The sequence below is a fragment of the Ylistrum balloti genome, unplaced genomic scaffold (genome assembly GCF_031769215.1).
Source record: "Ylistrum balloti isolate Yb309-2 unplaced genomic scaffold, AGI_CSIRO_Ybal_v1 Utg371566, whole genome shotgun sequence".
In the NCBI taxonomy this organism is placed as follows: domain Eukaryota; kingdom Metazoa; phylum Mollusca; class Bivalvia; order Pectinida; family Pectinidae; genus Ylistrum; species Ylistrum balloti.
In genome coordinates this window covers 1-72,089 of record NW_026782805.1, presented here as the reverse complement: position 1 = coordinate 72,089, position 72,089 = coordinate 1, and the positions used below count along the sequence as shown (strand labels likewise).

At 33.9% G+C, this 72,089-nt stretch overlaps 1 protein-coding gene across 3 annotated transcripts; it reads right to left on the bottom strand.

Annotated features, from left to right (window-relative positions):
* Positions 1-22,467: 22,467 nt before the first annotated feature.
* On the bottom strand, positions 22,468-59,558 carry LOC132563044 (pre-mRNA-processing factor 40 homolog B-like). 3 transcript variants are annotated; one of them, XM_060227807.1, is made up of 22 exons: positions 59,538-59,558; positions 57,125-57,190; positions 54,626-54,710; positions 53,987-54,076; positions 53,664-53,746; positions 49,357-49,467; positions 43,221-43,341; positions 42,566-42,587; positions 41,760-42,072; positions 41,387-41,524; positions 40,846-40,937; positions 40,294-40,402; positions 39,967-40,117; positions 39,104-39,237; positions 38,650-38,973; positions 36,571-36,627; positions 35,915-35,995; positions 35,552-35,728; positions 35,167-35,278; positions 33,652-33,725; positions 29,995-30,072; positions 22,468-23,772 (listed from the first exon to the last, which is right to left on the bottom strand). In XM_060227807.1, the coding sequence occupies exons 2-22, from the start codon at positions 57,143-57,145 to the stop codon at positions 23,683-23,685; spliced, it is 2,463 nt and encodes an 820-aa protein (XP_060083790.1). In that variant the 5' UTR covers positions 57,146-57,190; positions 59,538-59,558; the 3' UTR covers positions 22,468-23,682. The 3 variants fall into 3 exon arrangements, with proteins under 3 accessions (XP_060083790.1, XP_060083788.1, XP_060083789.1); XM_060227805.1 differs by having other exon boundaries at positions 49,357-49,464; XM_060227806.1 differs by lacking the exon at positions 29,995-30,072.
* Between the last annotated feature and the right edge of the window lie 12,531 nt (positions 59,559-72,089).

The following is a 72,089-nucleotide window of genomic DNA, read 5'->3' as shown; positions in this document are numbered from 1 at the left end:
CACTGTACCGTGACAACGACGACGTCAAGCTACTTGTACGACGAGCTGCTGTTCTACCACTGATCCCCTTAGACCACATCGAGGACGTTTGGTTCCAAACCCTCCAAGAAGCTGATGATGCTGACATTCCACATCCCGTGTTGCCATTCACCGATATCGTCACGGAGCAATGGATAGAGGGAGATCGTACCACCTGGAACCACTTCTCAACCGAGGGACCACGGACTACCAACCATCTGGAAGCTTGGCACGGAAAACTGAAGGAAAATGTACTGCATGCCCACCCCAACATCTACACCATCATCCAGACGTTTAAGGACATACAGAACATGAACGACATCAGCCGGATTCAGAGAGACGCAGGAGGCACCATTCAACCGCGGAAGAAGAAATACGCCAACATTGACAAACGCCTGGCCACCTTGAAGGACCGTTACCAGACTGGGACAATCGACCTGATGACCTATGCTGATTCCGCATCCGAGCTTCTGCATCTTGGATAGAGTGTATTGTGTTTTCTGGACTTATGGATTACTTGATTATTACAGGTTGTAAAAGGACATAATATCTAGATTGTCATACATAGTGCTAATTCAGCTTCATTTAGGGGTTTACTATTTATATTAGATAATAATTTATTTAATGCTAAAATGTGGATAATGTTTCAATATTATATATGTAATACAAATACAATTTAATAACAGACATCAGTGTATCATTGTGACATACTAAATTTTATTTATCAATTAAATATAATCTTATATGATAATCATTAAAATTATAAATAACAATTTTAAATACTAATAACTATTTTGTAATACTTCATATACTACAAAAAATGTGTTACATTTATATATGTAAAACAAAAAAAAAAACTTTACCTATTTCCTTATTGATATGTAAGTATCCTATTTACAAGGACAAGTTGACATTCTTAGTTGAAACAGACCATAACTTTAACATCAAAGGATTCCTTTCATAAACACCCTCCTTTCAAGTTGGCAGAGTTGGTGTTCCGGGAATGAGCCTTCCCAGTTTGCCAACACCAATTATCGGGTATGTTATTTTAAGGGATTAAAGTCAGTTTCTAAATTACGGCTTACCTGTAGTATGTCTGTTTACATGCGGGAGATACTTAGTGGGCAAACATTTTGACTATAGACTTATACAGTGGTTATTGTAGGCTAATATAGTTTGTTAATTTTAGAAATTGTACAATTACATTAATTCTGTTTAGTATTTTATAAAAATGATATATTTATTTATTGTATTTACTATCATCTTGTTTATTAACAATAATTGTATTTAGTATTTCATATGATATCCTTTATTCTACGCTCTACTACCAGGAAAGACACAGGAGATCTACACCAGATTTTTCACTTTGTTGAAAACGACCATGGCCAACGTCAACCTCCCACTAAACCCGACGACTGCATTCCTGGACTTCGAGATAGCTGCCCACAACGCCCTTCGACGAGTCTTCCCTGCAGTCAACATCCGCGGATGTTTTTCCCACTACATCCAGTGTATTCGGAAGAACTCCCAGACCAACGGCCTAAAGATACCCTACCAAGAAAACGACTACATCAACCGCCTTGTGAGATTAGCAGCAGTACAACCCCTTGTACCACTGGACCACGTTGAGAATGTTTGGTTCAACGCTCTGGAGGAACTGGAGGATGCTGATGTACTCATGAAATTTTTATTTTAAGTAACTAAAGTTCTATATACATATGTATATCATCTTTTTACTTCATAGTAATTTGAAAATATAGAAATGTTATATACAGGTAAATTTATCTGTACAGGTAAATTTTTACAGGTAACAGGTCGCACTTTTATAGAGCAGATTATCATTGTTTTTCCTTTGTTCTCCATTTTCTTTCATCTAACTGGTGTTGGCAAACTGGCACACAACCCAGTAGAGCATCTATCTGTCCTGATCAATCATACTGGCGATATTCTGCCATGGTGCTTCAACAATGAGGTACACACTCTGCCCGTTATCAGGAGTTCATCACTACCTATCACTCACGGGATTTTTAGCTCGGTCCAGCACTGACTTACTTTTGACCTGATGTACTTTAAACTAAGATGCTGCTCTCTACGATACACACCATTCCAAAGTTACCATTAAACCCATTTTTTACTCATTTAGTTACAAAAATGTTCCAAAATAGCTTTAGACATGTATTGCTTGGTATTCATAAGACCATTAATTTACCATATTATGGAATAGCATACCCTACATGTACTCTATACTAATAAACTTAATCATTACATGTTTATGTTTACCTGAATAATTACAACATGATATTACGTTTACCCTTGTCTATCTCTCTCTACAGCATTTAAAGTATACTCATACTCCAAAAGATATATTTTGAGAAAAAAATGGAAAGAAATGATATTCATGCCTGTACGAGCACTTGAAAAATGAAATATAGATAACAAGCATATTTCCTTCCGTAAAGAATTCTCAAAACCAAAAAATAATAATCTAAAATATTTCCTATATACAAAAGAGTTGCTTTAAAATGACCCAAAATATCACTTAAGATAAAAGCATAAATATATTGTAATTTATAATGATAAGTTGCCCTCAAGGGTGAGTTCCCATTTCGCCTTAGTTACATATTTTGGTATAAAACAGGTGGAAATGTGCTAGGGCGAAATGGGAATAGGGCTAAGGCAAAGTGGGAATTTAGGAAAAGTGTGGAAAGATAAACAAACCAATTACGAAAGGTCAAGGTCACGCGGACCAGCTATGCCATACAATTTTGGGCTCCTGAAATTATGTCTTATTTCGGAATTTTGAGGTCATCAATAACCCTAATTTTTGGATGGTACATGGTTTATGGATTTATGGACAGTACTATTTAGGTAATTTCTACATGCGAGGGTAGAAAAGTGACATTTGAATCTTAGAAAATCTAACAATGGATTAAGACCCTACCGTGATGACAACTGTTAACGACGCGCCCGTGGTGTATACAGTGTACATGTACTTGTGTGGTGTGACTGTATGATTATACTCAACTGTACTGGACTTTGATTTGGATATTTATCACCATTTAAAGTAAATTTCTGACCATGGGTAAACCGGGAGTTACTAGAAGCAGCAGCTCAGGTGGTGCTAAGACGACAGAGGAAAGGTTAGAGGAACTGACTGCAATGGTTGCCAACATTGTGACTAAGTCTGAAATGGACAAAAACATACAGCGTCTCACAGACAGGTTGGAAGAGAAGCTCACCAAACTAAATGATGATATTCGGCAGGAAAATCGTGAACTGATCCAATTCTATGAGGGGAGAATTTTCGAACTTGAGAGAGAAAATTCGGAACTTAAACAGACTGTCGGTCATTTAGAAACGATGTATTTTGAGCTAAAAGATTCACAGGAAGAGATAAATACAAGATACAACGACTTGGAGCAGCAGGGACGAAAAAATTCTATTCGTATCTATGGCCTAGACGATCCAACCGTGAGAGAGACTGTGGCTGAGTGCAAAGACAAAGTGACTAATTTTGTCAATTCCGAGTTGGGTGTGGCACTCCGTGGGGATGACATCGATATAGCCCACAGGCTTGGAAGGTACCGTGCCGGTAAGAAGAGAAGCATTATTGTGAAGTTTACGCATCGGACTAAGAAACATGAAATCCTGAAGGAGAGACGGGCTCTGAAAGGTTCCGGGATCACGATATTTGAGGACCTTACTCAACGAAACCAAGATCGACTTAAAGAAGCCTACAAACTAGAATGTGTGAAAAACTCATTCAGTGTCGATGGTAAACTTTTTGTTATTCTTCAGGATGGAAGAAAACGTAGACTGTTAAATGACACTCCACTGAATGGGAAATACTTGATGGAAGATGAAAATTTCAGAAATAGTTGACTGGACTGTGTTAAAATAAATCATCGGTAAAGGACTCTTCCGGGAAATGGCCCGGTTACCGATACATTATGTGTTCTATTTTCAACTTTTTCGCGAAAAAAATATATGTGTGGATTACTTATACATTCTGTAAGTTGATCTATGTGATTCCAAATCGTGGGATGTAAGTTGTGTGGTGAGATGATCTACAGGTTTATTAAGGTTATATTGACTCTCCGTTAAGCTAAATGATGACTCACTTATGGAAGATGGATACTTCATAAATCGTTGACTGGATCGTGTAAATTATCGGTAAAGAACTTCTCTGGGAAATAGCCCGGTTACCGATACATTATATGCTCCATCTTTCAACATTTTTAGATAAAAATAAGCGTGGATTAAGTGTGGTCAGTGTTTTTCTATATCATGGGATGTATAAGTCGTCTGGAGAGTTGACTCATTTCGGTTGAAAGGTAAGCCAAATATAATATAATGTTTTTGTCATTATGAACTATGATTAGGATAATCTTGCTACTGGATTAATTCCTATCATCTCTTTATTTACTTTTTTTCCAGTTTGTAAATTCATCTTTATGTCTTGTAAGTTTTAATTTATTTACTATATGACTGCTGTACACAGTATATATAGATTATAATTCTAGAATATCCGGTTTCTTTCATTTTTCCGGACCTCTGCCCAGGCTCTTCAGGAAAATTAGCTATGCACTACAGTATATCCCGTAGTAGTAACGGCTATATATGCAGTTTAGTAAAATTGATATTTTTGTCCTGCAAGTTTTTAATTATCTTACTGTATGACTGCTGTACACAGCCTATGTAGACTATAATTCTAGAATATTCGGTTTTTATTACTTTTTCCGGATCTATTGTCCAGGCTTTGTTTTCACTTCATGTATATTAGTTATGCACTATCACAATTTCCTGCTCAACTTCCGGTTCTCTTGGCAGTAGTAGTGGTTGCAGTTTAGTAATAACGTCATGTTGGAGTGAGTTTGGGCGTGAAAGTTGATAGTTGTCGACGACCAAGACCACATAGGATATTTTTTATGTTTCCTTTATGTGTTTACATGTTTTATGTCCTGTTTTCTTCTTTCTTCTTCGTGACAGATCTTCTATCAGTTGTTAGGCCTAACGCTACGCTACCGGGTGTCGATACGGGTGAAGAGATAAATGAGATGGTAACACATGTGTTCCATGGCATTTACCTAAACACCTGTCCCGATTCTATGGATCGTAGCTGTTTTAACTGTTTAATTACTTTATTATTGTTAATAACATAACTATTCTTAGTGCTAACTGTCAGGGTTTATGTGACAGAATAAAAAGGAAAGATATCTTTACATACTTCAGAACTCAATCATATAATATTTTTTGTCTTCAGGACACTCATTTTACTAAAGAGAAGGAGAATATTTTTAGAAGTGAATGGGGTACTGATTGCTTTTTTAATTCTCACAAATCTAATGCTAGAGGGGTTGCCATATGTATTAATAACAATTTTGAGTTTAGGGTTCATAAAGAAAAGGGAGATAACACCGGTAACTTTTTAGCTCTTGATATTACGATTGAAGGGACAAGGTTAACTCTTATTACTGTATATGGTCCAAACCAGGATAATCCTGAATTTTACAATATTATTTCTGAGACTATTGATGATTTTGAGAACAGCTCTGTTATTTTGTGTGGAGATTTTAATTTAGTTCTAGATCCAGAGGTTGATTATGATTGTAATTATAAAAACATTAATAATCCAAAAGCAAGGGAGAAAGTTTGTGAAATTGTTGAAAATTATGGTCTTATTGATATTTTTCGAGAACAGCATGAGAATAGTAGAAGATATACCTGGAGAAGAAACAACCCTATTAAGCAGGCAAGGCTAGATTTTTTTCTTATTTCTGAGAACATGCTCTCTTCTATTAAAAACTCTTCAATTGATCCTGGGTATAAATCAGATCATTCTTTTCCAAAGATTCTAATAGAATTTAACAAGTTCAAGAGAGGGAAGGGGCTTTGGAAAATAAATAATTCTTTGTTCCAAGATATAGAATATCTCAACACTATAAACTCTCTTATTAATGATGTTAAAATGCAGTATTGTTTACCAGTTTATAACCTAAATAATCTCCATGAAATATCTGACACTGATTTACAATTTACTATAGATGACCAACTATTTTTTGAAGTTTTATTGATGGAAATTAGGGGAAAAACTATAGCATACTCAAGTCATGTTAAGAAACAACAGCATATTAGAGAAGATAATTTAAAACGCACTATAAAAGATTTGGAAGATAAAGATAATGTTGATTTAAATGAATTAGAAAATAAGAAGAAAGAGCTTGAGGTAATTAGGCAACATAAAGTTAAGGGAAATATTATTAGGTCACGGGCAAAATGGATAGAAGAAGGAGAAAAACCTACAAAATATTTTTTAGGATTAGAAAGTAGAAATTTTACCTCCAAAATTATCCCAAAAGTAGAGAAACCAAACGGTGAGATAATAACTGATCAGACTGAAATTTTGAATAGTGTTAAAGATTTTTATGAAAAATTGTATGATGATTCCGATGATACAGATGATGTTAATTTAAATATTTTTTTATCTCATTGTCAAGTTCCAAAGTTAGATCTTATTGATTCAGAAAAGTTGGAAGGTATTATAACATTGGAGGAAGCTGGAAAAAATTTATGTCATATGAAAAATAATAAAAGTCCAGGCTCAGATGGTTTTACGACAGAGTTTTTTAAATGCTTTTGGAAACAGCTTGGCACTTTTGTAGTAAGATCCTTAAATTTTGGTTACCATAATAATGAACTTTCGGTTACACAAAAACAGGGTATTATCACTTGCATTCCTAAAGGTAGTAAACCAAGACATTTTATTCAGAATTGGCGACCAATATCTCTTTTAAACATTGTGTATAAAATTGCAGCTGGAGTTATTGCTGGTAGGCTAAAAACAGTTTTAGGAAAACTTGTAAATAATGATCAAACTGGGTTTTTGGAAGGACGTTATATTGGGGAAAATACTAGAATCATATACGATATTATGAATTATACTGAACTTAATGATATTCCTGGGATGCTTCTTATGGTTGACTTTCAAAAAGCCTTTGACTCTGTTTCATGGAAATTTATAGATAAAACTCTTTCTTTTTTCGGTTTTGGAGACAGTATTAAAAAGTGGATAAAAACATTTCATTATAATGCCAATTCTGCTATAATTCAAGGTGGAAATCTCTCTTCTTTTTTCAAGGTAAAGCGCGGCTGCCGTCAAGGGGACCCTGTCTCCCCGTATATCTTTATCCTGTGTGCTGAAATATTAGCTATAAGGTTAAGAAATAATAATGACATAACTGGTGTAAATGTAAACAATTTTCCTATCCTTCTCTCTCAATATGCAGACGACACCTCATTAATACTTGATGGGTCAGAAAAATCTTTACAAAATTCAATCCTCGAATTAAATATTTTTGCTGATATCTCTGGATTAAAAATTAATGTACACAAAACTCAGGTAATATGGATAGGTAGTAAAAAATACAGTACTGACACTTTTTTACCAGAACTAAGTTTACAATGGGGCAGGGATAAATTTACACTCTTGGATTTGGATTTTAGTGTAAATTTACATGAAATAGCTAGATTGAATTATGACAAGAAATTGGTAAAACTTAAGTCTTTAATTAAATCATGGAATAGGAGAAAACTTACACCTATTGGTAAAATACATGTTATTAAATCACTACTAATATCACAGTTTAATCACCTCTTCATATCACTTCCTAATCCAAGCTGTGCTTCCCTTAAAAAGTTGAATAAAATTCTATACAATTTCTTATGGAATGGTAAAATAGACAAAGTAAAAAGAAATGTCATAACTAAAGATTACTTTGAGGGGGGTCTAAAAATGATTAATATTATTTCTTTTATAGATGCTTTAAAACTAGGATGGTTAAAAAGATTCTTCCTTAGTTCACAATCCAGAAAATGGCAAATCATACTTAAGAATATTATTAATATGGATTACATTATGAATTGTGGCAATGATTACTTACAGAAATGTCAGAAATCCTGCAAAAATACTTTTTGGTGTGATGTCCTGAAGGCTTGGGAAAGATGATTGAATTCTGACTCACTAAAGGGCAGACAACTCTCTATACTAAAATCCCCATTGTGGTATAATCCTAATATAACTATAGGTGGTAAGTCTATTTTTTACAATAACTGGTATTCCAAGGGTGTTAGAGTAATAAATGACATACTGGAAAATACTAGTCCAGTTACTTTCTATTCCTATCCTGATTTCTTAAGGACTTATGGTTTAACTACAAATTTCCTCCATTTTCAAGGCCTTGTAAACTCTGCTAAATTTTATATAACTAGCTGTACACCGATAGACCCAGATACACAACTTTTACACCCGTCCATTCCCATTAACATAGAACCATTTTTCAGTAACACAAAGGGAACAAAATATCTATATCAACTTTTGTCTAAAAATGATGAAATTCCAACAGGTAGAAAAAAATGGGCAAATGACTTTGATTTTGATATTGGGGATTGGGCAAACATTTTTTCACTACCTTTTAAAATAGTTAAGGACTCGAAACTCCAGTGGTTTCAGTATCGGATATTACATAAAATTCTGACAACTAATTCATTACTATTCAAGGCAAAGCTAGCTGTAAGCCCAATGTGTACTTTCTGTAAAATAGAGTCTGAAACAATATCTCACATTTTCTGGGAATGTCCTAAGGTTCAAGACTTATTTCAGAACCTAGAAGTAGTTTTAGATGCTCTTTTAATTCCTTTCACTATCAATAAACAATCTGTTATATTTGGCATTTGGCCGCATCAAAATGAATTCAGCAAAATAGATAATGAAGTAAATATTATCATAAAACATTACATTTATAAAACTAGGTGTCTTGACACCACATTAAACATAAATTCTCTCATCAACTCTATTAAAGACCATTATAATGTGAAAAAATATATAGCAACAAAAAAAGGTGGTGCTTCTCTCACCAATTTTAATAGAGGATGGGTAAAGTGGAAACAGATTCTATCTATATAATTTTTCATTTATACCTGTATTACAACTATAGTGCAAATATGTATACATCATTTAACAATTGTCACATAGGCATGAGCAGCTGGCACGAACAAAACTTAAATATAGTAAATTTTATTATGACCACAATTCGTTTTCTGTTTCTTCCAAAGAAGGTCTGTCTGTCTTATTGTATGTTTGTCTGTCTTATTGTCTGTCTGTCTTATTGTCTGTCTGTCTTAGTGTCTGTCTGTCTGTCTGTGTCTGTCTGTCTGTGTCTGTCTCTGTGTCTGTCTGTCTGTCTGTCTGTCTGTGTCTGTCTGTCTGCTTATGTATTGCCTGTCTGTCCATACTTCTTTCTTTCAGCTTTTTTTTGAAGCACATCACATGAGTCTAACTTATTTTTTGTATGTACCGGTATGTAATGTATGTGTGTGTGTGTGTGAATGTGTACATGTATGGGTGGTAGGGTTTGTGCGCGCATGTGTGTGTGTGTGTGTGTGTGTGTGTGTGTGTGTGTGTGTGTGTGTGAGGGTGAGTGTGTGGGGGTGTGTGAGTGTGTGTGTGTATGTATGTATGTATGTATGTATGTATGTATGTATGTAACATGTATGTATGTATGTTTCTGTCAGAGAGTATACATTTGGCATTTTTGAACAATAGAATGATCACGAGTGTTTTCTGCGAGATGTCTCACTAGATATTTATATTGTATCTTTGTCATGTGCTTGTGTCTTGTGAAAAAACCTGAATAAAATTATAAATTAAAAAAAAAAAAACAAACCAATTACATGCAGCGGTTATTGTTTTTACAATGACTCATTCTACAGTTAAATCTTAATTATAATTGACCAAAGGCCACATAGATTTAAGATATATATGATATATAAAATATATATGAAGAAATAAAATTAACTATATGTTGTATTGGGACTTGTACATTTTAACACTAAATCAATGAAATATATTTAAATGAATATTGAATTTATTTCTTATTTCTTTTATAATTCAAAGAAGGAACAAATCTTCTTTTAGTTTTTCTATGAAATGTATGTTTATAAGCAACTTATATTTTTAGTTATAGTTTTAGATAGTTTTTCTTTTTCTTTTTTTTTTCTTTCTTCTATGCACCGTTCATGAACTTTTTTTTTTGATTTATAAATTTTTTATTCAAGTTTTCGTCCATACACAGTACAATACACAAGATCATTAATATTCTTCATCAGCATTTACACACACTTTCACGCTACACATCGTAATATCCTAAATTTTAAAGTTGTACACATGTATTTCATGATAGAAGAAATTGGAAGAAAAAGAAGAAAGGCATAAGGTAGGAGAGTTGAAGAAGAAGGAAGAAGAGCACACGACAGATGGTTAGGAGAGTGAGAAAAAAAAATGATTAAGGAAGAAAAAGAAATTAGGAAGATGTTCCATTTTATTTGTCTGCATTGCAGCAACAAAAACGTTATCCTACACATTTTTACTTAAAAGAAATAATAATCATTCTATATTATCAGGACAGTATCGGCTTAGCACTGTCATGCAAGTAAAGAAAGAGTAACCTTCAGCAGAAAGTTACGATTGACATGAATACATACTATAAAGGTATCCGATTACAAAACTATGAAAGTAAAAACAAAATAACAAATAGTCTCAAAGTAATGGAAATCTTGCAAAGTCTTGTTAAAAAAAAAAAAAAAAAAATCAAGGGGTCATAACTCTTCAAGCTGTGTTGAAAATATGTAAGAAATGAAATCATAACTGAAGAAGGTTAGTCCACTTTCCCCATTCATTTCGGATTTTTCTGAAAGAAGATTCACCATTTCTAAATGAAGCATATTTTTGCACATGATAGTGATCCTTAATATTATTTAATAGAGCATTTACTGAAAGTGTATTGTTAAGACATCTTGTTTTGTAAATATAGTGCTTAATTATAAGTAGGATTTCATTATCAAGACTACAAGTTGCCCCAGACTGTGTTAAAAAACCAAAAATGAATGATTCTTTATTAAAAGAGAAAGGAATTATCAATGCCTCCAATAGACTTTCTAAAGATTGCAAAAAGATCTGTACTTTGTCACACTCCCAGAGAATATGTATAATTGTCTCTCTCTCTAAATTGCAAAAAACACATAAAGAGGTATCAGAGAGATGAACCTTATATAAGTAAGCATTCGTAGTTAAGATATGGTGTATAATTCTTACCTGAAACCATTGGAATTTTGTACTATTAGTAACATTAAAAGGAATTAAAGATATTTTTCTCCATTTTTCATCATTAAAATCAAACAATTCTCCCCATTTTCTTCTACCAGTTGGCAAACTCTCATTTTGTGTAAGTACACTGTAAAAATCTTTAGTTCCTTTTTTATGTCTGGAAAAAATCTCAAGGCTTAATGGTAAGAAAGGATGCAGAAAGTCAGTACCTGTATTGTGGGGGATATTGTTTTGTCGAAGATACTTTATTATTGTTGACAAGATACCATAATACTGTAAAAAATCTGTCTCTATGTTGTATTCATCATTGAATTCATTTTGAGTATAAAATAATTGTGTGCCTCCATCCTTTATCAGATCGCTTACAATAGTAATTCCACAGTTGTACCAATCCTGATAGAAAATATGTGTTTGGCCTATTTTCAGATTTGAGTTGTACCACAGTGGTAATTTTAACCAAGTTTGTTTCTTGTCCCTTTTAAGTTTTTCTTTAATATTCAATCTGCACCAAGCTTTAAAAACATCTTTCCAAAATAGATTTTTACTTTTGTTTTGACACATTTCTTATATAGTTATTACCACAGTTGATGAGATAATCAATATTTATATAGGTTTTAAGTATTTCTTGCCATTTTCCCTGTTTCTGTAGTAACCTCCTTATCCAGCCTAGTTTGAGTGAATCTATGAATGACGAAAGATGTACCATCTTGAGCCCTCCATCTATATAATTTTTCAGAACCACATCCCTCTTTATTTTATTAATTTTACTCATCCAAAGAAACTCAAATAAGATAATGTTTAGTTTACTTAGAAACTTTCCACTTGGATTGGGTAAGGAAATGAACAGATGATTTAACTGAGATATCAATAATGATTTAATAATGTGTATTCTACCCATAGGTGTCAAAGTTCTTCTTTTCCAAGAATTGAGAATAGACTTTAATTTAACTAGCTTTTTGTCAAAGTTTAACTTTGGGATTCGATGTAGGTCCACATGAAATTATATTCCAAGAAGTACAAAACGTTCCTCCCCCCAGCGAAGATCTATCTCTGGTAATAAGATGTCATTACTATACTTTTGCTACCTATCCATATTATTTTGTGTTTTAGTTAAATTCATTTTTAATCCAGATATTTTAGCATAAGTATTTAATTCATTTAATGATTCTTTAAGAGACTCTTCTGTACCATCTAATATAAGAGAACTATCATCAGCATACTGAGAAACTATAATTGGACATTCATTAACATTTATTCCTTTAGTTTTCCTATTATTCCTTATTCGAATTGCTAGTATTTCAGAATAAATATATAGGGTGCGATAGGATCCCCTTGTCGACAGCCTCTTTTAATATCGAGGAATGAAGAAAGATTCCCCCCTTGATTTATAGCCGACATTGTATTATTATGTAAAAGTTTAATCCAGTTTCTTATATTATTACCAAATTTTTCCGAACCCGAAATCACGCAGAGTTGACAATGCTATTGTTCTTGTTCGTTTCCATTGTTCACCGGAAGTTGCTAAAATCCCTTTATTCTTCATCACTTCGGAAAACAGGAAACTGTCAGGCCTATCAGAGAACACTTCGGACTGTTTTACAAAAGCTTCTCGAAGAGCCTCCGACCCATTGATGATGACAGAAAGCTTTCTGTCTAGCATTAGACAAAACACGTCCCCATATTTGGCACGGAGTCGTCTGTAGATATCCTGATGCTTGCCTTTTGTCAAAAAAGGTATGTGTCCCACAAGAGGATATCCCGGGGGACTTGGAGGGATGTTAGCCGGCCATTGAGAAAACCAAGTAACCAAGAGGACGAGCACAACAATAACGCAGCCCACAGTCACTGCGTTAAAACTCCAACTTTCCAGCTCCACGTTAACATACACTCAGGTCAAGCGTTTGGTGCTGAATGGCGAGTAGACACATAGCTTGTCATCGGGCTATACAATCACACTATTACGACAGCACATAGCAGTAAACCACAGTTAGTCGCATATCAGATACAACGTTTAAAGTCCCTCTTATTGCATATTTCATTAAATGGTTTCATTGATTAAAAATAAACCTGTTTACCGACTTCACAAATTATATCATACGTTGCATCATGAAAATACAATTTTTCAGCTTTGATATATCTAAATGTATTATTACAATGTTAAAATTACCCTAAGACACACCAGGAAAACAAATAGTATGTACTGTCCTGTATCAAGGTATATCACCTCTTAACCTTATAAAATTTCACTGGAAATGGAAACATCGGACATCGTTCAATGCAACTGTCCTTTAATTCGAAAACAACGCCTGTTTATCATGATGTGAGAGTCGTCACAAGCAGAAAAAATGATATCTGTTTGAATAATTGTGTATATGAAGCGAGTTTTCTGGAGTCATACTTTTACAAACAATGCAAAATTTCGTAATGACATTTTGACAATGACAAAATATTTGTATTTTAATAAGAGAGATTCTCAAAATAAAAACAGAAAAAAACTTCATTATTATTGATAAGTCCCAAAATAAAACTAACAAAAACAGAAACCCTAAAACCTAATTGTAGAAATCAGGTCCGAGGTGAGGAAATAATTCAGTATGGGTAATGAGGATACAAGACGTCCTGGATTGTGACACAAACTCTATTTACACTGTATTGAAAAGTCATGTGAAAAGCGACGACACATGCGACAATTATATCGGAATAATATTACTTTTAGGTATACTATATCCAAGGCCGTATTCACCTCATGTCCACAGGGACACGAATTCTCTATATCTACCTGTGTACAGTACAGCCCCAGAATTTATCATATTTTTAATAACGTATGAAGTTTACATGCACATATATATGTGTGTGTGTCACCATGCCGACATAACTCACAATGATTCAAAATCCTATATGTTTTAATATGCAGCCGAGTCTGTCTCAAATCCTGGAGATTACATATGTTGGATACAATAAATAAACGTCTAAAGATATGATACCATCAATATTTCTTAAACTGTAGACAAAGTACTTGTAAAGTCGTTGTTACTAGTTTGGATTACCTCTTCATGTTAATACGAAAATTAAGAGTTAGTAAAGTACAAGTTCAGGTTCGGAAAAAAACACTCGTTGAATAAAACAGATATTTCAATCCTTCATATTAAGTTTTACATACAATGCAATTATTTCTTAGTAGCAACAACAATAACAAATACCAGTTTAATTTTTTTTTCTTTTTTGTAATTGTTTTATTTTTCAAGAGCACAACACAATCAAAGAACAAACATAACAATATATCAGATGGATTTGATTATCACTCATCATCACCTATTTGAGAAAAACACACGTCATCATCAGCATTCTCATCACTCTCGATCACACTTAAGCTCATATAATCATCATCATCATCATCATCATCATCATGTGATCATCCATCATCATCATCATCATGTGATCATCCATCATCATCATCATCATCATCATCATCATGTGATCGTCCATCATCATCATCATCATCATGTGATCATCCATCATCATCATCATCATCATCATCATCATCATCATGTGATCGTCCATCATCATCATCATTATCATCATCAACATGTGATCATTCCTTATCATCCATCATCATCATCATCATTACGATCATCATGTGATCATCCATCATCATCATCATCATCATCATCATCATCATCATCATCATCATCATTTCCACTCAACACCACCATCATCATACATACAAACTTTACACCTCATCACTATCATCATTCATAATCCATCATCATCATACACACCTAATATTGTCATTCATCCAAGCCTTACACCATCAGCATATTCTTCATTTTCATTGTGTGTGTCCTATTTTTTTTTTTTTTTTTTGAAAAGAAAAAGAGAGGGTAAACAAATAAATAAATAAATAAAGAGAGAGGGAAAGAGAGAGACAGACAGGATAAAAGTCAATAAAAGGAAAGACAAAGATAAAGATATAGAAAGCGAAATAAAAAGTAGAAACTGACGAGTAAAAAACGGGGAACAAGATAATTTATCTTGGGGTAATTTTCAAAATCTCAAGGAAAGATGCAGATTCAATATTTCTTAAAGAAACGTTCATAATGAAACTGTCAAGGGTATTGGGGAAAGGTTTTAGAAAAATAAAAAACTATCATCAAAAACACAGAAGAATTATTTATAGAGTAAGAATTTTTTCCCCATTTCTTCCATTCATTCTTAAAAAGTTCAAGAGAGTGGTCTCCCTTACCATTAGCAATATACTTTTTAATATTATGATGATCCTTTATTAGATTTACAAGGGCATTTATGTTCAACTTACTGTTCAAGCATCTAATTTTATAGATATATTGCTTAATGATTATATTAATCTCATTGTCGATTTTACTATACACATTTCTCGCAGAAAAGAAGCCAAACAAAATGGACTCTTTGTTGAGAGTAAAGGGGATAAGTAGTGCCTCTAGAAGAATTTCAAAGCTTTGCAGAAAGTTTTGAACCATTTCACATTCCCAGAAGATATGATTGATAGTTTCTGTTTCAGATTTACAGAAGGTACAGAATGGACTGTCAACTATGCCTGCTTTATAGAGAATAGAGTTTGTTGTTAAAATATAATGCAAAATTCTGTACTGAAACCACTGGAAGTTAGAATTATTTGTTATTTTAAAAGGTAAGGTAAAGATATTAGCCCAGATATGATCTTCAAAATCGAATTGTTTGGCCCACTTTTTCCTTCCAGTGGGAATTTCATTGTTTTCCACAAAACATTGATACAAATCTTTAGTGCCTTTTAATTTAGAGAAGAAAGGTTCTATGCTACAAGGGATAAATGGCAAACAGAAATCAGAGTCTAAAATTCTCTGCAAGTCAATATTATTCCGAATAGAGTTCAACAGCCCTTGAAATCTAAGAAAGTTTGTTTTTAACCCATATTTCTCAATAAATTCATTAAAAGAATAAAAAGTAATTGTACTTTTATCTTTAATCATATCATTTACCACCCTTATTCCCTTAGTGAACCAATCTTTATAAAAAACAGATTTCCCACCAATAGTCAGCTGTGGATTATACCATAGAGGAGTTTTAAGAGGAGACTGCTGTCTACCTTTCTCTTTAGACTTCAATATCAATAATTGCTCCCATGCCTTAAAAACATCACACCAAAACTTATTTTTACATTTTTCTTTACAAATCTTAAAATAATCACTTCCACAATTCATAGCTATGTCATTATTTAACAGTCTAGAAAATAAAATTTTCCACTTGCTCGTAGATGGACTTAAAAATCTCCGGAGCCAACCTAATTTCAGTGCGCTAATAAAGGCTTGAATGTTAATCATCTTTAAACCACCTTCAGAAAAATTCTTGGTGATGATATTTCTTTTCACCTTATCAGTTTTCCCACCCCACAAGAAATTGAAAAGGGTTGTATTTAGTGAATTAATGAAAGTAGTATTTGGATTAGGAAGGGCAATAAATAAATGATTAAATTGAGTAATTAAAAGTAACTTTATGATTTGTATCTTTCCTATAGGTGTCAATATTCTTCTACTCCAAGCCTTGATCAAAGATTTTAGTTTAATTAGTTTTTTGTCAAAATTCATTTTAGGCATTTCGTGCAGATTTACACTAAAATCAATACCTAATAAAGTAAATTTCTCTCTCCCCCACTGTAGATTTAATTCCGGAAAAAAAATATCTGTACTAAATTTTTTATTGCCTATCCATATTACCTGTGTTTTGCTTGTATTAATTCTTAATCCAGAGACACTTGCAAATAAATTGAGCTCAACAATAGATTCACCCAAAGATTTTTCAGACCCGTCAAGTATTAGGGATGTATCATCGGCATACTGTGAGAGAAGAATGGGGAAGTTGCATACATTTATACCTCTTATGTTTTTGTTATTTCTTATTCTAATAGCTAAGATTTCAGTGCATAATATAAAGATATAGGGTGCGATTGGATCGCCCTGTCGGCAACCACGCTTGATAGTGAAGAAATTTGACAAGTTCCCCCCTTGATTCACTGCTGAACTAACATTTCTATGAAAAGTTTTCACCCACTTCCTAATACCCTCCCCGAAGCCAAAAAAGTTAAGCGTTTTATCTATAAATTCCCATGCCACTGAATCAAAGGCTTTTTCAAAGTCAACTATTAGGAGCATTCCAGGTATATTATTTTCCTCAGTAAAGTTCATTATATCGTAGATAAGTCTAGTGTTTTCACCGATATAGCGCCCAGATAGAAATCCTGTTTGGTCATTTTCAATAAGTTTACCTAGAACAGATTTTATTCTATTTGCTATAACCCCCGATGCAATTTTATAAACAATATTCAAAAATGAAATGGGGTGCCAGTTTTTTAAAAAGTGTCTCGGTTTGTCTCCCTTAGGTATACAAGTGATAATTCCTTGTCTTTGTGTGATAGAAAGTTCATTAACTGAGTATCCAAAATTTAGTGACCTAACAATAAAAGTACCTAGTTGTTTCCAGAAGCATTTAAAAAATTCTGTAGTGAAGCCATCAGAACCAGGACTCTTGTTATTCTTCATTTTACTAAGTGTTTTACCTGCTTCTTCAAGTGTAATATTACCTTCTAGTGATTCTGATTCTATATTGTCTAATTTTGGAACATTAAAATCATTCATAAAATCTTCCAGATTAACATCAGATATATTATCTGAGACACCATATAATTTCTCATAAAAATCATGAACTTCAGTTAGAATTGCACACTGATCTGTAATTAATACCTCATCTTTCTGAACTTTGGGAATTATTTTTGAAGTATAATTTCTGTTTTCTAGGCCAAAAAAATATGATGTGGATTTCTCCCCTTCCTCTACCCATTTCGCCCTTGATCTGATAATATTTCCTTGTATTTTATGTAACCTAATTATCTCTAGTTCTTTTTTCTTATTCATCAGTTCAACTATGTCCATGTTTTCACTATTTTCTAATTCCTCTATAGACTTCTTTAGACTTTCTTCTCTAATATTCTGCGTTTTTTTCAAATAACTTGAGTAAGAAATTGTTTTTCCCCTAATTTCCATCAATAAGACTTCTAAAAACAACTGATCATCAATACTAAAGTGTAAATCTGAATCTGACATTGTTAAGATAGAATCTAAATTATAAACAGGTAAACAGTATCTGACTTTCATATCTTCAATACAGGTCTTAACCAGTTTCAGGTATTCCAAATCATTTAAGAGTGAGTTATTGAATTTCCATAACCCCTTTCCTTTTTTGAATTTATTAAACTTTAAGCTGATTTTAGGAATTGAATGATCTGATTTATATCCTGGCTCTATAGAAGAATTTACGCAACTGGATAACAAACACTCAGACACAAGAAAAAAATCAAGTCTAGCCTGTTTAACCGGATTAGTCCTTCTCCATGTGTATCTTCTAGAAAATTCATGATGTTCTCTAAAAATGTCTACTAAACCATAGTTTTCCATGAGTTCACCTACCTTTTCTCTTGCCTTAGGGTTATTTACATTTTTGTAGGTATTATCATAATCTATTTCTGGTTTTAAAACTAAATTAAAATCACCACAAATAATAACATCAGAGTTTCCTAGTTCCTCAACAACATCAACAATATTACTATAAAAGCCTGGATTATCCTGATTTGGACCATATATAGTTATGAGAGTAATTCTTGAACCTTCAATATTCATATCTAGGGCCAGAAAATTACCAGTATCATCTTTCTTTTCCTTATTAACCTTATATTCAAAATTATTATTTATGAGTATAGCTACACCCCTAGCATTGGACTTATAGAAATTAAAATAACACTCATACCCCCATTCACTTCTATAGATGTTTTCTTTATCTTGAGTGAAATGAGTATCCTGTAGACAAAATATATTACATGATTTACTTCTCAAGTAAGAAAAAACGTCTTTTCGTTTTACCCGATCCCCAAGACCCTGACAGTTTGAACTCAAAATCGTTATGTTATCAGCAGAATGTAGTAATAGACAAAAAGTAAATATAAGGTGTAACCCCAATCATTTTCCCGAAGCGAAACTTTGCCCATTTTCGTCAGAAGAAAACAGAACAGAAAAGAGACAGAAAGAGAGGAGAAAAGAAGAATAAAAAGTATCACAAAGGTCTGAGTCAAGACAACTTTACGACTCCGCGCCCTGAAGCAAAACAGTTAAGAAAAGTTTACCAGGCAAGACTCGTGCACAGGAACGGGAACGAGGTACAAACAGGAAGTAACCATTTCTACCGGAAGTACTATAGTAAAGATGGAAAAAACTAAGGTTATAATCCGTATTCTCCTGAAACTAGTGGAGAAAAAAAACGGGTTCAGATTTTGAGTAAATCAACAAAGTAACAATAGAAATAAAATAAAATAATTTAATCCACTGATACAAAAATTATGAAAATGTATAGCGGACCGATAGTTAGTGAAGAGAGAAAGGTAGAGGGAAAAAAGAGGACGTGTTAGCCTAGCTAGTAACGATTACTGTATATGGATCATCTTGTTACACTTATTGTTTAACGATAAACAGAAAAATATGACATACCTTAAATATCGAATTCCTTAATTCCAAGGTATAATTTCCAAGGGAACTCACACACATAAATTATATCACAACACACAAATATTATATCACAACACATGCACCTAGATCACGACTAATCGGTAACCGGGTAATTCCCGGAAAGGTCCATTACCGATTTAGCGCGACGCGATCAAACACATTGTCACTTACGAAAAATCGTCCCTTTTGGATCGTCTGAAATTCTCGTCCTTCATAAGGAAATCGTCAGTGAGAGGAATATCAAAAGAAAGCCTACGCTTTCTACCGTCCATTAGAATAGCATACAGCTTGCCGTCTATACTATAAGTATTTTTCACACAATTAAGTCTGTATGCCTCCTTAAGTCGATCCTGGTTATACTTAGTCAAGTCCTCGAAAACAGTCACACCGGAACCCTTTAACACTCGCCTGGCCTTCATGATCTCATGCTTTTTCGTCCTATGCGTGAACTTCACAATCACATTTCTGTTTTTTCCACGAACGAACTTCCCGAGTCTGTGGGCAATGTCAATATCTTCTTCCCTGAGTGGAACATTCAGCCTAGAGTTGACAAATCTCACAACACTTTCCTTACATTCGTCGACAGTCTCTTTTTCCGACGGATCCTCTAGTCCGAAAATTCTAATTGAATTTTTTCGTCCATGTTGTTCTAAGTCATTAAACTTTTCACCCATAGTGGTCTTTGAGACTTGGAGTTCTGAACACTTAGATTCCAGGTTCTCAACATGCTCTCTAAGCATTTCATTTTCCTTCTCCAGTTCGTAAATACGTCCTTCCAATGACTCTACCAACTCACGATTCTCTTCTTTGATGTCATCCCTCAACTTTGTGAACTTTTCCTCCATCTTGTCAGTAATTCGAAGGATCTTTTTGTCCATCTCCGTTTTCGTCACAAGGTTATGAAGCATTGCAGTAATTTCTTCCAATCTTTCTTCTGTTGTCTTGGTACCTGTAGTACTCTGACTTCTTGTTGTTCCAGGTTTCCCCATGTTTCAAAAGTTCACAAACATCTATATACACATATGTAAAGCGTATAAGGCACGAACTACATGTAAGCTGTATAGTGGGCGCGTCGTAAGTAGTTGTCACGCTAAGGTCTAATCCATTGTCCTGTTAGCAAAAGTCCAAAAAAACACTTTCCTGGTTAAGATTTCAAGAAATTCTTCAACCGTTCAGATTCGGAATGTATTAACAATCCATAGTCCAAAAATCACAATATTCTGAACGCCAGAAAATTACATAAATAACTCTACTCGCTCAGAGCAAATTTTTAGTGACCACCCAGGTCCGCGTGACCTTGACCTCCCCACCAGTTTAATTTTAATCAATTAAGAATCGTGATATTGACAAATATCCCTGATTTTTTTTAAAGGGAAAAAGAAGACAAATCTTCGTTATCATTTTAACCTCAGAACAATATCTGGCTTACCAGACCCCAACCATTTAGCGAAATCTGTATCGAGACGGTAAAAACTCATTACACCGAACTGATCCCTAGAGACTGTTGTTTACATTTAACGTGGTCAACGACCGAAACCTAACGTCCTCGATTGTGACCCGATTTACTAACAATTTCGCAGGTATCGAATAGACACAGTTGTCACATGAAAAGCAGTGACATGTATAGGTGGTCAGGAATTAGCAGGCTGATATGGAAGTTTATGCCTGAACGTCTTTAGCTAAATATATACCTGAAAACTGCCATACATGTTCACCTTCAACAACGGTCAGTACGTACATGAATGGTTGGGTATAATTGTGAAAGTTGTCACTGTTCGAAAATTTCTTTTTAGTGGCAGGCAGATTACCACAAATCTCAGGGATTTTATAAGTCCACCATCACTGTTCAATACATGTTTAGATAACTGTAGATCCAAATAATGAATAAAACTTTATCATACACCTCTTTCGTCCTTCTTGGAAATGCCCATTGATATGAAGAGCCAGGACTGTTTTAATTATGCCATATCCAGCCCTAGTATCTGTCAAAATGTTGATATTACTATATCATATCTAAATTAAACACTTTACTCTGAAGAAGGATCTGTCTCTTTTGCAATGAATTCCTCTAGGTTTCCGAAGCCTTTTTGTACCTACTTCTTAGTTGGATCTTGTTTTTTGTTCTTTTCTATGTTAAAACATAAATATCCAACGCTAATTTTTTTCCTCGCGAAACTTGTCTTTTCCATTCTGTAACTGTGTGCAATTTTTCTCACAATCTGAAGAAATGCAATTTTTAGCCAAGTCAATTGTCAACATTTTAATGAACTTGAAACTTCAGATAGCAATACCAAACAGAATGGTTCATTACTAAGTTTCATCATTTGAATTTCTGATCACAAACTTCCTGTTTCTAATAGTAACCTTCCTATTTTAAATCATCTCTATTGTCTGTAACTGTCTTTTAGTTGATGTGTTTTTCGTTTCTATACAAGACTGAATATATCAAACACTTGGTCTTATTTTCCTTGTACTTTTTCAGGCATCTCCAAGTAAATCTTTCTTTTTTTTGTATTTTGTCCCATTTCATTTCAGTTTGGATGATATTCTTTGACATATTGGTGGTTTTTTTTTTACCTCGTTAAAGATTTTACACACTTTTTACCATCACCATGACCAAATTCAGTCAAGATCTGATTTATTCTCGACTAATAGCATCTGTAGAAAAAAGTTGACGGACAGACACCAGACACCTGTGGTTTGCCATAAAACCAGACAATAGTGTACTGTTCAGATGATTTTAATGAAATATGTTACTTCATGGTCACAAATGATCAAAATCATTGTAAACAAGATGGCATTGTAAAAAATAATGGAATGCTTTACATGATGGCTAATACTGCACATAGTAATACTGCCACGACATGTGCGAGACAAACTAGCCATTTGTCGTAAATCATGTCCAATAAGAATCTATTCATATTGTAATGTCAGAATTCAATATAAAGGTGTACAGCGTCAACAACAGATCACTTTGAAGACCTCTGTTCTGTGTATAACCCCAAGATAGACACAATGATTTCAGGACACATGGCACAAAAACTTACACAGCATGCTGTAGTTTGTCAGTACTATTGATATAATTCCAACGACTGTCAACAAGACTATCCAATTTCCAGAATGTTTAACAAACAGTCAGTTTGAGTATCAGATGATTTCTGTAGAGATGAATTAATGTATCTATAGTTATCAATTCAAACACCTCAAACTCTTTCCTGGTTCAGTGAACAAATACTTTATCTTTACTCTAGTCCTATACACAGTACACTGATATATAGGGCACACAAACAGCACTTTATTTTCTGCCAGTCCTCACTTCAGAGTTGGTCACACCAGAAGAAATGATATCTATTTGACATCCTTGTCAATCTTAATACTTTGTACATGGACATTGACGACAAACTTGTTTTTATTATTTAAAATTCAACACACAATGTTTGTACCTGTCTAAATATGTTTAGGACAATAATATATAAATGTAAATTACAGGCCAAGCTAAATTCATCATCTTCGTTTTATGTCAAAATGAGCTGAATTTTAGGCCAGATCACTGAGGTTCAAACAAATTAAATATTCAGTCTATCATTTTTTGTTTACTGTCTTTGTTTTCACTGGACTTTAGAGTCTGGTCAAGTCCAGTCATTTTCTCACTCCAGTTTTATTATGGCGATCAATATATACACTGATTCCACAAATCAACATCTTATCATCTGACTGTAAACAACATGACTGATGGGCCCAAATATCTTTAATTTTTTGGTATATTTCCTTTCCCGTTTTGTAACATCATGAATGAATACCACAGAAAGTGCTTCACTTAAATTCCTCTTTATCCATGGTAAAAAACACAACAAAGTCTTGACTTTGGGTTCTGCTGTCAAGTATATTGGGTCAACCAACAACAATCATTCTGTCTACATGGTGTCACTGGCTGTGGGTTTACTGGTCAGCAGCAAGTTGTTGGAGAAGGAGTCTGCGACGCTTCTCTAGTTCTCCCTCACTGACATCACTCTCTGTGTCATAGTCCCCCTAAAACATATATCAGTTACAAGTAATCAGTCCCTTTAACTTACTCAACACCTGAAATCAAACTTCATTTTACACACTTATGTAAAACATCCAACTAATCAATATTTAATCAGAGTCTCTGAAACTTCCAAATATTCTGTTACCACATTACCCTAATACGAAACCATCATCAGTTATCGGGATTAACTTGAGTGTGTTTTGAAATTTTCAATGTTATATCACAATTATACTGTCAACATCTGGTGGCAAAAAGCAGGCAAAGTAAAAAATGAGCAACAAAATAACCCCCTCGTATAATATCAAAATTACTCCCTCGTATAATATCAAAATTACCCCCTCGTATAATATCAAAATTACCCCCTAATATAATATCAAAATTACTCCCTCGTATAATATCAAAATTAGCCCCTCGTATCATATCAAAATAACCCCCTAATATAATATCAAAATTACCCCCTCGTATAATATCAAAATTACTCCCTCGTATAATATCAAAATTAGCCCCTCGTATAATATCAAAATAACCCCCTAATATAATATCAAAATTACCCCCTCGTATAATATCAAAATTACTCCCTCGTATAATATCAAAATAACCCCCTAATATAATATCAAAATTACTCCCTCGTATAATATCAAAATTACCCCCTCGTATAATATCGTATAATATCAAAATTAGCCCCTCGTATAATATCAAAATAACCCCCTAATATAATATCAAAATCACCCCCTAATATAATATCAAAATTACTCCCTCGTATAATATCAAAATTACCCCCTCGTATAATATCAAAATTACCCCCTAATATAATATCAAAATTAGCCCCTCGTATAATATCAAAATTACTCCCTCGTATAATACCAAAATTAGCCGCTCATATAATATCAAAATAACCCCCTCGTATAATATCAAAATAACTCCCTCGTACAATATCAAAATTACTCCCTCGTATAATACCAAAATTAGCCGCTCATATAATATCAAAATAACCCCCTCGTATAATATCAAAATAACTCCCTCGTACAATATCAAAATTACTCCCTCGTATAATACCAAAATTAGCCGCTCATATAATATCAAAATAACCCCCTCCTATAATATCAAAATAATCCCCTTGTATAATATCAAAATAACTCCCTCATATACTACCAAAACTAGCCGCTCATATAATATCAAAATTACTCCCTCGTATAATATCAAAATTACCCCCTCGTATAATACCAAAATTAGCCGCTCATATAATATCAAAATAACCCCCTCCTATAATATCAAAATAACCCCCTCGTATAATATCAAAATTAGCCCCTCGTATAATATCAAAATAACCCCCTAATATAATATCAAAATTACCCACTAATATAATATCAAAATTACTCCCTCGTATAATATCAAAATTAGCCCCTCGTATAATATCAAAATAACCCCCTAATATAATATCAAAATTACCCCCTAATATAATATCAAAATTACCCCCTCGTATAATATCAAAATTACCCCCTAATATAATATCAAAATTAGCCCCTCGTATAATATCAAAATTACTCCCTCGTATAATATCAAAATTACTCCCTCGTATAATACCAAAATTAGCCGCTCATATAATATCAAAATAACCCCCTCCTATAATATCAAAATAACCCCCTAATATAATATCAAAATAACTCCCTCGTATAATACCAAAATTAGCCGCTCATATAATATCAAAATAACCCCCTCCTATAATATCAAAATAATCCCCTTGTATAATATCAAAATAACTCCCTCATATACTACCAAAACTAGCCGCTCATATAATATCAAAATTACTCCCTCGTATAATATCAAAATTACCCCCTCGTATAATATCAAAATTACTCCCTCGTATAATACCAAAATTAGCCGCTCATATAATATCAAAATAACCCCCTCCTATAATATCAAAATTACTCCCTCGTATAATATCAAAATTAGCCCCTCGTATAATATCAAAATAACCCCCTAATATAATATCAAAATTACCCCCTCATATAATATCAAAATTACTCCCTCGTATAATATCAAAATTACCCCCTCGTATAATATCAAAATTACCCCCTAATATAATATCAAAATTAGCCCCTCGTATAATATCAAAATTACTCCCTCGTATAATATCAAAATTACTCCCTCGTATAATACCAAAATTAGCCGCTCATATAATATCAAAATAACCCCCTCCTATAATATCAAAATAACCCCCTAATATAATATCAAAATAACTCCCTCGTACAATATCAAAATTACTCCCTCGTATAATACCAAAATTAGCCGCTCATATAATATCAAAATAACCCCCTCCTATAATATCAAAATAATCCCCTTGTATAATATCAAAATAACTCCCTCATATACTACCAAAATTAGCCGCTCATATAATATCAAAATTACTCCCTCATATAAAATAACCCCCTCCTATAATATCAAAATTACCCCCTCGTATAATATCAAAATAACTCCCTCGTATAATATCAAAATTACCCCCTCGTATAATATCAAAATTAGCCCCTCGTATTATATCAAAATTAGCCCCTTGTATAATATAAAAATTACCCCCTCGTAAAATATAAAAATTACCCACTCGTATAATATCAAAATTACCCCCTCGTATAATATCAAAATTAGCCGCTCATATAATATCAAAATAACCCCCTTGTATAATATCAAAATTAGCCCCTCGTATTATATCAAAATTAGCCCCTTGTATAATATAAAAATTACCCCCTCGTATAATATAAAAATTACCCACTCGTATAATATCAAAATTACCCCCTCGTATAATATCAAAATTACCCCCTAATATAATATCAAAATTACCCACTCGTATAATATCAAAATTACCCACTTGTATAATATCAAAATTACCCCCTCGTATAATATAAAAATTACCCACTCGTATAATATCAAAATTACCCCCTCGTATAATATAAAAATTACCCACTCGTATAATATCAAAATTACCCCCTCGTATAATATAAAAATTACCCACTCGTATAATATCAAAATTACCCCCTCGTATAATATCAAAATTACCCCCTAATATAATATCAAAATTACCCCCTAATATAATATCAAAATTACCCCCTCGTATAATATAAAAATTACCCCCTCGTATAATATCAAAATTACCCACTCGTATAATATCAAAATTAGCCCCTCGTATAATATCAAAATTAGCCCCTTGTATAATATAAAAATTACCCACTCGTATAATATCAAAATTACCCACTCGTATAATATCAAAATTACCCTCTAATATAATATAAAAATTACCCACTCGTATAATATCAAAATTACCCCCTCGTATTATATCAAAATTACCCACTCGTATAATATCAAAATTACCCTCTCGTATAAAATTACCCCCTCGTATAATATCAAAATTAGCCCCTCGTATAATATCAAAATTACTCCCTTGTATAATATCAAAATTACCCCCTCGTATAATATCAAAATTAGCCCCTCGTATAATATCAAAATTAGCCCCTCGTATAATATCAAAATTACCCCCTTGTATAATATCAAAATTAGCCCCTCGTATAATATCAAAATTACCCCCTCGTATAATATCAAAATTACCCACTCGTATAATATAAAAATTACCCCCTCGTATAATATCAAAATTACCCCCTCGTATAATATCAAAATTAGCCCCTCGTATAATATCAAAATTACCCCCTTGTATAATATCAAAATTAGCCCCTCGTATAATATCAAAATTACCCCCTCGTATAATATCAAAATTACCCCCTCGTATAATATAAAAATTACCCATTCGTATAATATCAAAATTACCCCCTCCTATAATATCAAAATTACCCCCTCCTTTCAAGAAACAAAGAATTATACTATGGATTTTCATACAAATTCTGAGAACTTAAATTTGTTATTTTTTTGTTATAGAGGTGTGTGTTTGGATTTTTAAATAAATACAACTTGCTCTGTCATGCATTTGCTTTACTTTTCTTAAGTGAGATAATTTTCGTTAAGGAAGAAATTTCCAAAAACTATTCAGAAACAATTGAACAAATGAACAAAGTGGCAATTTTCTACCATTATGAAATAATCTTAATCCTTAGATGTATAGAGTAACAGTATCAGTCAGATTTTGTTTAATACTTCAATAACTGGCCATAACTGGTCCAACCTTTACAGCTAACTTCTGGTCTTCACACTAAAATAACCCACTGTATTTTAGAACCATCTGACCATCCCACTTTTTAGCTATCACAAATTCTCACAGCAATCGCCTGTATAAAAGCTGAAAAAACATGACCTACACCACAAACAACAAAAGCAGGTCCTTAATTAAACTTTGAACTGTGTCACCAATGTGCTTGTAATTACATGCTTTTAAACTGGCAGCATCTCAATATTTCTATTTATTTACTATAAATTATTTATTCTGACAAAACTTAAATAAGTTCCAGAGTGGTTAATTCAATGGGCCTGTATGAGTTCAATATTTTCATGTTTTTTTCTAAATATTGCATAAAGTGTTTTCTTTTAAAATCACAAACCTTTTCTTCACCACATGATCAAGAAATTTTGCAAATATTTCTTTCCAAGGTCAATTTTGTCTTGAACTTCTTTTTTCTGGACTCTATTCATGGACTTGATTGAAACATCATAACACTGTCTGGGAATATATTCTATACTGTGTTGAATTTGCACAGTGTTATTTACTTATCTCATCAAGATAAGAACTTAATTTTCATACACTGCAGATTTTTTTTTAGATAATGTGATGAAGGTTAGTATTTGCCTACACTCTAAATTGCCAGTTTTAAACAACAAGTAATATAGTATAGCTTTAAAATACACAACTGATTGATCACATTTACCATAACGGACATTTGTACTTTGACACAGATGAAAGTAAAATTCTAAGATGTTATACCCTTAAGATTAATGTTTTTGATACATTTTTTTATGAACTACTTTTCACATTCCCCAAACTTTTTTATTTTGACATAGTAACCAGTTCTCAGACTTCTAACAGTTGTAATATATTTTATATTTACCAAAGTAAAGCCGTCACCGGCATTTCTATCAAGCTATGGCATTTTTTATAAAGCACACTGAGTGCTATCAACATTGTAAAACTACCAATTTCCATTGTATTGTTGAAAGTTATGGAAATAAAACTGCTGCAAAAATAGCTTATCAACTGGGATTTTATAATTGCAAATGGAATAAATCATATATAAAACATTTCAATTTTATGTGATTTTTTTCCACCTAGAATCAGTAGTATAATCAAATCATGGCATTAAAAGTTTACAAGATTGCCAACTGATTTTTTTGGTGCAATAAAAAGCTAACATAATAGTAGCAATGCTGTGCGTGCAATATGAAATAAGGCAATATCAGACATGTTGGTCACAGATAACATTTTAGCTACTTAAGGCACAAGCAAAGGTGTTAATAGACATAACTCACTGCACGCTCACATGCACCAGTTGTGTTGGTTTTCTACAGAGAAATATGTACCAGTGTATTACCAGAGGAGCATGCTATCAAATCATTTAACCTAGCTAAATCTGATAAAGAAGTAATGATTTTTTTTTTGATAACTGACATTGAAAATTGAGAGTTTATGAGCATTTTCTATTTCATAACTCATCAAATGAAGTTATGATAAATGATGATATAAGGATTATAAGAATGGGAGGGATGTCTGTAATATAGGACTCCAGATGGAGATTTTGGTGCTTCATTAGATCATTAACTATATTTAGCAGGCATTGTGGAGGGAGGGGGAAAAGTGGGGGATTAGGAATGGGGTGGGGTGAGGAGGGATGTGTGAGTGGGGGAGGGGGTGGGGGGTCCATTACTGTACAGCAACATAATTCATATGTATCTAAACAAATATAGAATGATTAAAATGAATGTGACTGGTCTCATTATTATAACTTGACTATTGAGCAAAAATGTGAGTATGCAGTGATACAAGCATTTCAGTTGAGTAACATTTTCATTAATATATGCTAAATAAACTAGACTATTACTATGTACCTCTCCTTGTACAGAACATAATTGTAGGCTGCTAGTGATGCACCACACAACAAACCACAGAATGATAAAGTTAGAAATGTTAAGTAATTTGTCTTTGGCTACACGTAACCTTCTGTCACAACAGTAGGACCTTTTATCTTAGTCAATTGTCTTCATTCCTCTTTCTATCCTGTGTGTCCCTAACTTACCCTAGACTTATCTTTCCGCCGTTTCTTTGATTTAGAGGATTTGTAATCTTCCCGATCTGCTTCACTGCCACTCGAGTCCTAAAATACAAGATGTACTCATGACACAAATATTGGGATGACAAAATTATCTCCCTTTACTTCTTGTGATAACTTCCCCCACGCACCATTATGGCCCTCCATCAACCCTAGCTTTCTACTTTCTTCATGTTTTAAATTTCAAATGTTATGTAAAGTTATTTATGTAATGTGATGAGAGAGCCTTCATAAATTTGGAATTTAACAGAAGAAAACATGGAATACAAATTTCATTGCAATAACAGAATCAATTATTGAAAGCAGGTGACCAACTTCATCATGGGATAATGATTAATCAGTAAAGTCAGCCAATAAATGACATTCCACTGCCTTGCTATGGTATCTATTGTAAATATAAATTATACAGCTCTGATGTCAAACATCATATTTTCAAAGTATAATGGATTTCCTAGTAGATGGGACAGCTAATGGACCACCAATGTTCTCATGCCTACGATTCTATATCTTAATATGATTAATGTCACTATCCTTTAAATGATACTATTAAGAGTTTTTTTTTTATATAAAAGTGGCATCTCATTCAATAACTGTAGAGAAAAACATAGGTGCATAACTGATGATAGTGACTATTCTATCAGTACTGTGATATGATAGTGAATATTCTATCAGTACTGTGATATGATAGTGACTATTCTATCAGTACTGTGATATGATGACTATTCTATCTGTACTGTGATATGATAGTGACTATTCTATCTACTGTTATATGATAGTGACTATTCTATCTGTATTGTAATATGATAGTGACTATTCTATCTGTACTGTAATATGATAGTGACTATTCTATCTGTACTGTGATATGATGACTATACTATCAGTACTGTGATATGATAGTGACTCTTCTATCTGTACTGTGATATGATAGTGACTATACTATCAGACTGTGATATGATAGTGACTATTCTATCAGTACTGTGATATGATAGTGACTATTCTATCTGTACTGTGATATGATAGTGACTATTCTATCAGTACTGTGATATGATGACTATTCTATCTGTACTGTGATATGATAGTGACTATTCTATCTGTACTGTAATATGATAGTGACTATTCTATCTGTACTGTGATATGATGACTATACTATCAGTACTGTGATATGATAGTGACTATTCTATCTGTACTGTGATATGATAGTGACTATACTATCAGTACTGTGATATGATAGTGACTATTCTATCAGTACTGTGATATGATAGTGACTATTCTATCTGTACTGTGATATGATAGTGACTATTCTATCTGTACTGTGATATGATAGTGACTATTCTATCTGTGATATGTTAGTGACTATTCTATTTGTGATATGATAGTGACTGTTCTATCCGTGATATGATAGTGACTGTTCTATCCGTGATATGATAGTGACTATTCTATCTGTGATATGATAGTGACTATTCTATCTGTGATATGATAGTGACTATTCTATCTGTACTGTGATATGATAGTGACTATTCTATCTGTACTGTGATATGATAGTGACTATTCTATCTGTACTGTGATATGATAGTGACTATTCTATCTGTTATGATAGTGACTATACTATCTGTGATATGATAGTGACTGTTCTATCTGTGATATGATAGTGACTATTCTATCTGTACTGTGATATGATAGTGACTATTCTATCTGTACTGTGATATGATTGTGACTATTCTATCTGTGGTATGATAGTGACTATACTATCTGTGATATGATAGTGACTGTTCTATCTGTGATATGATAGTGACTATTCTATCTGTGATATGTTAGTGACTATTCTATTTGTGATATGATAGTGACTGTTCTATCCGTGATATGATAGTGACTGTTCTATCCGTGATATGATAGTGACTATTCTATCTGTGATATGATAGTGACTGTTCTATCTGTGATATGATAGTGACTATTCTATCTGTACTGTGATATGATAGTGACTATTCTATCTGTACTGTGATATGATAGTGACTATTCTATCTGTACTGTGATATGATAGTGACTATTCTATCTGTGATATGATAGTGACTATACTATCTGTGATATGATAGTGACTGTTCTATCTGTGATATGATAGTGACTATTCTATCTGTACTGTGATATGATAGTGACTATTCTATCTGTACTGTGATATGATTGTGACTATTCTATCTGTGATATGATAGTGACTATACTATCTGTGATATGATAGTGACTGTTCTATCTGTGATATGATAGTGACTATTCTATCTGTACTGTGATATGATAGTGACTATTCTATCTGTACTGTGATATGATAGTGACTATTCTATCTGTACTGTGATATGATAGTGACTATTCTATCTGTACTGTGATATGATAGTGACTCTTCTATCTGTGATATGATAGTGACTATACTATCTGTGATATGATAGTGACTGTTCTATCTGTGATATGATATTGACACACAAGTGCTAACTTCGAAAGTTTTTTCTTTAAATTTTTAAGTGTATCCAAATTCTGTATTTCCACTAAAGGTATGTTATTTGTTTTTTAATCTGTACAATTGCAGAAAATTATTGCGATGTGCTTATATCCTCACACATCAATAAAAAAATCTCATTTGAAAAACAGCTACATCTTTAAGAGGGATTAAACATACATTACATATCCTGTTAAGTTACATTTCTTTTTACAATTTTGTATTGTAATTTTCATATAAAGAACAATTTTCAACACATTTACTTTCATAATGACCTTTGAAATCATCTGCACAAGTGTATAAATCTATATAACTTGTAGGACTTATTTACAAATAATGCTGTTTGACATCACCATTTTAAAGAACAGACATAAAATCATAAAAAAGTGTTCAAATGTGTTTCCAATAATAATTTGAGAAAATTGTTGAGAGAAAAAGCCATGCCATGAAAAACCTCAACATCACAGATATATGTAACTTACTACAGTGATGCACACACCAAGCTACATTGTTCCAGCATTTCAAAAAGATACTAAACCAGCATTCTTACCACACTTCATGTTATTACAATACTGAAGACACAAGCAACCCTATTGTAATCCTGGATTTTAACCTTATCATAACTCATCATAACTTCAAGTCAGATGTGATTTTAGCTCAAAATAAACTCCTGCTAGGTTTCTTTAAACAAACACAATCTTACAAAGTGTATCAGTACACAAATGAAGATCCTACATGTAATGATGCAAAATATATTTTGGTTGATCTCAAATTCTCGTTTTTTGAAATTTCTCATACATTAGAAAAAGAAAACATGACATTTTACAAACATCGCAATACAGGTAAGTGATTGCCGTGGAGATTTACCAAGTATCAAAGACTTTTTGAAGTAAAGGGTGAGTACAGCCCATTAATGTATTGTGTTTATGTAGACATGATGCAGCCATGTTGGACATGAGTGAGGATAATTTTTTGAAAGGGTACTGTATTCATATACCAGTAAGTTTATCGATGTTCAAGTTTTCTGTTATTCTATACAAAATATGCATAAATAAATGTAAACAAGAGGAAACACACAACATGAAGTGGAGAAGCAGGCAGTATACACATGTCAATACATGTCAACCAAACACATCAATACTCACTGATCGAGACATGTGTTTCTTTTTCTTTGATTTCTTTTTGTGCCTTCTCTTTTCACGTTCATCACGATCATGATCTAAAATAAAAAATGTTTGATATCCAATTAGACAAATATATTTTACCCACCAATGCTTTATATCTATTTCCAAGAGAAATAACTTATTTTGAAATCAATCCCTACTTCTCCTCAGTATGTTTAAGAAAAAAATAGTGGTTTAGATGCCAAGAGAGCCTATCCATACCATATACATGATATCTCAGGGCTAATGTTCAGAGCAAATTGTTAAGTCAATATGAAGGATGTAACCAAAGTGTTGATTGAAGGCTTGTTATAGCAGTTATTTAGAATTTTTTCTCTGTGTGTGTGTGTGTGTGTGTGTGTGTGTACGTGCGTGCGTGCGTGTGTGTGAAGTTTCGTGGAATTGAATTACCTTAAAGTGTTTCTGAGAGAAGCTCTTGAATCATTCATTTTGACAATTTTGTTTATATAGTAACTGAAAGTATATTCAAAATGGATACTCCTCCATAGCACAGAAGCAACACTCTAAAATCAGTAATTATAACAAATTTGTGTTAACCATAAAAATATCAAAACTTGAAAACTTCTCCACAGCAAAGGGCTCTTAATCATCACTTGATTGATGTGTGTAGGAAGTTTTCTTGGACTTTCTTGAACAGTTTTGGAAATATGCTCTGGAAACACCCTCGAACAGACAGAATCCATTTGTATAAGTATATCCCATGCATAACTTTGTTGGGGATAAATATAAAAATCTACCACTGAAATAAACTCAAATAAAAAAAATCTTTATTTCCAAATAAATACTTCTAGTATGACTTCAAAATATGTACTGGACAAAAATCAGAACATCCCTGAATACTGATGTTTCCTTGTAATTAAACTTGTTTGCTCCACAAGTTTCCAATAATATAAAGTGACTATTACCTTAGAACTCGGACTCATTCAAAGTATTCTTATCCGCATATAAAACTAGGCAGGACCAGCATGGGTAAGACTGGGAATGTATTAACACACACTAGATATGTATCATCTATTTGTGGTGCTTATCCATTTGGGAACAGTTAGAACAACAAACAGGTATCATTTTTAAAACAAAATTATATGTGATATATGAAATAGTCTAAAATGAGGAAGCAAATTTGTTTGCTGGGTCCATAAATCCTTCAAGAACAAGGGACATTTTGAGGCAGGATTGCCTTGCAGTAGCTGGCGATTCCTAACTGAACAACATACAGGAGACTCATTGTATGCACAGCAACTAAGGAAAAATTAAAGGACACAACTACATCAGAACTGTACTGATTCAGCTATTGCAACCCCCTTAGCAATGAAAGTTTCCAATGAGTATGACTTATACCAAAATAACATATGATAAAGAAATAAACACATACAGCACAGAAGTAATAAATGAAACATTAAAAAAATTATAACCAAATCAAAGTAAAAGGAAAAAGGTACACAATATTTTGATGAAATGCAATTACAGTTGACTTACCTGAATCTGATATATAGCTAGGCGACCTTGACCTGGATTCTGATCGTGACTTTTTCTTCTTCTTTGATTTGTGTCGTGAGGTCTGCTGTTCTTCATCTGATTCACTGATTGGCTGAAATGGCGGACAACATAATAGAATTTTGTTGTTGTTGATATTTTGAGCGTCAATATGGCAATGTATCATATACAAAATAAGCACAAATAATCTGACCTTGGAGATTCTCTATAGCTGATCTCATAAACTAAGAAACATGAAATACTACCTCATACGACTTATACTTGAACAAAATTCATGAATTTCAATCAAAATTAAGTTGCTTTTTGGACATACAGGTGGAATGTTATCTTATTCCTCATATATTTGTCATAAAACTGCTATACTTACAGATTTGGATCTTGAACGCGACCGTTTGTTTTTGTGTTTTTTAGATTTTTTCTTTTTTGAGTGTTGATGATAACATGTTTCCTCTAGAACAATGATAAATTCTTTATACAATCGGATCCTTTCTGCCTCCAGAGTAATGGCCTCATATGCTGCTTCCTTCTCGATACGTGACCGTACCTATACACAGGAGGAAAGTCAGCAGGAGTTTAAACATTGAGAAATCTTTAGAATATATTACCTATATATTGCTTGATTAATTTATCACTGTAAGATGAAGGAGAACAGTATCACTTCTGTTCTTCCATCATTTTGCTAGAAGTGAGAGACATCTTCATGATCACTTGAACAAATCTAATATCTCACCTCCTCCCAGCGGTGTTCAACTTCAATTGGTGGGTTCAAATTCTTCAACATGGTCTTGAAATTTCCCTCCAGCTTTCGTAACTGAACAAGAAAATGTTAAGTATGACAGCACAGAAAACACATTCAGCAAATCTGATGTAATAGTAAGCCTGTCTCTTATCTGTTTATATAAATACATTGTCTCATAAATCCCTTGTAAAAACAACAACAGTGCAATTCCTTTCATGATTGAACAACTTGTACCATAACTCCATAGAATTATATAGTACAGCAAATGCTTTGCAATCCAAGTTGTAACTCTCTAAAATAACATAAGTCCCCCAAAAAAACTTGTGGTCAAAATACAAAGTAATGCAGCAGCTGTATAACAACAGTGACAACATTCCTTTTTGTGGGGGTGGGTGGGTATTTTTATTGATATCCTTGTTCTCTTAATCCATAAATTTATCTGTCCATGTTAAATTACATAGAAGTAGATTTATTGAGCTATATTCATCCACAAAATCAATTGCTCACAAAAAAGCAACTTTTGGAAACACCAAAAAAAATTGATTTTATTTATGGTTAAATTGCAAATCCCACTTTACTTGAAAATATCATACTGACTTCGAATTAATCAAAAGGTGATACACAATATATAAATGCAATTTATCTACCTTTCTGGCCTCCTCCTTCAACCTCTCCCTCTCCCTGGCTTCAGCTTTCTCTATCAACTTGAGAAAGTAATACAAGCTGTCTTATTGATTAACAGAACATAAATGAGCTGGTGGCAATATGTCAATATATCAATTACAGATATATTTCCCTCTATCTTAGATCAACAGAAATCAATCAAAGACATCTAGGAGGATAACAGAATAAAGGTAATCCTATATTTAAGGTCAATTCCACAAATTATATACCCTGAGTTAAACAAGGGAATAAATATCTAGATGATTAATTAGTGCATGAGCTGGTCTATCATTTAATGTACTATTAAGGTTTTTTAAAGCAAACAAGTTAAACAGGAAAAAATAACACTTAAAATGAATATCATATGTCACAAAATGTATTAACAGACACCTTTATTTTAAGTGATGAGTGACAAGTATATAACACATCATGCAAATTTATGAGGTAATCTATTATCAAAACAAACTTTATACCAAAAGAATATTGACATTCATTTAATTAAATCACTATGTCTATATACAGTGTTATAAGTTAATTTGATGTTTCCTGTGTCTACCTACACTGTTATAAGTAAATTTTATGTTTCCTGTGTCTACCTACACTATTATCAGTAAATTTGATGTTTCCTGTGTCTACCTACACTATTATCAGTAAATTTGATGTTTCCTGTGTCTACCTACACTGATATAAGGCAATTTGATATTTCCTGAGACTACCTACACTGCTAGAAGTAAATTTGACGTTTCCTGTAAATACCTACACTGTTGTCAGTTAATCTAATGTTTTCTGCGTCTACATACACTATTATCAGTAAATTTGATGTTTCCTGTGTCTGCCTACACTGCTAGAAGTAACTTTGATCTTTCCTGTATCTACCTACACTGGTAGAAGTAAATTTGATATTTCCTGTGTCTACCTACACTGTTATACGTAAATTTGATATTTCCTGTGTCTACCTACACTGCTAGAAGTAAATTTGACGTTTCCTGTATATACCTACACTGTTGTCAGTTAATCTAATGTTTTCTGCGTCTACATACACTATTATCAGTAAATTTGATGTATCCTGTGTCTACCTACACTGCTAGAAGTAAATTTGAAGTTTCCTGTGTCTACCTACACTGTAATACGTAAATTTGATATTTCCTGTGTCTACCTACACTGTTATACGTAAATTTGATATTTCCTGTGTCTACCTACACTGCTAGAAGTAAATTTAATGTTTCCTGTGTCTACCTACACTGCTTTAAGTAAATTTGAAGTTCCCTGTGTCTACCTACACTGCTATAAGTAAATTTGATGTTTCCAGTGTCTACCTACACTATTATTAGTAAATTTGATGTTTCCTGTGTCTACCTAAATGGTTAAGAGTAAATTTGATGTTTCCTGTGTCTACCTACACTATTATTAGTAAATTTGATGTTTCCTGTGTCTACCTACACTATTATTAGTAAATTTGATGTTTCCAGTGTCTACCTCCACTGCTATAAGTAACTTTGATGTTTCCAGTGTCTACCTACACTGCTATAAGTAAATTTGATGTTTCCTGTGTCTACCTAAATGGTTAAGAGTAAATTTGATGTTTCCTGTGTCTACCTACACTGCTTTAAGTAAATTTGAAGTTCCCTCTGTCTACCTACACTGCTATAAGTAAATTTGATATTTCCTGTATCTACCTACATTGCTATAAGTAAATTTGATGTTTCCTGTGTCTACCTACACTATTATCAGTAAATTTGATGATTCCTGTGTCTACCTACACTGCTATAAGTAAATTTGATATTTTCCTGTATCTACCTACACTATTATAAGTAAATTTGATATTTCCTGTACCTACCTACAGCGCTATAAGTTAACTTGATGTTTTCTTACACTGTTATAAGTTAATTTGATGTTTCCTGTGTCTACCTACACTATTATCAGTAAATTTGATGATTCCTGTGTCTACCTACACTGCTATAAGTAAATTTGATATTTCCTGTATCTACCTACACTATTATAAGTAAATTTGATATTTCCTGTATCTACCTACAGCGCTATAAGTTAACTTGATGTTTTCTTACACTGTTATAAGTTAATTTGATGTTTCCTGTGTCCAGTCCAGCAGATCGCTTATCCAAGACAATAGCAGAAGCAAATTCCTCGTATGTTGTTGATACCTCCACCAAAAAGCCTCTGTCTCGCAGAATTTCCTTGACAACCTTCTTCTCATCATGAAACCTAGCTTTGAGATCTTCAACATAGAATTTGAATAGATCTAGTGGTGTTGATCCTGGCTGTCCAAGCATGTTGGTAAATCGAACATCCTGGCTAATAACAGGGTACAGATCCATCCAGAGAGACATAGAGTTAAGCTTTGCTTGTTCATGGAGTTCATCTAATAACACCTGAAATTAAATTCTTAAATAATGTATAATTGTAATTTTGTATTAAACTGAAACATTTTCAAATCATCTTTTGATTCTAAAACTTCCATTTCTTAAAGCAAGAGAAAACAAAAATTAAATCAAATTTTACCAGAAATCCCTCTCTATTTTTCCGTTGTTGACGTTTAACTCGTCGTCTTTCTCTCTCCTTCTCATCATCAAATTCCTGTTCCAACATACGGATGTGGTCCTCAAAACAAACCAAAGCATCTTCTTTGTCCATATCTATATAAAATCAATGGGTATCACTGACCACTGTGGATCACATGAGTATCACATGAGTATCACTGACCACTGTGGATCACATGAGTATCACATGAGTATCACTGATCACATGAGTATCACATGAGTATCACTGACCACTGTGGATCACATGAGTATCACATGAGTATCATTGACCACTGTGGATCACATGAGTATCACTGACCACTGTGGATCACATGAGTATCACATGAGTATCACTGACCACTGTGGATCACATGAGTATCACATGAGTATCACTGACCACTGTGGATCACATGAGTATCACATGAGTATCACTGACCACTGTGGATCACATGAGTATCACATGAGTATCACTGACCACTGTGGATCACATGAGTATCACATGAGAATCACTGACCACTGTGGATCACACGAGCATCACATGAGTATCACTGATCACATGAGTATCACATGAGTTTCACTGACCACTGTGGATCACATGAGTATCACATGAGTATCACTGACCACTGTTAATCACATATATCATAGAGTATCAACATTTACATATCTGTATACGAGATATAATTTCACTCGGGAATCATGGACTTAACACATCCACTTAACATATGTATGGAAAATCTCTCCAAAACTTTTTCCAAGGGGATAATAATTTCCAATTACTTTCACTTCGATAGTAAGCAGCATATTTGAAGTAAAAATCATGATAAGAAAATGTTTTGACTTGCGTACTGTGTAGGTCAGGGTCATCAGTAAAGCGTGGGTTGTCCAGTAACATCTGCTGGGCCTCCGACCAGGTGGTACAGTTTGTCAGACTTGGCATGCTGTCCAGGATCTCTGCAAACACCTTGGTGTTCCGCTTACGTAATGTCTTGGATTCTTCCTGTTGACAAAGTGAATTTTTGTTTTGTGTTTTTAAATGAGATAAATCATGGAGATAAAATTTATTGCTTTTTATTTCATCTCTACACTAGCTTTTTCTTGAAACTAGAGATGGCTAATGGACACAATTATATAAAAGGTGTTTTCAACACAGGATTTCTATTGATCACTGCATACCTTTTCTTTCTTAGCCAACATGTGAGTTACATCATCAAACAGCTCCCGGCGATCACGATCATGTACCACCTTCCAGACCTCTTCACCACCAAACATGTCATCAGCCTTCCTGTGGAGTACATAAACCTCAGGCTTTTTAGAGAACAATTAACCAACAGGATATATTAACCAGTTTTGTTACTATCCTTGAAAAATGATCAGTTCTGAAAGCTTCATTGTTTTGTTAGCTTTGTCTCCCCATGAACAGCCAGGGTTATTTGAGGGAGAGACTCATTGAAGCAGCTAGATGTTACTACCCTAACTAACATATGGGAGGTGTGTTACGTGCCATCGAGAGCAATTAAGGTAAATGTCTTGCCCAGGACAAAGCCATGTCAGCACAGACCAGACTGTCTCTCAGCTTGCTATTAAACACAACCACTGCGAGTAGTATACCTCAAACGAAACACTGAAAATCTTCGCCTGAAATTGAAAAGCCCAACGCTCTACCCATTGAAGTCTTCATCATTCATATCAACCAATATCCTTCTTATCTTTTCTAACATAGCTTACCAATATTTAATGCTTGAATTCATCTTGTCACTATGTAATAAAAATTGTTCCAGGTCCTCTTTGGCTTGTTTAGCTCGTAATCGTTGTTCCTCCTAAAATGATTAAAAAAAAAAGAAAACACTTAACTGTTTAGTATGAATGCACTTCAGATATCTAATGAATGATAGTTAGATTTACTTATAACATTTAAAATTTGTATTTGTACTTGTTTGTTTAAATAGTCTATGAAATTCTTTATTGTCCGACCTTCAGTTCAACCAATCAACACAGTCTTGTATCAAATAATTGACTTCATCATGTACTAAAAACTCTTGAATTTTAACAATATTCAGTTGTATCGATATTGACAAATATTATCCGTGCTGACACCTTAACACTGAAAGTAATTATGTAAACTATCCTACTTATTATTTCTATTTTTAAAATCACAACACTAGACGAGTACAAATTATACTAGAGACAGAAAAATGAAAATTTGTCGGCACTTGATCTATGTAAAAAATCCAACAGATAATCTGAAATGTAACATGATTGAACAGACCTTTTCTTCCTTCACTCGCTGTGTTTTGTATTCATTGAAGGCCTGCTTTCGTTCGTTGAGCTGCTTGAGGGCCCCATAGCGTGGGTCATTGACGATGACCTTCATGGCTTGCTCCCACGAGGCAGTGGAGGACACAGACTGTAAATAAATGAAGTATTTTAAAAGTTAAACTTAAATCCACACATGACCATTTTCATTCAATTTACATTCAAAACCCATGAATAATTAGATAAAACTCTTCATATGCACAGTAAGTGTTTACACATATGGTATGGATTGGTATTACTGTACAGAAAAATGCTATTATTGCAGAGAAAAGAAAATTCTACCCCAAGAAGAAAACATATGTCATCCTGTCTGAACAGCTACCCACCTTTTCTCTTAGCAGAGCCTTGAATGCTTCCATGGCTTCCTTCCTACTCTTAAACACCAAGGGAACCACTTCTTTTTTAGCAGGTTTTTCTTCCTCGCTTTCATCAGCACTATCAACTTTGTCTGATTTCTCTTGTGGCGGTGCTACTACAGCTGTCCCTGAGGGTGGTGGGAGTTCTATAGAAGCTAAAGTTGCCTCCATTGCTGCTTGGATGGCTGACGAAGGTTTGGAGGGCTGGGCTGGTAGAGTTATCCCTGCTGGTGGAGCAGCTGACACAGGTGGTGTTGCTGTTCTTGGGGCGTCAGTCTTCTTTCTACAGGATACAAGAGAATATAGAACATTGCTTTTATTCTATGAAGGAATATATCAGAGAAATTGGGTAGATTGTTTCTCTTTGTAATTAATCAATAACTTAAATATTTATTTTGTCAAAACTTTTGTTGATCTTAGCTATTAAAAAACACCACAAAAATAAAATTGAAAAATCAGACTTGAGATGAAAAGATGTTTTTACAAATGTAATAATATTTATGGATGTAGACCATGAAAAAAATTTCAAAAACATTTACATGTTTAAAAGTATCACAAAATTTAAAAGGAACTTGCAGAATAAGTGTTCAGTTTGACCAAATACTGTTGAATACTGACACTCTCCTAATGAGATTGGTTTCCGAAAAAATGTTTCCACCAAGGGCTGACAGAGAACTTATAATACAAATAAATCAACAAAATGATTTAAAATGTCAAGTTATAAAAGCATAATGAAAATATATAGATGTTGTGTAGAATGGAATGAAGATACTTACTTTGCTTCACCTTTAACAATTTCTGAAAATCAAGGGACATACTTTTAATATAACAATGGCGAGTGATAGCAAATTAACATTAATCTTTGTGAACAGGAATAGAATCTTGTGCATAATCAAGCTTTTCAGGAGAATTTATGCTATTCATGCTAAAGATATGTTAAGTTTCAATGTGGCATTAAGTAACTTTTCTGTCATCAGCAAAAACAAGAAAATTTTTTTCAGCAAAGTACAGTTGAAACCTGTTGTCTCAAAATCACTTGAGTCGAAATTCCATTTCAGTAAATAGGAGAAATTCATTTGTTAATTTACTGCAATTTCAAATTTTAGATTAAACTTTGCTGTTTGCGTGCCCATCTTTACTCAACAGAAATTAACGTCAGGAAACTGCTATCGTCAATCTCATTTAGACACTTTGTTAGAGTCAAAATACGGATAAGTCTAAGTATTTTCCATGGATCCTTGAATTTCGAGATAACCAGTTTCAGCTGTACTTGGTTCTGATTATCACAACCTAATAGAAACTGAGCATTACAATTTATGCAAGTACATTGTATTTTGTAATTTGCCTTATTTTGGAAATAAATATATCTACAATAGTCCAGTTGATACACAGCCATATCTCATTTCCAGGCAACTAAATGTGAACACTGACCTTCTAGTTCCTCTAAATCCTTGGGCTTTGTCCACTTGGATTCTTTAGTGAGGGCATTGTGGTAATACACTTTCCCTGTATCTGACTTATACTCCTTCCACGGACACTGGGACAGTTGTAACTACCAATCAAAAAAGAGAATGTCAATATTCTTAATCAAAATTTCAATTATTAAGAAGGTTTACACTTTTACAATTAGTGAGAAGTGGAAAAGTACAAATGGTTGGTGGAGTCCTACGTCCTGTGGGTGGTTCTGGTTGGTAGACGTATCGGTAGAGGAGTCCAACATCCTGTGGGTGGTACTGGTTGGTAGGAGTATTGGTAGAGGAGTCCAACGTCCTGTGGGTGGTACTGGTTGGTAGGAGTATTGGTGGAGGAGTCCAACGTGATGTGGGTGGTACTGGTTGGTAGGTATATCGATAGAGGAGTCCAATGTCCTGTGGGTGGTACTGGTTGTTAGGAGTATTGGTAGAGGAGTCCAATGTCCTGTGTGTGGTACTGGTTGGTAGACGTATCGGTAGAGGAGTCCAACGGCCTGTGTGTGGTACTGGTTGGTAGGAGTATTGGTAGAGGAGTCCAACGGCCTGTGTATGGTACTGGTTGGTAGGAGTATTGGTAGAGGAGTCCAACGACCTGTGTGTGGTACTGGTTGGTAGGTGTATTGGTAGAAGAGTCCAACAGCCTGTGTGTGGAATCCTCCTGAATGCCAATGTTGGTAATTTTAGGCGTTTCAGTCTTTCCGAATAAGTCAGTTCCTTAAATCCTGATAATTGTTTTGAATGTTCCAGATGAACCCTAACTATTGTTTTGTACAATAATGGGAAGTTATGTTCATTGAGAAATTGAAACATTCTCCTTATTAGTGCAAACATAGAGTTTGGTTTTTTGACCTGTGTACTCATTTGTTCATCAAATGATAAAGAATTGTCTACAATTACTCCTATATCTTTTTCTTGGTAGACTTCCTGTAATTCTTCCTTGTTTAAATAATATTTTATGTCTCCACTTTGCCTGCCAATACGCAAAAGTTTACATTTTTGAGGATGAAATTTTAATAACCATTTTTCACTCCAAGCTGAAAGGCGATCCAGATCATCTTGAAGTACATTCACATCGGTATTTTCTTTTATGCTTCTGAACAATTTAGTAAAAAAAATGTAGAAAAGATATGCTTCAGACTGTATTGTTTCCAGCAAGTCATTAATAAATATGACGAACAGTGTAGGTCCAAGAACAGATCCCTGGGGAACTCCCAAAGACACCTCGCTCCAGTCAGAGTTTTGATCCTTTAACGAGACTCTTTGCTTCCTGTTTAAAATGAAACTCGCCATCCATTTTACAATCTCCTCGCTAATTCCATATGACTCCATTTTACCTAAAAGTCTTTTGTGTGGCACTGTATCAAATGCTTTTTGAAAATCCATATAGATACAATCGATTGAGTGTCCATTATCCATATGATCAGTCCACTCATCCAAAACTTTCAGTAGTTGCAGTGACATAGACCTGCCAGACATGAATCCGAACTGTTTCTTATAGAAAAAATAGTTTTGTTTTATTTAATCAGTGATGTGACTTCTTATTAAAGATTCAAGTACTTTGCACACAATTGAAGTTAAGCTCACAGGTCTGTAATTTCCTGGTTTGCATTTGTCCCCCTTCTTAAAGATTGCTGTTATTTTTGCCCTTTTCCACTCATTTGGAACTGTGCCGGACCTCAAGGAGATCGAGAACAAAATTGCTAATGGCGCCGTGATTGCTTCTGCAGTTTTCTTAAGAAACAGTGGATGTAACATATCCATTCCTGGAGATTTGTCGGCTTTTAACTTTAGAAGTTCTTTAAAAATGGAGTCCCGGTCTACTATCATTGAACACATCGGGTAACGTATTTTTTTAGAAGGAAGAGTAAAGATTTCCATTTCTGCGTCCGGTTCTGTAACAAACACATTTTTAAAAGAAGAGTTTAATATATTTGCCTTAACCTTATCATTTTGTTCTTTATATGATTGTTTATTACCAGGTTCTGTATACAAGTCTCCCATTTCAGCTTTAGTTTTCGACTTCGATCTGATATATCTCCAAATAGCCTTTGGATTTTATTTAGCCTCTGTTGATAATTTGTCTTCGAAGTTTTTACTTAATTTCCTCGTGATTTTCCTTACTTTGTTTCTTATTCTGCAGTATTCTTTCCTAGCATACTCGCCACCGTTTATTGCTTTCTTTCCGAGGGAGTGTTTCTTCCTGGTGATTTCTTTTATTTCACTGTTGATCGGGTAATCATGTTTGGCATGTGTTGGTTTTGGTATTTTCACCAGTACATATCTTTCCTCAACCTCCATAATTTTGTTGTAAAATATTTCCCAACTGTAATTTACATCGTTTGGTTTAAAGTGAGTGTTCCAATCAAATTCTCCTATTTCCTTGTTAATTTTTGAGAAATTGGCCTTATCATATAATCTCTTAGGTCGTGATGGTTTCTTTATTGTGGAGTAACTTAAATTTTATTTGTTGACATGTTTCGGTTGACTAGGTCAATCATCTTCAGAACAATTTCACATTGAGAAAGGGAGAGCTAAAGTGTAAATCATGGTTCAAAATATTAATTGTTAAGATCATGTGATGTACAACAGTTAAACATTTCCAGCTGGATTACATAAAATTATCAGACAAAATAAATATGTATTGACGGGTTTAAAATAGTGTTAGTTATCTTTAAATTTTCACAGAGTCAAAATGCCATACACACTGTAAACTAACACAGTTTTCTCTCTTAGATACAGGGTTCCGGAAAAGGACTCGTCCAGTCGTCATGGACGAGTGAAAATTGTGTCTGACAACCAGATTTATCTTTGTCAGTCGTCCGTCAGACAGGTACTTTTTACCAATGATATTAATGTTACAACTTAAATTTCAATAAAAATGTAAAGAAAATATAAAAACAAAGAAACGTGTTTACGGTACTTCGAAAACAAAATATTCCGGTCTGCTCTCTAACTTTTGATTACACAGGAACTCCCATGAAGTCAAATATAGCATTCGGAATACCTTAGTCATTTTCCCATGGTCATACTGATGTCAGGTGCTCATGTTCTTAACAGCATCTGGTCAGTCGGATGTAAACAAACACTACGACTAGACCTAAGTCGAGCACAATGTCTAATGCAAATCAGCCATCATTGCATAGTTTTTTTTCCACTAAAACTTCAAATTAAGAATAGCAAAATAAAAAGTCACATGTCACATCCTTGCTGATTAAGTTCCCATTTCATAGCTGAATTTGGACGAGTAAAATTCCAATCCGGACGAGTTGTTCATTCCACCAGTCCTGTGCCTAGTGGTTTAAAATATTTTTCCAGACCCCTGTAGATACGGTGCAACAATTTTCCGACACCCTAATGGTGAAACTGGTTTCATCTCTGCCATTTGGGTCAGTCTGTTCCGATTAGGACGGAGAGGAGTTCATTCTAGCTCTTTTCTAAGGGTTTGTTTCTGATAAAGTAAACGGAACCTTGAAATAGTTGGTTGTGTTCCTGATCTGTAAAGGATGCCGTGAATCTCCACAGACACAAAGTGGAAAAGTACAAAAGGGTAGAGGAATCCAAACTTCCCGTGGGTGGTACTGGTTGGTAGGTTTACATTGAGAAAAGGAGAGCTAAATTGTAATTTACGTTTCAACATATCAATTGTTATGATCACATGATGTACAATAGATAAACATTTCCCGCTGGATTACGTTAAAAATTAGACAAAATAAATATATATTGCCTGGTTAGTGAGAAGGTTGACAATTTTACTTAAAAGCGAGGTGGTCTTAATAGTGAGGTGGATCAGATTGACCGCCAAGAACTGTAACTCTGTTTATAATAAAGACTCTATATATATATCATTAAGTAATGTACATGTATATTAATCAGCAATTATAACTAAACTGTATATAAAATGTTGAATTTTATGAAATGCGTGTAGAAAAGATAAAATTGGTGAATAGACAAAAGAATATATATATATTCCCTAGTTTATATCATAATATACATGTATATTTACTATTGTAAACATTGAATAAAAGAAAACAAACAGTCAATTTTATATTCAATAGGAATCTAACCTTAATTTTTCATTTTTTTTTTCACATAAATTTACAAACACATTTACTCGGTATTTGTAACAACATTAATGAAGTCCCTATAAAGTCTTTCAACACTTCATTTTTCACATAAATTCGCAAACATTAACTCTGTCAGTGTATCACTCAGTACAACACATTTGTCATTTTACTGAAAAAAAAAGAGTCCAGTGCACAATGTTGTGAAGGGCTATGAATCTTGACAGTCCCCTCTTCCATAAGTCCAATTTAGCCATATCTCATTTCGTTTACATGGTTTCATCATTGCTTGATAAAGTTCATCTCAGCTTTGTGACAGTAAAAATATGTTGTAAAAAATTTGGAACATACACATGTTTTTTATTGTTCAAACATGAGCATGTGCGACCGAAAAGATTACATAATTCAGGTGTTTAACAGCATACCTACTAATCTATCAATACATAATTAACCAACAATAGATCGCTACTAAAACGTGCCTGGCATGCATTTTCACACAAATTAATCTGATAATGATGTTTACTTCGTGTAATGCCACCAGGTGAGAGGGTTGGAAACCTGTGACAAAAACAATGGTCAAGAACGACACACATGCCCGCGGTTCACTGCCCACCAGGTAAACTTTAATCACTGGTCAGAACTTGGTCGTAATTGTGAGGTCAATTATCGTTAATTGGTGGTCGTTGGGACTGTAAGAAGTTGTCGTAATACGCAATAACAGGGTGGTCGTAATACTGAAGCGACCAATACAAAGATATATAGTGGAAAAAAATGGGACTGAAAAAAAGGTGCCCGTAATAGCAGGGTGGTGGTAATTTTGAGGTGGTGGTTAGGTAAGGTTTCACTGTAGTGAAAAGGTTTACATTTCTACAATTAGTGAGAAAGTTTACACTTCTACAATTAGTGAGAAGGTTTACACTTTTACAATAAGTGAGAAGGTTTACACTTCTACAATGAGTGAGAAGGTTTACACTTTTACAATAAGTGAGAAGGTTTACACTTCTACAGTAAGTGAGAAGGTTTACACTTCTACAATGAGTGAGAAGGTTTACACTTCTACAATAAGTGAGAAGGTTTACACTTCTACAATAAGTGAGAAGGGTTACACTTCTACAATAAGTGAGAAGGGTTACACTTCTACAATAAGTGAGAAGGTTACACTTCTACAATAAGTGAGAAGGTTTACACTTCTACAATAAGTGAGAAGGTTTACACTTCTACAGTAAGTGAGAAGGGTTACACTTCTACAATAAGTGAGAAGGTTTACACTTCTACAATGAGTGAGAAGGTTTACACTTCTACAATAAGTGAGAAGGTTTACACTTCTACAATGAGTGAGAAGGTTTACACTTCTACAATAAGTGAGAAGGTTTACACTTCTACAATGAGTGAGAAGGTTTACACTTCTACAATAAGTGAGAAGGTTTACACTTCTACAATGAGTGAGAAGGTTTACACTTCTACAATAAGTGAGAAGGTTTACACTTCTACAATGAGTGAGAAGGTTTACACTTCTACAATGAGTGAGAAGGTTTACACTTCTACAATAAGTGAGAAGGTTTACACTTCTACAATGAGTGAGAAGGTTTACACTTCTACAATAAGTGAGAAGGTTTACACTTCTACAATGAGTGAGAAGGTTTACACTTCTACAATAAGTGAGAAGGGTTACACTTCTACAATAAGTGAGAAGGGTTACACTTCTACAATAAGTGAGAAGGGTTACACTTCTACAATAAGTGAGAAGGTTTACACTTCTACAATAAGTGAGAAGGTTTACACTTCTACAATAAGTGAGAAAGTTTACACTTCTACAATAAGTAAGAAGGTTTACACTTCTACAATAAGTGAGAAGGTTTACACTTCTACAATAAGTGAGAAGGTTTACACTTCTACAATAAGTAAGAAGGTTTACACTTCTACAATAAGTAAGAAGGTTTACACTTCTACAATAAGTGAGAAGGTTTACAATTTTACAATAAGTGAGAAGGTTGACACTTTTACAATTAGTAAAGGTGTCAAAAGGATACTTACCTCGGCCTTGGATTTCATGTCATCAGGCTTCTCCCAGCTGGACTGTTTGGTCATGTTATTGTAGTAGTAAGTCCTGCCATCAGGTGCCTTGTGTTCTGTCCATAACGGCTTCTAAGGCAGATATTTACTTTAACCATACACATCATTATAAAATATATTCAACACAAAAATAGTTCAGTGTTTTTGATTAATCTTAATACATATGATATGTTTTTACCCCAGTTTAGACAATCTAATGACTACATATATTGAAGTTTTTGCCTCATTTCAAATAATATAAACAAGAGGCCCAAGGGGCCTTAACGGTCACCTGAGGAATATATGTCAATAATATGGGTATTTTAAAATGTTGCAAAAATGTAACAACTCTTGTGCAGGACCGTGTGTAAAACATCTGTACCTAGTTTGAACATGATCCACCCAATGGTTCTTGAGAGGAAGTCCAAAATGTCTTAGCCAAACAGAGGCCAGGGTAGCCATCTTAGATTTTGAATCGCCCCAAAAAGTTAAAACCCTTGCAAGGACCTTGTGTAGAACATTCGTATCAAGTTTCCCCTTTTTCCCCCTCCTGGGGCCCCTATTGGGGCCACGCCCTTTTTCTTCACAAACTTAAAGCCAATGCTTTGTGCCAAGTTTGGTCAAAACCCATCCACTGGTTCTTGAAAAGTAGTCATTTAATGAAGGTTTTTACATATGGCCCCTTTTACACTCCTTATGGGCCCTAAAGGGGACATTATCACTTTTTCAACATAATTTCATGTCCTTCACTAAGGGATGCTGTCTACCAAATTTGGTTGAAATCGGTCAAAGTTGAATTTTTGACCCTTTTGAGCGCCCCCTAGTGGGGCTGTTTTTGACCCGATTTTTTTTTCATTGTAGACCTTGTCATAAGGACCCTAAATATCAAATATGAATTTAATCTGACTGTTGGTTCATGAGAAGAAGATTTTTAAAGATTTACCTAATTTTACCCCCTATTCCCCCCTCCTGGGGCCCCTATTTTTCGCAAACTTGAAGCAGCTTCCCATGGATGCTTTGTGCCAAGTTTGGTCAAAATCCATTCAGTGGTTCTTGAGAAGAAGTCGAATTTGTGAAAAGTTAATAACGCACAACGCACGACGACAGACAAATCATGATGGCAATTGGTCACCATGAGCCTTCAGCTCAGGCGACCTAAAAATCTTGTTTGTGTATCTTAACATTTCCAGAACTGCATACTAAATATGTATATGAAATAGATAGCAAACATAAGTGTTAATCATAGAGCTCATCCTTATGTTTTCATGTATTAGGAATATGCACAAATGTACTGTACATAATGTGATACAAAATGTACTCAAAATAATATTTATGTCATATAAGTTTGAGTTTATTAGCAATAATTTAAAGTTTGAATTCATACATATAGTTATTTACCTTATCAACCTTATAGTGCACACTTTTTTGGAAAAAACTGTCATGTGAAAAAGGGGGTGCATATTATACGCAGGAACATGCCATTCTAGGGGTTATCATTCTCAAGTTCTCTGTCCACCATATTGGATTACCTCCCTTCACATAAGTATATTTAGAGTCATCGGCCATATATGATAGATTGAAGATAAAAAAATAAAGAATAAAATAAATCTCCAATGTTTTAATGCAATTCATTATTTTTATATATACAAGAGATCCCAGAGGGATCTTGGCGCCCACCATTTGAGGATCTGTTTTCAGTTCTTGATGATTTGTTTATTTTTTTTTGTGTGTTGCAGGTGTTGTAAATGTTCATGAACTGGTCTTCATTGAATGTACTCAATGATGGCACAAGATATTTCTATTAAGCACCTGTTAGCAAATATCATTTGAAAAAGATCCCAAAGTATTATTAGATAGCAGTCAGTTACAGGTGGATAATGGACAATATGCTTGTGCTGTATTACTGTCGACATCCAAGATGGCTGCCTGTGGGCCACCTTGATTTCAAATCAGTCCAAAAAAGGTACAATGCACAACTAGGGACCAAGGGAAACCAATATCTATGAAATATCAGAAGGATCCATCCAGTACTTCCTCAGATATAGCAGTAACAAGATTTTACTCTTAAAATCCAAGATGGCTGCCTGTCAGCCATCTTGATTTCAGATCAGTCCAAAAAGGTATAATGCACAACTTGGAACCAAAGGGAACCTGCATATGAAATTTGAGAAAGATCCATTCAGTACTTTCCAATAAATAGCAGTAACAAACTTTTACATCCAAAATCCAAGATGGCCACCTGTCGGCCATCTTGAATTCGAATCAGTCCAAAAAAGGTACAATGCACAACTAGGGAAAAAGGGGAACCTGCATATAAAATTTGAGAAAGATCCATCCAGTACTTTCCAAGAAATAGCGGTAACAAAGTTTTACATCCAAAATCCAAGATGGCCACCTGTCGGCCATCTTGAATTCGAATCAGTCCAATAAAGGTACAATGCACAACTAGGGACCAAGGGGAAACTGCATATGGAATTTGAGAAAGATCCATCCAGTACTTTCCAAGAAATAGCAGTAACAAAGTTTTACATCCAAAATCCAAGATGGCAACCTGTCCGCCATCTTGAATTCGAATCTGTCCAAAAAAGGTACAATGCACAACTAGGGACCAAGGGGAAACTGCATATGGAATTTGAGAAAGATCCATCCAGTACTTTCCAAGAAATAGCAGTAACAAAGTTTTACATCCAAAATCCAAGATGGCCACCTGTCGGCCATCTTGAATTCGAATCTGTCCAAAAAAGGTACAATGCACAACTAGGGACTAAGGGGAAACTGCATATGAAATTTGAGAAAGATCCATCCAGTACTTTCCAAGAAATAGCAGTAACAAACTTTTACTTCCAAAATCCAAGATGGCTGCCTGTCTGCCATCTTGAATTCGAATCAGTCCAAAAAAGGTACAATGCACAACTAGGGACTAAGGGGAAACTGCATATGAAATTTGAGGAAGATCCATCCAGTACTTTCTCAGAAATAGCAGTAACAAAGTTTTACTTCCAAAATCCAAGATGGCCACCTGTCGGCCATCTTGAATTCGAATCAGTCCAAAAAAGGTACAATGCACAACTAGGGACCAAGGGGAAACTGCATATGAAATTTGAGAAAGATCCATCCAGTACTTTTCCAGAAATAGCGGTAACAAACTTTTACTTCCAAAATCCAAGATGACCACCTGTCGGCCATCTTGAATTCGAATCAGTCCAAAAAAGGTACAATGCACAACTAGGGACCAAGGGGAAACTGCATATGAAATTTGAGAAAGATCCATCCAGTACTTTTCCAGAAATAGCGGTAACAAACTTTTACTTCCAAAATCCAAGATGGCCACCTGTCGGCCATCTTGAATGCGAATCAGTTCAAAAAAGGTACAATGCACAACTAGGGACCAAGGGGAACCTGCTTATGAAATTTGAGAAAGATCCATCCAGTACTTTTCCAGAAATAGCGGTAACAAGAATTGTTTACGGACGGACGACGGACGGACCACGGGCGCAGGGCGATTTGAATAACCCACCATTTATTTCAATAGATGGTGGGCTAATAAAAAACCAACTTATATAATGTAATGCTTTACTTGACTGAAGTTTCTTATCTTAGCTGTTATATAGAAGGATTAAACTTAAGTATGGAACTTCGGGATACAGCAGGTGGAAATGATTCAGACTGCTGCTTAACTATGGAAGGTTGATAGGGAGTGTGCTATTGGATTTCTGTTCTTTGCTTTAAACGATATTACATGTACACTTCATTACATCTAAGAGTAGACATCGATGATGTGAGTGATCTTAAGAGGTAAGAATTTTCTTCATACGGAGGTCAAGCTATTTTCACAGAAGTATGATAAAGGACAAATTTCCTACTGGTGTAACATTGATGTGGTCATGACAGCTGATAATTTAATGTATGTGAACTTGTAAGAACAAAGAGAGGTGAGAGGATGCTCTGTACTAGGTTTATGTTGTTGAAGTATGATTGGCATAATTGTTAATAAATTTAAAGTTATGATAAAAACTGAGATTGTCTCTCCTTATTTGAATCAACATACACATGATTGTACATTAATTGGACAAAAGAGTTATATACATGTGGACATCACAATGAAAGCAAGTTGGGTCAATGGAGTTTGGGGAGGGAGAGAGAGCTGTTTTGTAAACAAAACTGACAGATTAGTAATCAGTTATGACCTCTGCATTTAGCCCTGGGGTCTAAGTGCATGGTTTATTGTCAGATACACAGCGTATAAACATTTATCTACACATTTTACAGTCAGTTATCTTCTAATTTACCTTGTCTGATTTGCCATCTGTTAGGATAGGAGAATTAGAAGCAGAACCTGACTGTGTCAAATTGGAAATCTGCGGGTTTGGTCCTGTAAAACATCAAAATAAATCTATCTAAACACAAAGACTGTTTGATAACTAACAATTTCAATATCAACTGTAAGGAATTAAATATTTTCTTCTTATGAAAAAAAATCAGAATATTTTGATAATCAACAAACAGGGTAAATTTATTAAGGTCATGTATCATTTTTTCTTGAAATGATAATTTGTAATTAAGAATTGTACAATATATCTTTACATACTACCACACTTATGTGAAATCTTACCTGGTGGAAACATGGGAGGCATATTTCCAGTCATTGGAGGCATATTGGGAGGAAATCTTGGTGGTGGAATGGAACCTGCTGGTGGGAAACCTATAACAAAATTATACAATTATTTACTTTTGAAAACAAGGAGCATTAACAAACTTATAAAGTTTTGAACTGGTATAAATCTGACTGGTCATTGAAAAGACTCATATGTGATATAATCAGTGCACAAAAGACCATTTTTACTTGTGTTGATTTGTTAAGAGGTGTAATAACTGTGTTTACACTTACTAAGAACTGAAGCCTTTTTTGTCTGAGATCTTTGTACTATCAACTAAATCATATATTTTGACACATAAAAAATGAACACAAATGTTTATCTGTTGGACTGTTTTGAGAATTAGATAGAGAAACATCAGTACACTTCCAATTATCCACCCTTTCATTATCATTATAATATAAACCAAAACCACACTTCAAATAACATTTTATACAGATTTTCTTTACTAAGTACCACCTCAATCTTTTTTATCTTATTTTTTTTTGGTAAAACAACATTAGCCATTTCCACCACTCAACTCAGATAAAAACACACTTCAAAAATATTTCCAGTTTGTTGCATAGTTCATTAAGAGTCATATATAACCCACTTACCTCCAGGTGGCATCCCTGGTGGTATCATGGGAGGGGGATTCATCTCTGGTCCCCCCATAGGTGGTGGTATAAATCCTGGTGGCATCTAAAGGAGACAATCACAATGAGCCAAACAAATAGCTTCAATACATGGGATTCACATTTGTGTCTAAGACTCATGCCTTTTCTGTGGCCCAAATATTGAGGGACACTTTACCTCTAAGTAATGGAAATTTTGAAAATTGTATTCTGGACCCACCTGAAAAATAACTATAAAAAATGTTGCTGTAATTAACTTTGATTTATCAACATTGCTAAGAAGAAGGAAAGTAATGTTATGACCTTTGTAAATCGCTTACTTCAAAAAGTGCTAAGCCATCAGGAAGTTACTCCTTGAAAACACATGTAACTCTAGAAAAAATTTAGTGTTGAGAATAATTGTTGAATTAATAACTCTTTATTGTCATGAGCATTGGTTTCAATAGCAGCAAGATGATTCTGTGATAATTTGGATTAGCATTAGAATAAGCATTAACTTCAACTCAAGTACAATTCATGTCTGTACATATTCATTCATGGTTTTCTCATCTACGCTGTCATTAAGAGATTGATGATCAGTTCTATGTACACTAGTAATCACAACATTAAAATCATAGAGACTTCAGAAACTAAACTTTAAAATCATATTTCTATGGGGATCATTCTATCTGAAAACCAGAATTTTTTTTTAAATTTCTTTAATTCTTTTTATTTTTCCAAGATTTTTCAGTACACGCACGCACGCACGCACACACACACACACACACACACACACACACACACACACACACTTAAGTCATGAGGATGATGACAACATCATCATCATCATTTTAATGCAATCATCATCATCTTCATTATTATCATCCTTATCATCATGAACATGCCTTTTTTATTACTGCAACCATCATCTTCATCATCACCATTATTATTTTTTTTTATCTTTTTTTTTATTTTGACACTTAGACACCATTTATTTCCACAACATGACACATCCACAGGAGCTTTCGGTATATGTTGTACACATATAATACAATTTACCTTTTATGCTTACTCATACACCCTTACATTTAGCTCATACACCCTTACATTTAACTCATACACCCTTACATTTAACTCATTCACCCTTACATTTAGCTCATACACCCTTACATTTAACTCAATCACCCTTACATTTAGCTCATACACCCTTACATTTAACTCATACACCCTTACATTTAACTCATTCACCCTTACATTTCACTCATACACTTTTACACCTCATTCATACACTCTTACATCTCACTTGTACACACTTCCACCTCACTCCCACTCTTACACTTTTATACCTCACTCAAATATATTTCACTGTACTGATACATTAAAAAGGAAATAGATAAGGAACAACAGACAGACAGACTGACTAACAGACAGACGGACAGACAAAACAGACAGACAGACAGACAGACAGACAGATAGACAGATAGATAGATAGACAGATAGAAAAGGGATTTGAGAGGATAGATAAGAAAATGGAGGAAGGGAAAGGATAGTAGTTACTGTTAACTTGTATATAGTATGTGATAATAAGAGACCAAAAAACTATACATGGAACTTTGTCAGAGACTGGCGATTTCTGAAATTCCTACAAAAAAATCATTCTAAAATTTTAATTAATTTTTCCCGTTTTTCCAATCATTAAAAAAAATTTCTTTAGCAGTCTGTTCCTTACTATGAATGATATATTTCTGGACCTTATAGCGGTCAAATATAGAATAAAGAAGTGCACTTATATTCAGGGACTTGTGCAGACGCCTAGTTCTGTATATATATTGTTTTATCACCAAAATGACTTGATTGTCTGCTTTGTATAAGGCATTATTGTTATTATTTATCTTGCCAAAAAGTATTGTTTGCTTATTTACTGTAAAGGGTATAAATAAAGCCTCCAAAACCCTATCTAGATTTTGAAATAAGTTTTGAATTTCATCACATTCCCAAAACAGATGCACTATAGTTCCTCGATCAGAATTACAGAAGGAACAAAAAGGATTATTTACTAATCTTGCTTTAAATAAGAAAGAGTTTGTAGTTAATATATTGTGCAAGATTCTAAATTGCAACCACTGTAGTTTTGAGTGAATACCAGAAATTTTAACTCCAGAATGAGTAAAATAAAGATTAAGGGCATGTTGGTTTATATCGATCAAAAACAATTTGTTATTTTCTTTTTTTGTTTTGTGTTTCTTTTTAATTTTAATGTTTTCAAACGAAAACAAAATTAAAATTATGACAATATATTGAATGATTGTAAGTGATTTACCTTTTCAAATTAGAAAAGACATTTAAATCATTATGTAGGTTATATACTGGGTATATTTCATGGCTTCAAAGCATTCAGTTGTCCCTAGAGAGTATGTTTTAACTCCCAAATTAGATTTGGAATCCTGAGTTTGAAGGAATAAAATTTTACAACAATAAAAATTGATAACATTAAACACTTACACCAAAGGGAGGTCTCATCATTGGATTGGGTGGCCCACTTGGCCCAGGTCCTGTGTTGTTATTGGACTGAAAAAATCAGTTAAGTATAGAAATACAGGTGATATATGTATATTGAGAGTGTATGTCAATTGTGATAGATATTGACATCTATATTACCTGTTCTTTATATCCTTTCTTGCTTAGTATCAATATTACTACCTTTTCACAAATTTATAAGTGGCAAAAATATCATGGATTCAACATAACATTTTTTGCGGTACAAGTTATGTTTACCTTAGTATACATCATTTCAGTGAAATTATTAGATATTTGTGGAAAATATAGTTGTTGAACTTGATGTAAAAACAGGTCACCTTGCTGTGAGTACCCTACCAATTATAGTTATTAAAAACAGAGTATATAAAAAAAAGTTCTCATCAATATTTGACAATCCTATGTAGGTGATGTTGGGGAATTAATTTTCTGCAAGATTTGTAGATAAATGAAGAACTTTTTATAGTGAATTAAAACATTTAATATATGATAAATGTTAAGGTTGTTACTTTTGTTTGTAACATCACATGTGCATTATGCAGTCTGAAAATATCATGATGAGTAACATATATACATCCAGAAATATGACAAGTCTCATGAACATAAGAGGCTGCTGGTCAGGCAATTTATTTTATGTTATTGCACTGACTTCAACCTCTTATTCCTCAAGTGCTAATTTTCTAGTACTTGTTCCTCTCTCAAATCTAGGCAGAAAAACTGATTCAAATGGAATTTGAAGGTCAATACATTGTTGTTTTCAACATTTAAATGGGAACATACATTGTATTTGAGTTGTGTATATCTTACACTAAGTATGGCTTTGGACAAGCATGATCTGAACCAGTTCCACACCTGGCCATTAATCGACAAGTGATGGTTGCTTGAAAAGACAACAATTTTTATATTTCTTACCGAATTTACAATCATGTTCACTTCTAGCTAATAACCATGTTTACTTCCAGCTAATAACCAATCATAATCAATATTTTAGTTGTTCTTGTTTCATGGATCATTAAAAAAGCTTTTTCATTTCACCTAGATGTTACATATATGTAGTATGCACAACAGTATGATTGCCGTTGAAAATTGAGTCACCACTAATTCTGGTTTGTGGTAAACAAGTTCAGTCCGTAGAGTGTTCCATAAAAAAAATATCATCATTATTTCTCTGATTTTCCTTTTGTATCAATCTGCCTTAGTCCAAAAAATAGTTGTAACACTACAAACAAATACTGAAATGAATTGGTGACAACTTTAAATATATACCCAAAATATATGTATATGTCTCTTTTGTTAAATACAACATCAATTGTATTGTAAACATGTCATTTTCAAACATAACAAATTGAGCACATTTGTTATTGCATATTAGATCAATATATTCAAATAGAAAGAGAAAATTTGAATTTTTAAAATTTTTCTTTCTTACAAAACAAAATTTCAATTATAATCCTGGACTGGATTTTGGAACCTGAGCTGAGAGCAGGATCAGCAACATTAAAGAAAATATGGCAGGCATTGTGAAAGGTAGGTGGGCACCTTGATGTTAATATGGAATTTCTACAACATATGAAACACATATCCTATAATGTTCTATGAGTGTAGATTTTACGATTTCCACATAGTTATTGAGATATCCATTAGAGACGAGAATGTTTCAACCAGACAGGAAAATGTCTATTTAGACATTTCTACATCTATAATTCCAAATTTGTCAGGTCACAAGCTATTGGTAAATACTTCAACATTCACTCTAAAGATAAAATATTTTTCATAAAGGTAATGTATGTGTTACTAAGATCTGTGGCCTGAAGAATGTAAAAACAAACACAATTTCAAAAAATGTGATCAATTTTTTCGCTATAATACATATAAATGGTATGTGAGTGCAAAGTCTGTGTGACCTAAATCTGCATAAAAAGGATGATTAACTGCAGGCGACACAGTGAGTGCATGATGCCTTATTGGATGGACTCACTTTAGAATCTAATTCTAAATAGTGAGTATATATGGATACTGAAAATATGAAGAAATTCCAAAAAATCGCCTGAAATTGAGCAAATATGCCAAAAACCTTCATTTCACTGACTTACATTCGCCCTCCATTTTTTTCTAACTGCATAAACAAATATGAGCGGACCCAACCTATGGTCACATTTTAACTATATAGCAGATATACGCCGGTGCTCCTAATGAAGTTATACCACAATACAACATCCATGCTTCTGCTACGAATTTTGAATAATTGTTAATGCAGCAATATTAGAGATTGAGAACACGCCAATCCCATCATGACGTATAATCCATCATAAATTATTCATATGCATCTATCAAGTATGTATCAGTATCTGATTCGTCATAGGTACGTCTAATAACTAACATTTCATCCAAATCAAAGTGAAAACAAGAACAAATGCATGAAACCACGCCATAGTGTACACACTCACCGCCATTGCCAATTTTCAAGGAAGTAGAATGTCTCGCACTAACAATAAAATGGAACCAGGATAAACAAACCGGATTTCTTTTATTTTTTTTTTAAACAGATATCTCGGATTTTTCCAACGCGACTGCCAACTAATAAATATTCCTGTCACATAACATTATGATTATACCCATTGTCTAAGAAATTAGAGAAACAATGAACTTCAAGTATTTGTAGTACAGAAACCAGAGAGGCACTATACGGTAAATATACGGCCTATTCATATCTTAATCGTTTGTCTTTCTGTCCCAAGCCAAATTACAACTTATTTTAAGACAATTACCATATATAATATTTATATAACAACATAGATTGAAAATCAGACTAGTAAATCTTAAACAGTTTTATTGTTCAATCTGTGTTTACTTCATGTTGACGTTATGCTGAGCTTTGTCCGATAACGGACGCCAAAGTAATTGCTCCGCATGGAGATATAGTTCCAAACTTCATTGGATATAACAGCGATTTTATGAATTTTCATAGATCAACAAGTTCATAAACAAGTTCATAACAACATATGAAATCACTTATATCAACAACTAATCATATTTAGGAACATAATTTTAAAGTTAAATCAGAGAGTAATTCTGTCGAATTACCCGCTCTTGCTAGAATCAGAGACATATAGCACAGAGACTGGAAACTCCTTCAATACGATACTACATATCGTTATATATGTACCTGCTAGAATACAGCTGTTTCCGTCACTGCCTATTACAGCAAAAATATATGTGGCAGGTGTATTCCGACAATGGCAGTGTCTGTTGCGGGATAAATAGATAATACACGGTCAGTGTCTTCAAATATCAACTGCATTTTTTGCGAGGGTAGAGAAAGACTGAAGTGGCGATTTGGTTGGTTGGTTAACAGGTTTTCCGTTTCCTTGACTCCTCCCGTGTTGGGGCATCATCTCACCGACGAACGTCAATGTTCTGGCGATGTTAGGGGGCGACTTGTACCCCATCAATGGGCTGGAACCGTCTGTAGCTGTGATCACTAGTCGTAGAAGACGGTTCCCGGGACTAACATTGCCTTAACCTAACTCAAGCAGTTAGAACATGTCCAGGAGTTGCGAGAGTGGACAATCCTCACACGGGCCACCGTTTAAAGTCCCATCCGTCGGACTATAGTTAGTGGTTAGTTTGGTGCAGGTGAAATTATGATTAACTTTATTCTTAGCACATTTTTTGTGATCCCGTCTTGAAAACCTTTCCAATCATATAGCTTAAGCTATTTTATCACTTCACCAATGTCTATTGCTTTCTGTGATTCCACTCAATTCCTTCTGCATACGCCTGTTCACTGTACCGACTTTTATTATTAGATATGCGATTTATGTGAATGTGCTGATTTACAAGGGTTATAGGAGGTTTCGTCATTGAAGGAGAAATTGTTATGATAGACTTTAATTATCTATGATATGTAGGATTTTGGAATCAGAGAGATACTTTGTGTAGGATGGTTGGATTATGTTGTAGGTTACAAGTTTAGTAGGAGTTGCATGTTAATTCTAACTAGTTACATTTGAGTATAAACTATAAAATATTATGCCCCACGCAATTTGTGTAAAAATACTATTTATATAAGGTTTGAGATGGGATGGACGCGGGGGTGATGGGAGGTGGGTCTATTTGGTTTGCATGTTTGTGTGTTTAGTTTAATTGTGTGGGATTTTTCCAGTTTTAGACCCTATCGCCAGTGTTGAATGAACAGTTCTGTACATTAACTATCGAGAACTGTTTATCCCTATTGTACTACCTAACAGGGTTCCATATGCTACAAGCCAGGGTACAAGGCACGAATCCAACTGTAAACCAGTCCATGACCGTTGTACACGGAAGTTCCCGTCTATGTTTGAACTATACTGGCCGTAGGGTCTTAAATGTGGACTTTGTGTATTTTCCTTCCTATTTAGTTGTTTGTTTTGATAAAGCCCTGAAGGAGCGTGTTTACTTGTGTGTGTTGCTTAATATATTAAATTGAATTCATTTAAGTGGTGAGCCTCTAGTGAGCCTCTCATATGCAGCTTTTGAACGTTCCAATTAGACGGGAGGAGGTGAAGTCAGTAATTTTCAGAGCAAAACTAAGAAAATCCCCCGGTTTCGACAAGATTCCAGCGGATGTTCTGCGCAATTCATACATGTGTTGATATTCTTCTAAAAATTTTTACCTATTGTTTCGTTAATGGAGAGATACCACGTGACTGGTCATCAGGAATAATACAGCCTATTCCGAAATCAGACAACAAGGATCCTACAGACCCTCTTAGTTATCGTGGGAACTCATTACTATCTATTCCTTGTAAAATCTACACAGATGTACTAGGTCGGAGATTAAACAAATGGCTAGAAATGCATGATGTACTAGTAGAGGAACAAAATGGTTTTAGGCAAAAAAGAAACTGTCTTGATCACATCTACTCGCTTTACAACACAGTCAACAACAGGAAATTGAAACAACTTTGTACTTTTGTATGCTTTGTGGATATACGCAAGGCGTTCGACACTGTAAATCGGGATTGTTTATGGTACAAATTATATGCAATCGGCATCGAGGGAGCTTTCATGAACGCCGTCAAATCGTTATATAGTGACGTCAGATGTGCAATACGTTTAAATCATTACGTCACAGATTGGTTGAACGTCACGCAGGGCGTAAAACAGGGGTGTAATATTTCTCCTGCTCTTTTCTCAATCTACCATATCAGATCATAATGGAGTGTTATGCAGAGTTATCTCCCCCTTTTGGAACTCGTAGCGTAGCTTGAAGAAGATGGAAGCGAAGAGACAAGCAGTCATAAAAAACCAAAAGAAGGGCGAAGTAATGGATTCATATGCGTGAGTAAGTTTTTAAGACATATTAAAGAATGTACTACGATATGCCAGTGATATTTCAAGAAGAGATTTGCTGTTATTTCGGCAATGACATCTACAACCAAGCTATGCGTTTTCCCTCCGGTGTAAGGGGAGATATTATACCCCAGTTGGCCCAAATGAGCATCCTTTCATAATGCTTTAGATTTACATTACCTCAACACCATTGCAATGTAGATTAATACTATAGGTCTACACAACATTTGGAACATATTTTTTGTATCTTACATTATTTTTATTTTAATAACAAACACAAATGCTACAGTGAATATTCCATGGGCACAATAGGCGTTGACTGTATCAATGGGGTACGATAAAAACATCAAAAATAAAGTATTTTAAGGTAACTTGTTTCTGTTAATATAATAACATTTTCAGTTTATAGTCAGAATATCAAACAGATGGGATTCAATCCAGCTTAATTTCTGAAGTCTATACAGATAGGTACATGTATATGGTACATATAGTCTATCTTTAATATACATAACAGTTACTTGAATATGATTAAATGAAAGCAGAATTTGATTTCATTATGCAATTAAGTTGATATGTGTTTGGCAAATTGATATGCAGTATTTTCTCCATAGTAAGTAGCATAGTCTGGAGTTATTTATAAATACCACTTGGCTTACATGTATAGGGGACATAGCTAATGTCTTGTATACAGAAGCAGAAAAAATTTCCAAAACAAGATGGGGACACTCCATACTCCCCCACCCCTACCCCTATCTTCCTGAAGAAAACATGTATATGTCAAGAACTATCATACTCATAATTCTTATCAAAATACAGTCTATGCATGTATAGTAAATAATACTTAAATACATATATCTATTTACACAATTACTTGGATTTTGGCCAGCATTTAATTTGTCAGAGTTAATGATATCTTGTATTAATTGCATAAAACAAATTATTTTCCAGTGACTTGGCATTTCCTCCATGTCCAAAGGCAGCCAGGAAAATACACAAATCATGGACACCAGGATATTATCCAGTAGAGATCCTCAGTGAGGATTCATCTGGCTATGCAAAAGTCCACTATATTGGTAATTTCATATCAACATTTATTTTTTATGCCCCCAGATCTTTGATCGTGGGGGGGGATATTGTTTTTGTCCCATGTGGGTCTGTCTGTGTGCGTGTCTGTCCAGAAACTTTAATCTTGGCCATAACTTTTTCATTACTTCATGGAATTTCTTCATATTTACACACGTTGTGCCTTAAGACAAAACCTTTCCATTGAGGGCGATATGTGTGACCTTGGCCTTCAACTGACCTTGACCTTGATAAGAAAAAAAAGTGAAAATCTTCCATTATTCTAAGCCTTTATAAAGCCCATATGTGCAGAGAAAATAAAATATGACTAATTTAATTTTAGTCTTGTTTGTTATTGGTATTTACATAAGGACAGATTTAGTAGGTCTACCTTTACAACTTTGTGTCATACTATCAATTTTTAGCCTACAATAATCGGATATTAGACTTTTTAAATCTCTTCTTCTATACACTTAATAGTTCAAATTCAACATAATTATAAATAATGTGTTTCAATTTTTTTATCAAACAGGTTGGAGTTCCAGATATGATGAGTCCATAAAGAAAGAACACATTCGCCCGATGGCCACATCCTACATTCAGGATCCTCATCTTCACTCACTTTTAGTATCAATAAAAGACTCGCTGCGTCCGAGTAATACAGACTCAAAAGTGGTAATTCGCCAGTACATGAGAGATGAACACTTCAAAACCTTACAAGCTGCTGGGACCCTACATAAAACAACAAAGTCTCGCACTGTTCATACTGTAAGAATGAGGCAAGACCTAGAAAGGGTGTTTGGTGTCGGCTTTGACTATAGAGTTGTGAATGAGCAAGGAGATTCATTTTTCATAAAAACTGATACAGTACGTTTCTGGCATGGCAAAAGGCGAGACTTGGAAGAGTTTACTGTGTATCTGGACCATGTTCAGAGATCAGTTTTCAACCGAGGATCACAGCTGGTGTTCACATTTGTTCGAATGGCAGGGAATCAAAAACTCCTTAAGAGTCTTTTAAATAATGATAAGCTTTAAAAACCAATATGTTGCTGGACAAAGCTGTGATCTTTAATTTCATTGAGTGTAACACAGAGTGGTCAATGACAGTTTCATGACGGATATAATTACAGTTTTAGAGGACAAATACTACACAAAGTTTCTTCCAAGTGAACATGACAAAAAATTACTGAAAGCTGAAATTTACAGACTGATTTCAAAAGCAAAACAAGAAAGAAAAAAGAGTGGTCTTAGATTTAAGAAATTTAAGTCTGAATTGTTAAAGTTTCTGCTGATAGCTGTGGGAATATCTAGCATTGCAGCTGAACATACATGTGTTTATTGCAAATGTAACTGAAATGAAAGATGTGATTTGACAAAACAGTGGTCCATCACTGATCCAAAGAAAGGCGCACGTATCCAGTATCATTTCATTGAAGGTGGAAAGATTTCACGAAAAAAACTTCGTAAACAAAACTTTTCTGTGGTAAATGAACCACTCTTTTCTTCCATTCCTCCATTTAAAGTAGTTGTTGACCCACTACACATGTATTTAAGGATATCTGATAAGCTTTTCAACTTGCTGTTAATGGAACTGAGGACCTTGGACAATGTTACTACAAACACATTCAGCTCTGGCGTGGTTGACAGAGAAAAAATGAAACATATAGCTTCTTTAGAAATCATTTTATCCCAGCTTGGAATTAAATTTGAACTTTCTGTCAACTGTGAAACAAAGCGGTTGGAACACAGAGACTTGAATGGACCAGAAAAGCGGAAGTTGATGCAGGCATTTAGGGCAAACGACATATTTGGAGAGTGTGAGCGAGCAAATATACTACAAAAAATATGGAATGGATTTTCGGATATAGATGGAATGATCAAATCGGACACGCCTGATGCAGACCAATTGAAAGAGAAAATTAAGGACTGGTGTAGCATGTACATTTCTGCATACCAAGCACGTGACATAACACCATACATGCATGTTCTACGGTACCACATTCCAGAACTAATACAGATGTATGGTAACATTAATGCTTTCACACAGCAAGGTCTGGAGAAGTTAAGTGATTGCATAACCAAAGAATACTTCCAAGGAAGTAGTCACAAGGGACGAGAAGCCTTAAAACAGGTTTTGGAGAAGCAGAACAGATTGAATAAACTTAACTATTGTAAAAGGGAAAAAGAAAAAACACTGAAGTGCTCAAAATGTCACAGTGCCAGTCATACTGCAGTGAAATGCACTGAAATGAAAACATAATTTTGGAATAGAAGTGAGGCTAGAGTGGCATGCATGCCTTTATATCATTCTAAGTACATGAACATTATCATTATTTGATATTAAATCAAATGTGTTGCTTTTGTGGTCTGTAGACCCATGGTCAATAATGCATACAAACATGGTGTTTAGTTTTGTTTTTATGTTGATTTGATATGCTTTTCACTAGCTTATCTCCAGATTAAATAATTGCTTCTATATCTTTTAAATTTGAAATTATCACTGTCTTGTAAAGAAAATTCTGCAGACATTGTTTTTATTTCTTCTTAATACAAATGTATCTGCAAATAGGACTAGGACACGCATGCACAGGGGCCCGATTATTTGTTATAGCTATTACAATGGTTTTTAGAGTCATTGTATATACACTTTTACGGAGTTAAGAGGGAGAAATGTTTATTGAAAATTGATCTAAACATGCAGAAGAATAAAATTACTCAAGAAAACTAGTTAATGTCCAAAAATAACTAACAAATTCTCAGGACCCTGTGCTCTGTCATCACCCATGTTACTTGCCATATTTCAATTTTGTTAATAATCAGTTTATTAGTCAAGATATGACATTCATTTAATTGAAGTTTGTTATTTGATAATTGATTTTTGTAAATCTTTTATGTTTTTAATATTGTTATCAATGAAAAAAAATGAGATAATCATTGAAAGTTCTTATGTACAGCTTCCCGGACATTTTCTTTGGGTATGATTCTGGGGAGACACACCGAGGAACACCTGATGTAGAAAAGCTAAAAAATACTGATGTATTTTTAACATCAATATCCCGAAATCTGATTGGCTGAAATACAGAGAAAATCTTCTACGTCATATAAAAAGTAATAGATGATTGGTCAACTCATTGGTCTATTAATATGACAATTTTTCCCGCCCGCGTTGGAAGTCGGCAGATTTTGCTTTGCGACGGGATCACGCCTACTGGATTTCAATGATGAAAATACTATATTGTTTTAAGCGAGATAATATCAATTCGTTATTTAAAAGACAGTTAATGCATATAGGAATCGACATACAAAAGTAATAAGAGATCGCAGACTGTCTTCCATGATAATTTAATTGTATTTCTCGATTTCCATCGGTATCCAAAGAGTGCAGCGACAGAAAAGGCGAAACAGGGGAGGTCACTCATGCAGATGCTCATTTTGATCTGATATGGTGAACGATCTGGCGAGTGATATTAAGGCTCTACAATGTGGTGTGATATACGGCGACTATATGATCTCGCTTTTAATGTACGCGGACGATATCGCGCTACTAGCAGCGGATGAACTCTCTCTTCAACGGATGCTCCAGTGCCTAAATCGCTGGTGTAGAAAGTGGCGACTACTGATCAACAAGGATAAAACTAAAGTGATCCATTTCAGAAATCCTTCATCTCAACGTTCTCTCTTCAAATTTAAGTGTGGCCATATCGATATTGATTATATTGATCGGTACCGATACTTGGGATTCTGGTTTACAGAGCACCTGGATTTGTCGATATCTGTGCGCGAACTAGCCAAATCAGCAAATAGAGCATTAAGTGCAGGTATAACGAAATCAAAATTCGCAGGAGGGATGTCACTAGCAGTTTTTAGACAACTTTACAAGTCACTTGTGGAACCTGTACTCTTCTATTGTAGTGCGATATGTGGACATAACAAATATCGCTTCGTTCAAACAGTTCAAAACCGTGCGTGTAGATATTTCCTCGGAACTGGGAAAAACGGTTCTAACATCGCCGCACGAGGCGACCTTGGGTGGAACTCTTGTGAAGTGAACCAAAAAGTTGAAGTCTGTAGACTGTGGATAAATTTAAAATTCTTGGATGAGGTTAGATTACCCAAGAAAATACATATTTGGTCTGTTTCTGTCAATCGCAGCTGGGAGAACAGAGTTATTAAACTCCTAAGGGACAATAACTTATATAATCTACTTACATGTTCTACAATATCTGCCAAAGAATGTATAAAGGCAGTCAAGAATCATTTTATAAATGTTGATAATCGTAATTGGTATAGAGAACTATATGATGACTGTTGTAATAACGGTAATAAGCTAAGAACGTATAGGTTATTTAAATCTAGTAATTATACGGAAAAGTATGCCTCTAGTATTATGGATTTCAGATATAGACAGGCTCTAGCGAGACTTCGTAGCGGTAATTTAAAGCTTAATATTGAAACAGGTCGGTATTCTCGTCCTAAAATACCATTAGAAAATAGAATTTGTACATTGTGCGATTTAAATTGTATTGAGGACGAATGTCATTTTTCAGTTGTATGTGATTTTTATTAAGATATCAGAATTCATCTTCTTACAATAGCTGAACTGTATCGTCCAGGTTTTAACTATTTAAACAGTACGCAGAAGCTCAATTTTTTAATGAATGAACCCAATTTGCAATACCTTGTAGCAAGTACTGTACACAAGATGTATCGTAGAAGAATGTACTTTTAATACTTTGTTTGTTTTCTTACGATATTCATGTAGCTATACATTGTACTAGTTTAGCCATGTTGGTACCATATTTCATACTATACAGTGTCTCATAAGCCTTAATAGGCTGGGTGTCAATTTTATAAATGTGGTTAATTTTAGATACTATTTTTTTTTTATTTTTTTATTTTTCAAGAGTTTTTAATGTACATAACAATTACATCAACAAAACATCATCAAACATACAACATACAATATGCTCACTCACACATCACCATAATCTCGATTAAGTTGTATCATCATCATCATCATCATCACCACCATAATCATCATCATCATCATCATCATCATCACAAACACCATCATCGTAATCATCATCATCATCACAAACACCATCATCGTAATCATCATCATCATCACAAACACCATAATCGTAATCATCATCATCATCAGAAGAAGAAAAAGAAACATCATCATCATCATCATCATCGTCATCATCATTATCATCATCATAAACATTACCATCATCATTATCTTCTTCATTATAAACATTACCTCATTATCATTATCCTCATTATAAACATTACCTCCTCATCATAATCATCAGTCATCATGATCTCAATCAAGTAATCATGTCAATACATTCTTCATCATTGTCATATTCAATATGCCTTTGTCACCACCTTCATGTCAATAGATTCATCCTCAGCATTCATTATCACATATGCACCTCATCATCAACCTAACTATCAACACAATTTGTCATTATAACTTGAAATCCATCCATACATCATCGCCTGGCATTTTCACCAACACCCTTACTAACATCACAACACTACCTTTACACACCCACTCCTACACATACATCAATACTACACATAAAGATAAAGAGGAGAGAAAAAGAGAGAAAGAGAGAGAGAGAGAGAGGGAGGGGGGGGGAGAGAGAGAGGTGATCTGGGTTAGTAAAAATTGCAATAATCAGCGAAACAATAGGGACTCGAGTGTAAAGAAAAATACCTGGTAAATAAATAAATAAATAAATACTATAAGGGTAAGCAAGGGGCCTGCTATACTGTAAAGACAGAGAATACTAAAATACGGTAAAACATACTACATGACAGTAAATGTATTTAAAGTTAAGAGTTGGCCAATTCCAATAATTTTCTCCATTCCTCATTAAAACTTAACTGTGCCTGTTCACCTTTACTATTGGCAATATATTTCTGAAAGGTATAAAATTCCCTGACTGAATAAATAAGACTATATACACTTAAGGCTTTGTGTTGACATCTTGCCTTATATATGTAAGATTTAATGATAATTAAGATTTCATTGTCAAGTTTGCTACTGATTAACTGATTTTTATTAGCAATGAAACCAAACAGAAAACTTATTTTATTGAAGGAAAATGGAATAAAAAGAGCCTCCAGCAAAACTTCTACACTTTCTAAAAATTTTTGAACTTCTGGACATTCCCACATAATATGAATAATTGTCTCCTTTTCTAAGTTACAGAATGTACAGTGTGGGTTATTCAGTAGTCAAATTTTAAACATATATAAATTTGTTGTTAAGATGTGTTAAACCACTCTGTACTGAAACCATTGAAGTTTTGTATTTTTTGTTGCACGAAAACAATTTTTATAAATATCCCTCCAATTTAGAACATCAAATTCTAATATTTCTTCCCATCTTTTCCTCCCAGTAGAAATTGTATCGTTTTTTACTAAAAGATTATATATATCTTTTGACCCATTTCCTTTTTTTACAAAACACTCAATACTACTTGGAATGGTTGGAAAAACTCGAGAGGTACATGTTCTTACAAAGTCAGATCTAGCTAAATATGACTTAACCACAGAGACTACACCATGGTATTCAAGGAAATTTGAATTTACATTATATATTTGCTTAAAATCTTGAAAAGTGTAGAAAGTGCCAGTAGAAAAATCTTTGAATAAATCATTAACTATCATCACTCCCTTATCATACCATGTCTTGTAGAATATACTTGTCTTCCCTATCAACAAATCTTTATTATACCATAAAGGAGTTTTCCAAATATTTTTCTTAACATATTCTACCCCCACCCTTTCACTGAACCTCAACAGGGCTTTGAAAACATCACTCCAGAAATTATTTCTACAGATATTACAACATTTCTGAATGTAATCACTTCCACAGGAAGATAGCATATGTAGGTCAATATATGTTTGAAGAATTGCTTGCCATTTAGCAGATTTCTGGTGTAATCTTCTAATCCAGCCTAATTTCAGACTATCTATAAACAACTTTATATCTACCATTTTAAGTCCACCGTTATCAAAATTCAGGGTAACAATATCTCTCTTTACCTTGTCAGTTTTACTGTTCCATAAAAAGCTAAAAAGGATGGAGTTGAGCTTATTCAAGAACTGGTTGTCTGGGTTTGGCAAAGACATAAATAAATGGTTAAACTGTGATATCATTAAAGATTTAATAAGATGAATTTTCCCAATTGGAGTCCGTGATCTCCTATTCCACATCTTAATGATAGATTTCAATTTAATTAATTTTTTATCATAGTTTAATTTTGGAATTTCATGAAGATTGACACTGAATTTAATTCCAAGAAGCGTGAATTTGACCTTTCCCCACTGTAATTTCAAGTCAGGTAACAAAGTATCTTCACTATATTTTTCACTTCCTATCCAGATCACATGTGTTTTGTCAATATTTAGATTCAAACCAGAGAATTTTGCGAAAGCATTCAATTCTAAAATAGATTCTTTTAATGATATTTCAGAGCCATCTAATATAAGAGAGGTGTCGTCTGCATATTGTGAGATAAGAATTGGAATATTACTGATGTTTATACCCTTAACGTTTTTGTTATGTTTTAGTTTAATGGCCAAAATTTCAACACAGAGAATAAAGATATATGGCGCGATTGGATCACCTTGTTGACAGCCCTTTTTTATATTGATGGATGAAGATACATTACCACCTTGATTAACAAAAGCACTGACATTAGTATGAAAAACTTTTATCCATTTACGAATATCTGGACCAAAATTAAAGAATTTGAAAACCTTGTCAATAAATTTCCATGAAACGGAATCAAATGCTTTCTCAAAATCTATCATTAACAGCATTCCAGGAATATTTTTTTCCTCTACATGTTGCATAATGTCATATATTAATCTTGTGTTCTCCCCAATATAACGACCTGAGATAAAACCTGACTGATCCTCACTAATTAATGTGTCTAAAACTTTCTTAATTCTTCTAGCTATGGTTCCTGATGCAATCTTATATACTATATTCAACAATGTAATTGGTCGCCAATTCTTAAGAAATTGTCTAGACTTATCTCCCTTTGGAATACATACTATAACCCCCTGCCTTTGTGTAACCGATAACCTCCCTTTTTCATAACCCAAATTAATAGACCTTAAAATGAACCCCCCCCCCACCAAGATATTTCCAAAAACATTTAAAAAACTCGACAGTAAAACCATCCGTACCTGGGCTTTTATTATTTTTCATACACTTCAAAGTAATTGTTGCTTCCTCCAAAGTAATTTGCCCTTCTAAACTTTCTGAAACAGCGTTGTCTAATTTCAAAACATTACAACTATTTAAGAGATCATTTAAATTGACGTCTTCTACACTTCTATTATCATCATATAATTTTTTGTAAAATGACCGTACTTCTTCAAGAATTTCATCTTGTCCAGTTAATGTGCCCTTATCCTCTGTTTCTAACTTGGGTATAATTTTGGAGGTAAAATTTCTGTTTTCTAGATTGAAAAAATATTTTGTTGGTTTTTCTCCTTCCTCTTGCCA

Coding starts and splice junctions, on each gene's coding strand:
- LOC132563044 (XM_060227807.1), bottom strand. CDS start 57,145: ATGATGAGACCTCCCTTTGGT. Junction 53,747..53,986: donor GCCTCCCATGTTTCCACCAG/GTAAGATTTCAC, acceptor GATGTTTTACAG/GACCAAACCCGCAGATTTCC. Junction 35,279..35,551: donor CGCGTTCAAGATCCAAATCT/GTAAGTATAGCA, acceptor CCGCCATTTCAG/CCAATCAGTGAATCAGATGA.